We start from the raw sequence: 72,089 nt of genomic DNA, 5'->3' as shown, positions 1-72,089 counted from the left end.
TGCCACAAGGATCGGTGCTGTGTCTACTACTTTTTGTCATTTATATAAATGATTTGGATGTGAGCACAGAAGGAATAGTTAGTAAGTTTGCAGATGACACCAAAATTGAAAGTGTTGTAAACAGCGAAGAAGGTTTCCTCAGAGTGCAACAGGGTCTTGATCAGATGGGCCAATGGGTTGAGAAGTGACAGATGGAGTTTAATTTAGACAAATGTGAGGTGCTGCATTTTGGCAAGGCAAATCAGGGCAGGAGTTAGAGTAAGGTCCTGGGGAGTGTTGCTGAACAAAGAGATCTTGGAGTGGAGGTTCATTGTTCCTTGAAAGTAGAGTCCCAGGTAGATAGGATAGTGAAGAAGGCATTTGGCATGCTTTCCTTTATTGGTCAGAGCATTGTGTTTAGGAGTCGAGAGTCATGTTGCGGTTGTACAGGACATTGATTAGGCCACTTTTGGAATACTGCGTTAATTCTGGTCTCCCCTGCTATGGGAAGGATATTGTGAAACTTGGAAGTGTTCAGACAGAACTTACAAGGATGTTGCCAGAGTTGGAAGATTTGTGCTATTGGGAGAGGCTGAATAGGTTGGAGCTGTTTTCCCTGGAGCATCGGAGGCTGAAGGATGACCATATGGAGGTTTATAAAATCATGAGGGAGATTCGATAGGGTGAATAGACATGTTCTTTTCCCTGGGGTGGGGGAGTCTAAGACTAGAGGGCATAGATTTAAGGTGAGGGAGAAAGATTTCAAAGTGACCTAAGGGATAACATTTTCATGCAGAGGTTAGTGCATTCACGGAATGAGCTGCCAGAAGAAGTGGTGGAGGCTGGTACAATTACAAGAGTTAGAATGCATCTGCCTGGGTATATGAATACAAAGGATTTAGAGGGGAATGGGTCAAATGCTGGCAAATGGGACTAGATTATGTAGGATATTTGGTTGGCATGGACAAGTTGAACCAAAGGGTCTCTTTCCATGTTGTACCACTTCCTGATTCTAATTGGCTGTACAGTACTTTGGGACATCCTGAGATTGTAAATGATACAATATAAATATAAATCGCAGCAAAGGTGGTATGCTGGTGAGTCTAGCTGCCTTCCAACATATTGACCCAGGTTCAACTCCTGAAAATTATAAACTTTCAATCAACCAGATAACCCATTGATGAAATAATTTAGGCTTCCTGTGGTGCAATGGTAAGTGTGTCTATCTCTATCACCTAGGAGGCCAGAGTTCAAGGCCCATGTGCCAGAAGTATGTAATAACATCTCTGAACAAGCTGTTTAAAAAATGTTTATACAAACTGAAATGACTGCACAGGAGCAGCTATCCCGTCACCAAGTTATCGTTTATTTATCAGATCACAGTACATGGACTCTGACCAGCTAGCTCAGATCCAGTCCCAGCGTGAGGAAACTCTGTTTATATCTCTCAGCCAGGTAAACTGATTGACCCCGGTTAACAATCCAAATCAGGAATCTCATCTTAGTGAGATCCACCTGGCCCTCATCCCAATCACTATATCAACATAAACTTTCTTTCCTTTCTTCATGGAATGATTCCAGTGAATTTTCATTCTATTCTTTCTGTGGTTGAAATATTATTCTTTTCTTATGAGATCAATGTTATAGTGTTCATAACACAAAGAAAATCTTGAACTTACATCATGTCCTTATAATCAAGACTCGGGGTGCACATTTTTAAAGTGAGAGGAGAGGGATTTAAAAAAGAAATGAGGGGCAAACCTTTCATACAGAAGGTCATTCATGCATGAAATGAGCTTCCTGAGGAAGTGCTGGATGTACATACAATTACGTTTAAAAGACATTTGGATACGTAGATGAATTGGAAAAATGTGGAATGATATGAAAAGAAGTAAGCAGGTGGAATTAGTTTAGTTTGGGATTATGGTCAACATGGACTTGTTGGACTCTGTGATGCATAATTCTGTGACTATATGTTAGTTGTTCATCAACAAATTATATCCAAGATCACACGCAATATTAAACTCAAGCAACTGGCATTGCTCACCTTAAAACATTGATAGTAATGTGGAGATTTTTTTTAGAAATGTCAATGATTGTGATGGAGTCCGTAGGAGACATTTCTTCCAGTAGCTAGAGGAACAGTAACCAGAGGACATAGATTTAAGATAACTATGCAGAGCGCAGAGGCCAACGATGAGAATACTAATTTATGCAACAAATTTTAAATATTTGAAAACAATATTGCCTTCAAAGGAATAATAACTTTCAAAAGGAAATTAGATGAAAGTTTGAAAAACAACAAAAAATACAGGAATGATGCTAATAAGTAAGGGAGTGGGACTATTGGACCATCCCATCAAAGAGCTGACACAAACATGATAAGAACCCTGTCTGGAATGAGCTGCCAGAGGAAGTGGTGGACACTAGTACAATTGCAACATTTAAAAGGCATTTGGATGGGTAAATGAATAGGAAGTTTATGGGCTGGGTGCTGGCAGGTGGGACTAGATTGAGTTAGGATATCTGGTCGGCATGGATGGGTTGGACTGAAGGGTCTGTTTCCTCGCTCCACACCTCTATGACTCTATGACTCTATAACTCTATAACCCAAGTCATTCTGTCCATCCAGTCTGCTCCACCATTTGATCATGGCTGATATGTTTCTCAACTTCATTTTTTTGCCTTTTTACCTATAACTTGTGATCCAATTACTAATCAAAAACCTGTCTATCTCTGCATAAGTACACTCAATGATTTCATAGAGGCTTATAAAATCATGAGGAGCATGGATAGATTAAATAGACAAAGTCTTTTCCCTGAGGTGGGGGAGTCCTGAACTAGAGGGCATAGGTTTAGGGTGAGAGGGGAAAGATATAAAAGGGACCTAAAGGGTAACGTTTTCACGCAGAGGGTGGTGCATGCAGGGAATGAGCTGCCAGAGGAAGTGGTGAAGGTAGTTCAATTGCAACATTTAAAAGGCACCTGGATGGGTATATGAATAGGAAGGGTTTAGAGGGATATGGGCCAAGTGCTGGCAAAATGGGACTGGAATAAGTTGGGATATCTGGTGGGTATGGACAAGTTGGACCGAAGGGTCTGTTTCCATGCCGTAGATCTCTATGACTCTGTGACTTGGATTCCACAACTTTCTGTAGCAATGAGTTCCATAGATTCACCACATTCTTACTGAAGAAATTCCTCCTCATTTCTATTCTAAAAAAGCCATGCCTTTGACATGTTCTGAGGAAGGGTCACTCAGCCAGAAATGTTAGCTCTGTATTCTCTCCACAGATGCTGCCAGACCTGCCAAGCGTTTCCAGCAATCTCTGTTTTTGTTTCTGATTTACAGCATATTTCTAAATTCCACTGCGTACAGACCTAGAGTCCTCAGCCACTCCTCATATGATCAGCCCTCCATCCCCAGGATCATTCTTGTAAACTTCCTCTGGATCCTCTCCAACATCAGCACATCTTCCCTTAAGATATAAGATCTAAAACTGCATGCAATATTCCAAACATGGTCTGAACAGAGCCTTGTACAGCCTCAGCATTGTATCCCTTCTCTTGTATTCTAGCCTTCTTGAAATAATGCTAACAGTGCATTTATCTTCCTAACTGTCAACTGAACTGGCATGCTAACCTTTAAAGAATCTTGAAATGAGACTCATAAATCCTTTTATGCTTCAGGTTTCTGATAGATTTTTCCATTTAGAAAATAGTCTATGCCTTTATTCTTCCCACTGTTGTGAAGGTGGCGTGTAAAATAGAGGAAAGCATTGTGTGGTCCCTTTAAAAGATGGCATCCTTTTCTGTGCTTAGAGTTAAAATGGATATCTAAACAGAGTTAAAGTGGACAAATTGAAACATTTTGCATCATACAACCAAGTTGCATTTCTACCAAGATAACAAGTCTTTTCAAATTTAGTCAATTCATTTAAACCAAGCACTAAGAGATTGAAAGCCAATTTGATTTAAATCTGATGATGTTAACAACCTTGAACCAATCTGGTTTTAAAGAAATTACTATGTCTGTATGGGTATAAAGACAAGGGGCAATCGGACAGAGAGGAGAGAGCTAGCTGCTATCTGAAGAGATAAGTAACCTCCATGCTCTCAGAAAAATGCACTATCCATTCATGAAGGTACTATTGCACTTTTAGGTAATATTCCAGGCAAAAGGATCAGCAAAAACGACTGAGAAAGCATTTCAGACAAAGGATGACAATGGAAGATGTTACAAAAATTTCGGGAGGTTCTATTCGGTGTGAACCTTGAGAGACTAAATTTTAATTTATCGCTTTCTTATTATTTTGATTTATCTAAGTGGGGCCTGTGTTATTGGAACAGCATACTATTAAAATATTGTTTTATTCAGTAATAGGTAGTTAGCGAGAAACTGCTCAGTTTGTTGTTCTGTTAATTTGTTCAGTGTTGAAGTTACATAAATTAATTTTTATTGGTTAATTATAGAGTGGGTGAAAGGATTCCATTTCACTTAAACACTCCTTTACCACAGATTGGGGGTAAGAGGTAAGTTATACCACTTCTCACACTTCTATCAGATTACGAGGTGAGGTGAGCTCTGGGTGTTTTGGGTTTTATTATCAGTGGGGTATAAATCTCGGCTTTGTAACACTACCAAAGTGCATAACCTTACACTCGCCTATTATATTTTCTCATTGCCACCTCTGTGCCACAGCCCAGCCAGTCCAAGTCCTTCTGAGCTGCCTTGCATGAACACTACCTTTCTCTCCACCTTTTTTCTGATATCTTCAAATTTAGCAACATTGCCTTCAGTTCCTTCAGCCAGTTCATTAAGGTATGATGTGAATGGGTGTGGTCCCAACACTGGTCGCTGTGGAACTGCACTAGTTACTGGCTGCCATGCTGAGAAAGATCCCTTGATCAATATTCTCTATCTTCAGTCAGTCAGCCAATCCTCTATCCAAGCCAGTATCTTGCCCAAAACTACGGGTTCTTACCTTACTTAGCAGCCTCCTGTGCAGCACCTTGTCAAAGACCTTCTGGAAAAGCAAACGGGCCATGTCCACCGGCTCTCCTTTATTTAACTTGCTTATTACAACCTCAAAGAATTCTAACGGATTTGTGAGGCATGACCTCCTTTTGACAAAGCCGTGCAGGGTCTGCCCTATTTTACCATGCACTCCAAGTACTTTACAATCTCATCCTTAATATTGGACTCTAAAATCTTACTAATGAATGAGGTCAGGCTAACTGGCATATAACCTGTGTTTTGCCTCTCTCTCTTCTTAAACAAGGTTGTTACATTAGCTAGTTTCCAGTCAACTAGGACTCCTCCTGACTCCAGTGATTCCTGAAAGATCACTACCAATGCCTCTGCAATCTCCTCAGCTCTCTCCTACAGAACTCCAGGACATAGTCCATCCAGTCTGGATAATTTATCAGCCTTCAGACCTTTGAGCTTCCCCAGCACCTTCTCTTTAGTGACAGACATGACACTCACCTCTACCTCCAATTCCCTTGAAGTTCTGGTTTGCTATTTGTGTGTTTCCCATGATGCAAAGCACCCATTCAGTTTCTTATTAATTTCTGTGCTCCTCATTATTACTTCACCAGCCTCATTTTCCTGCTGTCTATATATCCACTGTTGCCTCTCTTTTACCTATTATTTCTCTAAAACAAATTCTTGCAATCTTCTTTTATATAGCTAGCTTATCACATATCTTGTCTTCTTTATCAGGTGGTTGTGGAGCAGAATTATCAGACATGAACAGTATAGCAATCGGATCACAGTGTCATGGAATGTAATATTAAACAAATTTACTAAATAACCAAGTTCGGTACCCATGGGGATGGCCTCAACCGGGACCTTGGGTTCATGTCACACTACAGGTGACCCCACTACACTACATACATACACACACACACACACACACACACACACACACACAATCACACACACACACACACACACACACACACACAGTCTCTCTCTCTCTCACTCACTCACTCACAGACACTCATACCCCCACATGCACATACCCACATGCGCACACTCACTCGGTCTCCCCTGCACACATGCACATATAAGTTTGTGTGGTGAATTTGTACTTGCAGAATTACATTTTATTTTGCTTATGCGAGGTTCTGTAACTCCACTTTAGAAATAGAATCAGTTTAACTTCACATCTTCAATGCATTATCTGAGTTGACATGACACCTATTGTTGAAAGCTGTCTTGAGAATAAAACTTTTTTTAAGGAACTGAAACTAACATGGTCATTCTAAAAGATGAAAGACTTCAGCTAAATTTGTATAATATTACATTCCATGATACTGCAATTCCGTTGCTATAAAGTCTGTGTCTTTTGATTCTGCTCCACATCCATCTGATGAAGAAGCAGTGCTTCGAAAGCTAGTATTTTCAAATAAACCTGTTGGACTTTAACCTGGTGTTGTGTAATTTTTAACTTTGTCCACCCCAGTCCAACACCAGCACCTCCAAATCATCAGATTCAAACTTCTTCCTCTTAAACTGCAAGATAGATTTGGTATCATTGGTATAATTGAATCCCTGCAGTGTAGACAGAGACCATTCCACCATCAAGTCTGCACCAACCCTTCAAAGAGTATCCCATGGTTAATCCACCTTGCCTCCACATCTCAGGATACTATGAGGCAATTTCACAAGGTCAAACCACCTAAACTTCACATTTTTGGACTGTGCGAGGAAACCGGAACACCCAGCAGAAATCCACATAGGCATGGGGAGAACTCCATACAGACAGTCTCACAAGACTGGAATCGAATCCAGGTCCCTGGCAAGGTGAGGCAGCAGCACTTACTACTATGCCACCATAATCATATCATATTATGGTCACTGATCCCTTGGGGTTCCTTCACCTTAAGATTCCTGATCGTGTCTGCCTCATTACTCAACACTAAATCCAAAATTACCTGGCTTGAATGCCCTCCTCTGGTTTTATTAATTTACAAGATTGGGTGGTAAACACATTACTGTGGATCTGCAGTCATTTGGAGGCCAGACCAGGTAAGGATAGCAATTTTCGCTTTGTGAACCAGCTGGATTTTTTATGGCAGTAGTTGTAGATATTTTCTGAACAACCTGCACAGGGATGTTATTACAAATCAGGTAAGTCTTGAACCCAGGTCTCCTGCTTCAAAGGTAGAGACATTGACCCTCAACCACAACAGACCCAGTATCTCATTTTTTTTTATTTAACCTATTTTTCTGATCAAACTGCTCAGAGATATCATTCTGTAGTAAGTGAGATTTGAACCTAATCCTCCTGGCCCAGAGGTAGGGACATTATCACCACACCATAGGAAGGCCCTAAGACAATCCAGTCAGAAATGTGACACACTTGTATTTACAGAGGAACCTCGATCATCTGATATTCGATTATCTGAATATTGGATTATCTGGCAAAATTACAAGGTTTCTGTGCTTCGCTAAACTATGTTATCCGGCATTCGATTAATGGAACAAAATATTCCCTGCCCATGCCTTTCAGATAATTGAGGTTCCTCTATACATGGATCACTTAATGTCATTGGTAAATGTTACTTTAATTCATCTTTTATTTAAACAATTTTTCCAACCAATCTGTTCAGAGATGCCATTACACATCTCTGGACCAGGTGGGACTTGACCACAGGCCTTCTCATCCAGAGGTAGACACACTACCAGTGCACTACACAAGGGCCCTCCCCAACCTCCTTCTATGCTATTCTACACTCTGGAATCCCAGAGTATTATATTAGAATGAGCTGACTTAGTCCTGCAGCCTTAATCCTAATCAGTTTAAACATCTGTTCAACATTCTGCCAGAGGCAAATTGTAAAGGATTTGTTTTTTTAACCTGATAATCCATTCTGCTATCAATCCTGAGTGATTATTTTCTCATAAGATGCACTCGGCAAAATGTGGCCACATCAGTGATTGCTGAATCAATTTTTAATGAAATTCTCTCCGGGGTCCAGCCCTCAGCTTTGTAGCAAGACTTCAAATGGACTGAGAACCTATGTCAGGGAGTCTTTACAGATTAAGAGTACAACTTTGACTCTGGTCACTTATGAAAAGCAGCTGATTCATTTACCAGTGATTGTAGTAAAAGTCTTGGGACCAAGTTTGATCGAGCAACATTGGTTGCAAGAGATTCACCTAGGTTGATTCAACATTTTTCAACTATAAAATGCATGCCTGAGTGAACTCCTAATTGAATACCTGGAGGTCTCCTGCAAGGCCCACCCAGTGCCATCTGCCTCACGGGCAAAAGTAAAGGCAGAAATCAAAAACCTGGAAAGTGAAGGAATCATTAAAGCAGTCCAATTCATAGAATAGACAGCACTCGTTGTACCAATTATAAAACCTGATGGGTCGACTTGTCTTTGTGGGGATTTTAAACAAATGGCAAACCACTTCCCACAGAGTAAATACCCAATTCTGTGCATGGAGGATAAATAAGCAAAGCTAACAGCAGGGGGGCCATCTTTCATGAAGCTGGACATAAGCCAGTCTTACTTGCAATTGCATTTAAAACAGATTCACAGATATTTACTACAATTAATACCCATATGGACTTGTACCAATAGACAAGATTCCCATTTGGTGTATTATCAGCGGACAATGGAGAACCTTTTTCAAAATCTACCACAGGCTGCCATTTGCCTTGACAATGTCCAAATAACTGTGAAAACTAATTAGGAACACTTGGAGAGAAAATTATGTGTTCCAGGTCCCCCAAGTGACCTATTTGGGCTGCAGAGTCAAAAGACTGGGTTACATCTGTTGGAAGATAAAATATGGGTGATCAAAGGTGCTCTGGCTCCCATATCTTTCCAAGAGCTCAGGTCATTTCTTGGATTGGTAAATTATTATGGAAAATTCATACATAACGGGAAATTTGCATCAAAAAAGGGTCAGTTTGGAAATATTTGCATAGACATGCTCTAGCTCTCGATGAATTAAAGGAACAGCTATTGTCCTCTGAGGTATTGGGTCACTATGGCCCCAAGAAGGATCTGGTATTGACATAGCATGAGTTTCCTTATGGCATTGGGATGCTATTAGCTTATAGGTGGAACAAAAGAGAGGAATGTTTATGCATCCTTACTACGTGCATGTAATTATAAGTTTTTGGGAGGCTGGGTAACGAATATGAATGTATTGAACTGCCTCCCATCAGCAGATACACCATTGCGGTACCCCCAATGGAAGGGTCTGTCATGATATTAAATTTTCTGGACACAATCCCAGTCACACCTGACAACGGGTGACTTTGGATGAAGAGGGATCCAGTCCTTTCAAAACTGAAACAACTGGAATTAATGAGCGAAACCAAAGACTTGTCACAACTAGAACTGAAATGTTTTTGGACTCAGAGAAACCAACTCATGGTAGAGGATGGCATATTATTATGGTGAGGGACAGTGATTGGCCAGAGGAAAAGTTGCCAACAAATACTGGCTGAACTCCACCAGAATCAACCAGGGGTCTCCAAAATGAAGATGTTGATGAGAAGTTATGCCTAGTGACTAGGTTTGGGTACAGACATAGCTGCATTGGTGGGGCAGTAATTGACTGCCAACAAGGTCAAAATTCAACACCAGCAATTCTCCAAGGGAATAGCCAGGTACATATTGGGCTCAATTGCACGTGAACTATGCAGGTTCATGGGTCCAATGTTTTTGGTCATTGTAGATGCCTATTCAAACTGTATGGACATGCATAAGATCCATTTGTCAAACACAGGGATGATGACAGAAAATCTGCGTGTGTCTTTTTCAACAACGGAGTCCCAGAAGTGTCGGTTACAGATAATGGACCACCGTTTACCAGCAGGGAATTTGGTTATTTCTTGACCTGATCAAATGTATCCCAGGATGTTGTGGGAAGCTAGGAAAGAATTTTTGGGGCCCCTAACAGAGATATTTGTATCATCTATAATCACAGGGGAGGGGCTAAAAGACTGTAAGATGGCTATTATTGTGCCTTTATTTAAAAGGAGAACTATTGCCAATTAACCTGACGTCAGTAGTGGGTAGGTTGTTGGATAGATTCTGACAGATAGGATTTACATACATTTGGAGAGGCAATGACTGATTCACAATAGTCAACATGGCTTTTTGCATGAGAAATAGTGTCTCACAAAGTTTGTGAGAAGAATTGTAGCTCGGGTGCTCGTTGTGGTTCTGTTCGCCGAGCTGGGAATTTGTGTTGCAGACGTTTCATCCCCTGTCTAGGTGACATCCTCAGTGCTTGGGACCCTCCTATGAAGCGCTTCTGTGATGTTTCCTCTGGCATTTATAGTGGTTTGTCTCTGCCGCTTCCGTTGTCAATTCCAGCTATCCACTGCAGTGGCCGGTATATTGGCTCCGGGTCAATGTGTTTGTTGATAGAATTTGTGGATGAGTGCCATGCCTCTAGGAATTCCCTGGCTGTTCTTTGTTTGGCTTGTCCTATAATAGTAGTGTTGTTCCAGTTGAACTCATGTTGCTTGTCATCTGCATGTGTGGCTACGAAGGAAGCTGTTCATGTCGTTTCATGGCTAGTTGGTGTTCATGGATACGGATCGTTAGCTGTCTTCCTGTTTGCCCTATGTAGTATTTTGTGCAGTCCTTACATGGGATTTTGTACACTACGTTGGTTTTGCTCATGCTGGATATCGGGTCCTTTGTCCTGGTGAGTTGTTGTCTGAGAGTGGCTGTTGGTTTGTGTGCTGTTATGAGTCCTAGTGGTCGTAGTAGTCTGGCTGTCAGTTCAGAAATGTTCTTGATGTATGATAATGTGGCTAGTCCTTTGGGTTGTGGCATGTCCTCATTCCATTGTCTTTCCCTTGTTGAAATTGCAGGGGTATTGATTTTTGGCGAATAAAGGACTGCAGCCTGTACTATCCCATTTTGTTGCCAGTGACTGCCGCCTTTGGGCTTTAGAGGACTATTGTTTGGACTGTGAATTGGGTAGCAGGTCAGAATATAGCTGGCTAAGGGACTGGAGAAGGAAGCGGGGGATGCCTCTCTTCCCTGAGGCTATGGTGGGATATGGGCAAGACTCACATCTATGTCTCCTGTCAGCAGTACACATGGGGGTTGAATAAGAGGTGGAAATCCAGGATCAAGGGTTTGAGAAGGAGGTACTTGACCTGGAGTCACATCTCGGTCAGACAGATGTGGACCTGGCCCTGCAGGAGGTGTATAAGGTGTATGGCCGCACCCTGGGATCTGCAGCTCCTTGGGTTACAGAGTGTATATGAGATCATGGGTCCCATTCTTTCAGGATCTAGACTGCAGCTCCCCCTTCTTTTACTCGCTGGACAAAGTGGCACAAGGTCCACCAGCAGCTCCTTGTGCCATTTGTCAATGATGGATCCTTTGTCTCAGATCCAGGGGGCATTGGGGCCGAAAGGCAACTCATACTACCCATCATCCAACGGCCTGGAAGAAGCAGCAGTCAATATCTTGAAGGCAGGCTTGAATAAACAGCCCACAGCTTCACTAGATACCAAGCTGTCATGGTTCTTATTTGATTATAGGACCACTCCACAGACAACTACATGAATAACACAGGTAGAGTTGTTAATGGATAGAAGACTCTGCATTTGATCTTCCTGGACATGGGAGCAAGGGTGAAAAGGATTAGGAATGCCAATGCCAGACACAAGACTTCGCCAAGCAAGGGAGACAATCATGGAAATGTCTTCACATGGGTAAGAGACATGGTCAACATGAGGACCAGTGACGTGTAGAGTTCAGATAGGTGCGACAGTCATAAACAAACATGCAGACATATGAAAAAGATGAATTTGCAAACATTGGGGGAACAAAATGTGTCCTGTCCCTAGGAACAGTCAGAAAGACCGCCAGAACCCATGAGTTCACTCTCTCCACCAAGTCTTAGAATCAGAGCTAAACATGGCATCAAGGCAGCTACATTCATCTTTGCTGCTGGAAGAAGAGAGTGAAATTCTATTGATGTGCTCCTGGCACAACAGGCAAGCTCCACCACCAGGCATTGCACACTGTCCATATTAGATGCCACGTCAGAGCAAGCTAACCCAGTACGAAAACATCCTCTACATTGGGGAGACTGGACGTCTCCTCGCAGAGCGCTTTAGGGAACATCTCCGGCTCACACGAACCAATCAACCCCACCACCCTGTGGCTCAACATTTCAACTCCCCCTCCCACTCTGCAAAGGACATGCAGGTCCTGGGCCTCCTCCACCACCGCTTCCTCACCACCCGATGCCTGGAGGAAGGACACCTCACCTTCCGCCTCGGAACACTTCAACCTCAGGGCATCAAAGTGGACTTCACCAGTTTCCTCCCCTCCCCCCACCTTACCTCAGTTCCAACCTTCCAGCTCAGCACCATCCCCAGGACCTGTCTTACCTGCCTATCTTCCTTTCCACCTATCCACTCCACCCTCCTCTCTGACCTATCACCTTCATCCTACCCCCATTCACCCATTGTACTCTTTGCTACCTCCCCCCACCCTCCTCTCTGACCTATCACCTCCATCCCCACCCCCATTCACCTATTGTACTCTATGCGACTTTCACCCCACCCCACCCACTCTCATTTATCCCTCCATCCTGCAGGCTTCCTACCTCTATTCCTGACGAAGGGCTTTTGCTCAAAATGTCGATTTTCTTGCTCCTCAGAAGCTGCCTGACCTGCTGTGCTTTTCCAGCACAAGTCTAATCCAGACTCAGGTTTCCAGCATCTGCAGTCCTCGTTTTTATCTATAGTCAAAGACTGTTCATGTGTAAATGTTATAAAGTAGAGGTTGAACACCCCCCCGCCCCTCTGAGAACTAAAACCGAAAGACCCAAGTGAGAGCATTTGGCCCTACAATCTGTAAAAGGACTGTAAAAAGTGGCAGAATCTGCCTTTTCAGCTCTTCTAGTGGTTAAATAAAATAAAACCCTGACACTCACTTTAAAATCAACAAGTATTAATTTATTTATCTAGCTCTAACAGTGAACAAATTAAGTAAATTATTAACAAATCAAGTAAATCCCTTCTAACTACTAACTATTCCTAAATAAACCAAGGACCTAATGGTATGCTGTTACAATGAATACAAGTCCCACTCATATACAAAAAAGACAGAATTTAGTCTCTTGAAATTATGGCCAGATTAAATGTCTTCCGGAATGTTCTGTGTCTCCTCCATCAATTCTTCTGTCAGGAACACCTTTTTCCATGTTCTTCCGTCAGGAATGCCATCTCTACTGTTAGTATTGTTAAAAATCACACAAAACCAGGTTATCGTCCAACAGGTTTAATTGGAAGCACACTAGCTTTCGGAGCGACGCTCCTTCATCAGGTGATTGTGGAGGGCTCGATCGTAACACAGAATTTATAGCAAAAATTTGCAGTGCGATATAACTGAAATTATACATGGAAAAATGATTGTCTGTTAAGCCTTTCATCTGTTAGAATAAAGTGATTAATACATAGTATAGTTATTAATCCATAGATGACTATGAGAGCCGATTTCTTTCTCGAGAGGTGAGTGCCTGTGGCTCTGGTGAGGGCAGTTAGCTCTGTCGTCTCTGTCCAGCTGCTTCCTTTTTTTTATATCCGTGATAACATCTTGATATTTCTTAGATAGGATTGGTATTATGTTGTCAAAATCATCAGATTTACATTTAATAGGTTTCTGGTATCAAATTAATTGGCTAACTTCAAAAATCTGTTATCTTGGTGAACCTGTTGCTATACAGGTGGCCTGCTGTACAGCCTTTCGATAAAAATGTTTCAGTTTGGGCTCTCTGTGCTCTTGCAAGCTAAGCACAGGAAAACCCAATGGACGACCCAATGCTTTCCCATTTTACATGTTTACAATTTTACTACCACCAAATTCTAACTTCCTGCCTCCCAATCTACAATTACTCTCCCCAACTTTGCAATAGTAAATAAAGAGTGACTTGGTGATGCATACTGGTCTCTATGGAATTATTTCAGTAACCTTGTAACCCAATGAGAGGTGGCAGTAAGGGTCAGAACTGGCTTAGCTCAGGGGTAAGATCACATGATTACAAAACAAGGATGAATGAGCAGATCACTTCTGTTCATCAAGCAGGAATCTGTAGGCTGTTCATCAACCAAATCTAACATCTCTTAAATAATAGTAGACCTCAATTTTCCTACTTCGAAGTCTTCATCAGAGAAATAAGAAAACTCTGAGTGCATTTTTAGTTGTAATGGCTTGGATTTCTCTGTCAACCAACTTTATTAAAGCTAATTATGTGAAAATTGCCATTTTGCTGCAGAGAGCTTGTTGTGGGCAAATTGGTTCCCACTCATGCTTCAGTGCTCTGCCCCTCATTTAGATTAAGTTATGCATCCCAACAAGGTCGCATCTCACTCTCTCTTTCTCTCCCTCTCTCTCTCTGACTGTCACACACACACACACACACACACACACACACACACACACACACACACACACACACACACACACACACACACACACACACATTCTTCCAGCCAAAATAATTGGAGGGGCTTCAGCATGTGGGGATATGGGGAGAAAATCACCCAAAGCTCTTGTTCCTAGATCAATTTTCAGTTACAACATCTGGAAGGAGAAAATTACAGAGGTTATGATGTCAAGCAGATAGCTTTAAGGAAAATTACTGGTGATCTGGAGCATTGCTTGGTTATTTTAGGGAGGTTTACAATGTATCTCTTCAAGGGTACTGCCTCTGATGTCCCATCTCTGACTGGATATGTTTCTCAAGGTGTACTGCTCCCTCAGACTGCTTCACCATTTTGCCTACATTGGTTTCACAATACGGACATTCTTGTAATACGCATCTTCTCTAAACTACAAGCAATCAGTCTCTTCATTATTGAACTGATGATTTCTGACTCAGTCAAGCAGCCCTTTCACTCCAAATCCAATACTTTTATCCTTTATAAAATGTAAATTTATTGCCCCTTTGTCTTTTCTGCTGCTGTGATCGAAAGACCAGCTGTAATTCCTGAAGACTTCAGTACAATAATGGAGAGTTGGTAATCTGAGATACTTTGCCTGTCCTGGAGATTAGTGATTGGCAACCATCAAGCAACAGAGGGAGTTATGTCAATGGAGCTACTCATGAGTAGATGACAGGTGAATCAGATGGTCTGTGACCTTTTCACATTTTCTAGCTAAGGTTATAATGTGCTATAAGGCCAAGGTGGGTGAATGGAATAATGGTATATGTTACACAAGATCTAATTGATTTGCAGAGCACAATTAAAGGGTTGACTGGCCCACTTCTGTTCCTATTTTGTCTTGCAAAATGTTGCCAAGATCTAATACAGTTGTTTGACCCTTCTAATAGTTGAAAGTTGGGTTTATACCTGATACCTGGGTCATGGGCTACAGGACATCCTGAGAAGCAACATCTTAATAAAAGTCAAGCTTCCTCTGCAGAAAAGAGTGCACACTTGGGAAAGAAATTGTGTGTGAAATCTCACATAAAACTTTATTTTTACCCTTTTTTTTAGAAAAAGTACTTTGTGTGCATTACTGACAATCTGTAAACAGTGATTACATGTGTGTTTTTTGAAAGATTAATCTGGCTCATGGGTCTAACGTCATGGTATGTTTGTTAAGCTCTTCAGAGGCATGTCCGTGGTGAATTGTTACTCCCTCAGCTGACAATTTAAGACACGTCTGGCACGAGACTTGCACAGTTCAGCATTGCCTCATGTGTGGAAAATGTTTGCTTGTGCCAAAGCACAGTCACTGAGATCCGATTCTGCAAAATTAATTCTGCATAGAGTGAGAACTGGTGTATATATTATTTTACAATACGCACATGGGACAACAATAACTTGGAATTATATAGCACCATGATTATACGTAATGTATATCAAGGCTGCATTTGACCAAGTAGAATTTGAAGGAACCCAAGTAAAACTGCATTCAATGGGAATCAGGAAGAAATTCTCTGATGGATGGTGTCTTACATAGGAAAATGGTTGTGGTTGCTGGAGGTCAGTCACCTCAGCTCAAGGGCATCTCTGCAGGAGTTCCTCAGCTACAGTCCTAGGCCAAACCATCTTCAGTTGCTTCATTAATGAAGTCAGAAGTGACGATGTTTGACCATAATTGCACAATATTCAGCACCATCCACAATTCCTCAGACATTGATTATTGTCCATGTCCAAATGTTACAAGCCCTGGACAATAACCAGGCTGGGCTAAAAAATAACAAAACAATATTCCTGCCACATAAATTCCAGCAAAAACCACCTTCCATTAGAGACAATATAAACACTGTCTTTTGACATTCAATGATATTACCATCACTGAATCCCTCATTATCATCATAGAACATAGAAAAATACAGTGCAGTACAGGCCCTTTGGCCCCCGATGTTGTGCCGATCCAAGCCCACCTAACCTACACTAGCCCACTATCCTCCGTATGCCTATCCAATGCCCATTTAAATGCCCATAAAGAGGGATAGTCCACCACTGCTACTGGCAAGGCATTCCATGAACTCACAACTCGCTGAGTAAAGAATCTACCCCTAACATCTGTCCTATACCTACCACCCCTTAATTTAAAGCTATGCCCCCTCGTAATAGCTGACTCCATACGTGGAAAAAGGTTTTCATGGTCAACCCTATCTAAACCCCTAATCACCTTGTACACCTCTATCAAGTCACCCCTAAATCTTCTTTTCTCCAATGAAAATAGCCCCAAATCATCTTGGGTGATACCATTGACTAGAAACTGAACTTGACTCATTAAATAAATACTATGGCTGCAAAAGGAGGTCAGAGGCTAGGAATACTGCAGCAAGTAACTCATCTCCTGACTCCCCAAAGCCTGCCTTTCTTCTACAAGGCACAAGTCATGAGTGTGATGAAACATTTCCCACATTATTGGATGAGTGCAGCTCCAACAACACTTAAGGAGCTTGACACCATTGATGCAAGTAGTTGCAATGTGTGCTATCTACAAGATGGACAGCAGAAATTTGTAAAAGTTCCTTAGACACCACCTTCCAAACCTACAACCATTTCTGTCTAGAAGGACAAGGCTAGAAGATACATGGGAACACAATCACCTGCAAGTTCCTCTCCAAGGCACTCGCCAACCCAACTTGGAAATATATCATCATTCCTTCATTGTTGCTGGGTCAAAATTCTAGAATTCCTCCCAATGAGCATTATAAGTCGACACACAGTACACGGACTGCAACGCTTCAAGAAGGCAGCTCACCACCATCTTCTCAAAGGGCAAGTAGGGACAGGTAAAAGGTTTTGGCCAGCCAGTGACACCCACATCCCACAACTGAATAAAGAAAATGCTTCACAAAAACGTTATCAGACAAACTTGAAGGAACATCTTAAAGGAGAAAAGGGAGGCAGAAAGGAGGAGAGTTTGAGAAGGAATTTCACAGTGGCCGAAGGTGTCAATCCCCAGTGATGGCACAATTATAATCAAAGATTGATCAAGTGTTGGAGGAATGCCAGTTGTCTCAGAGGAGATTATAGTGATAGGGAAGGACAAGGTCATGAAGGGATTTGAAAACAGGAATAGTTTTTTTTAAATGGAGGTGTTTTCAAACTAGCAATGTGCAGTGGGAGGACAGGGAAAATGGGTGAACAGGACTTGGCCAGAGTTAGGCCAAGGTGCAGAGGAGTTTTGGAAGCCCTCAAATTGACAGACAGAGTGAGTGCAGAAGCTGGCCAGGAGAACAACTGCTCTAATGTTTGGACCCACATGAGCCTCCTCCCACATTACCTCACCTCCCTCAATCAGCATATTCTTCAACTCCTTTCTCTCTCCATATCGACACCCTCTTGGAAAATGACTTAAGGAGGGGAAAGATCCAGGGGTTGGGAAAAATTACAAAATGGGAAATGGAAGAGAAGCCACTAGCAACAAGATGCCAGGAAAATGCAGACAAGAAGTTATTTGAGTAACCAAAGCACTTTTCAGAAACTTACACCTTAATTGTTCCCAGATGTAAACTAAACAGTCTCAATCCTCACTTCCAAATTTATTCAACTTCAAACATATAGTCTTTCCACAGGATTATTGCTGATTAATGCATTTCCTGCTCTCGCTAGGCATCTGGTCTTCACAACATACACTGAATTTCAAGCAAATCAGCTTCTTCTTCATTGACTTGTTGTATATGGAATTTGTAACTAATCGGTATAAGTTATGGTGCCTTAATGTAAATGTAGGATAGATTTTCTCTCCCATGGTTAAACACAAATTGAGATTTGGGTTTAGGAACTGTTAAACACTTGCACTAAAGAGTTGGTGGATGGAATTTCTGCCTATGACATCCACACATCGTTGCACCATGATTAAGACCTTCCTCTCTCCCTCAATCTACTAGAAATATTCTTTTTCCAATCCAGATGCATCCATGGACAACAGGCCAGCATTTTTTGAATCCTTAATTGCCTCTGAGAAGGTGATGGTGAGCTGCCTTCTTGGAGAACATGACACACAGGAGCTCCAGGAGTTTGACCCAATGCTAAAGACAGAACCATAATGTGGTTCAAGTCAAGATGGACTGTGTCATTAGATTAGATTAGACTTACAGTGTGGAAACAGGCCCTTCGGCCCAACAAGTCCACACCGACCCGCCGAAGCGCAACCCACCCATACCCCTACATTTACCCCTTACCTAACACTACAGGCAATTTAGCTTGGCCAATTCACCTGACCCGCACATCTTTGGACTGTGGGAGGAAACCGGAGCACCCGGAGGAAACCCACGCAGACACGGGGAGAACGTGCAAACTCCACACAGTCAGTCGCCTGAGTCGGGAATTGAACCCGGGTCTACAGGCGCTGTGAGGCAGCAGTGCTAACCACTGTGCCACCGTGCCGCCCCCATGGATGGGAACTTACAGGTGATTTCTGACCTTTTACAGTTTATCATGAAGGATCCACCTGCCCTCTCATGTGGCCAATAAAGATACTGAGACCCAATTTTGAAAAGGAACAGACGAGTTTTCCTTGGTGTCCTGAGTGACATTTGTACCTTGACTAACATAATTAAAATTAGCCACTTATGGAAAAGAATAGTATAGCAGAACTGTTACGCAATATCAAGACACGCTTGGAGGCATTGGATACTGCAAAGGCTGTGGGGTCTGACAAAATTCCAACAATCGTAGTGAAGGCTTGTGCTACAGAACTTGCTGCTCCCCTAGCGAAGCTCTTCCAGTACAGTTACTACACTAGGAGAAGGTGAGGACTGCAGACGCTGGAGATCAGAGTCGAGAGTGTGATGCTCGAAAAGTACAACCAGTCAGGCAGCATCCGTGGAGCTGGAGAATTGGCGTTTTGAGTATAGGCCCTTCATCAGCAATTACCCCAGGGCTGAGCCACAGACAGAAAGTCTACCCCAGTGTTGACCCACAGAGGGATTACCAGGATAGATCCACGTTCCTGATGAAGGGCTTACGCCCCGAAATGTCAATTCTCCTGCTCCTCGGATAACACCTGATCTGCAGTTACTAAATTGGCAGTTACCTAGTAATGTGGAAGATTGTCTACCTATGTCCTGTAAACACAATAAAGAGGACAAATCCAACCCAACTAATTACCGCCCAATCAGTTTACTCTCGATCATCAGTAAAGTGTCGCCAACCGTGCTATCAAGCAAAACCTGGTCAGCAATAACCCACTCAGTAACACCCCATTCAGGTTCCGCCCCTCAGCTCCTGAACTCATTACAGCTTTGGTTTAAACATGGTCAGAAGAGTTGAACTCCAGAAATGAAGTGAGAGTGACAGCCCTTGACATCAAGGCAGCATTCCACCAAATGTGGCATCAAGGAGCCTTCGCAAAACTGGAATCAATGAGTAGCAGGGGATAAACTCTCCACTGATTGGAGTCATACCTGGCACATTGGAAGACGGGTTTTGGTTGTTGGAGATCAGTCACCTCAGCTCCAACACATCTCTGCAGGAGTTCCGGGTCAGTACCCTAGGCCAACCATCTTTAGCTGCTTCATCAATGACCTTTCCTCCATCAGAAGGTCAGAAGAGGAGATATTCGCTCATGATTGCACAATGTTCAGCACCATTCATGACTCCTCAGACACTGAAGCAGTCCATGATCTAATGCAACGGGATCTAGACAATTTCCAGGCTTGGGTTGACAAGTAGCAAGTAATATTCACGCCACACAAATGTCAGACTATGACCATCACCAACAAGAAACAATCTAACCACTACCCATTGACATTCAATCATGCTACCATCACTGAATCCTCTGGCTATCTTCATCATGGGGCTGACTAATGACCAGAGACTCAACTGAACCTGCCACATAAACACAGTGGCTATAAGTGCAGATCAGAGGTGAGGAATACTGCAGTAAGTAACTCACCTCCTGACTCCCCAATGCTTACACATCATCTACAAGGCACAGATCAGGAGTGTGATGGAATACTCCACACTTGCCTGAATGGGTGTAGCTCCAATAACGCTCAAGAAGTTATCCAGGTCAAAGCAGTCTACTTAATGAGCACCTCATCCACAAACATCTGCGCTCTCCACACTGATGCTCAGTAGCAGCAGCATACACTATCCACAAGGTACACAGTAGAATTTCAGCACAAATCCTCAGACACCATCTTCCAAATTCATAATCACTTCTATCTAGAAGGACAAGGACAGCCAATATATGGAGGAACACAACCCCCTGCAAGTTCCCCTCTACGCCACTCATCATTCTGACTTGGAAATTAGGCTTTTCTTTTACCAGCATGGGGTCAAATTCCTGGAATTCTCTCCATACGAGAATTGTAGGTTAACCCACAGCAGGTGGACTGCAGCGGTTCAAGAAGACAGCTCACCACCAGCTTCTCAAGGACAACTCGGGATGGGTGCCTACCAACAACACCTACATCTCACAAATGACTAAAATGAAACCGCAGTGAGGGAGACCATGCATCCCCACTCTCTTTGCAACTATCTTCCCAAGTAATACAGTTAATTCCACTGTAGCCCTTTACATTTCTTTCTCTTCAGGCTCTTGTTCAATTCTTTTTGGAAGGTATGACTGAAACTGCCTCTACCTGACTCTTAGGCAATGCATACCAGATTCTAACCACTTACTACATTAAAAATGTCTTCTCATATTGTCACTGCAATAGGAGAGAGAGAGGAGAGTTGGAGGCTCACAGTGTAGGGAAGAGAGGGGTTTAAGTCGACATGTGGTGAGGAGAGAGGGATCTGAAGGGGAGCTCTGACCCTTCTCCTCAGCTGTTAACACAGAAATCCCAGGCTGTCCCCCAATTTCCCCAGACTCCTCTCTCCCAACCCAGTTTACCACAAATAATTGGGGATCAGAGTGACTGAAAGGAGGCAAGCTTGAGCCCTTTGGTCAAAGTTACGAGCTACCAGTATATGACAATCACTGACTGCTGCGATAGTTTCTTAATACTCTATGTCCAAGATGATCTCTGGTATGATTTACTACTCCTCCTCCAGCTGCAGGTAAAGAAACTTAAAGGTGAGTAAATACAGGAGACACCATTACTGGTATTAACCGATTATTCCTTCTGTCCCAATTATTTATTAAACGGTCTTAACCTCAGCAATGTAAGCAATGAAAGAACAAATTATCCCAGTAAGTATGTTCGAGCTGATTGATCAAGATGGGCATCACAGCAAGACGAGAAATACTGTAAAAGCATATTACATTTCTACAATACTTCTAATGTAAAGATACACAAATGAGATTGACATGAGTAAAGCCAGAAGTTATGGAAGGAGAGGCTGAAAGGAAAATGACATAGAGTAGCACTGTTAATAAAGGATGAGATTTGCAAGAAAGAATTTAAGATTGCAAGATCAAGATGTGTGATCAATTTTGGAGGATATAAGAAGCAGTAAGGTGCAGAAAACATTGACACAAGAGTTTTTGTAGGTCATCAAATAGTTGTGATAAATTATAGCACAGTATTGGAGGTGTATGGAACAAGGGCAGCAGAGTAATAATGGGGGAACAGCAGGTCAGGCAGCATCCAAGGAGCAGGAAAATTGACGTTTTGGGCAAAAGCCCTTCATCAGGAATGCAGAGGTGTGTCATCAGGGGAAAAGTCGATTTTCCTGCTCCTCGGATGCTGCCTGACCTGCTGTGCTTTTCCAGCACCACTCTAATCTTGACTCTGATCTCCAGCATCTGCAGTCCTCACTTTCGCCTAATAATGGGAGACTTCAGACTACGTATAGGAACATGCTTATTTGCAAAATAGGAACAGAAGTTCAGCATTCATCCATTCAGATTCCTGATGAAGGGCTTTTGTCTGAAACGTCGATATTCCTGATCGTCGGATGGTACCTAACCTGCTGAGCTTTTCCAGCACCACTCTAATCTTGATTCATCCATTCAAGCCTGCTCCATCATTCTGCAAGATCTGTGTATTTCTATTTCCACACATCTTTGTAACCCCCAAAACCCTTGATTCCCCTACCTAACAAGGGTATATTCATTTGTTTCAAAAATATTGAATGATCACTCCTCCGCTGCCTTCTGTGACAGAGAATTCCAAAGTGGTACAGACCTCTGCAAGATTAACGTTCTCTTTATCTCTGTCTTGAAAGGACAAATTTAAAACATCATCCCCTATTGTTGGACTGATTTACAGCAGGAAACATCCTTTCCATACGCACCTTGTCAAGATCTTTCAGGATCTTACATACTGCAATCAAGTCACTGCTAATTCTTTTAAATTCCAATGGCAACAAGCTCAATCTGTCAAACCTATCTTCATTCCAGGTATCAGTCCAGTAAATCTCCTCTGAGCCACCACCATCGCACATATATGTGATGGGATCTCACCAATGCCCTCTACAGCTGAAGCATAAAATTCTTACTTTTATGTTCAAATAATCTCATAATAATTGTTAGCAACCCATTAGCTTTCTTGATCATATGCCGTACCTGCACACTCATTTTATGACCCATGTACCCGAATACTTAAATCCTCTGCACCTCAGAATTCTGCAATCATTCTCCAGTTAAGTAAAACTCTTTTCGAAAATTCAGTAGATAGGCAATGGCTAGCATTTAATGACTTAATGTATGGTTTGTTTCCATTTGTCCAGTCTTCTTTGTCTATGTTGATGGCGAATCCTACGGAAACCTTCTGCGGTGTGGTCATCGATATTGGTACAGCAGCGAGAATGGGTCATTGTGGGATGGTAGCAGCCTCCCAGCAATCAGAGGCAGCAGCAGCAGAAACTTTGTGACTCCTCCCATCAATGGGGGCAGTAGTGATGGCAAAGCTCCTCCCAGAAAAAAGAGACAATGACAGCAAAAGAATATAGGCCACAATTTGGCCTAGATGCTGAACATTCCGTACAGCTTTTCAGAGATCTGGACATTTTCCTTTCTTTTAGATATGGACATTTTTCTTTTCTTTTGGCTTTGTTTCTTTTATTTCTGAATTTGGTTTTTATATTTCTGGGTTTTGTAACCAAGATGGTGCTGGAGAATGGCGACTTTGTACACTTTTCACTGTACTCCTGAATTCCTGTATTTGAGTACACGTGACATAAAATCTAATTCTAATTCTTTGATATAATCATATTCAGGTTAGTGACTAAAATTGGACAAAAATATGGATGCTGATGCCAGAACAATAGGAATACATGGGTCATTCAAAGGCTGTAGTCCATGACCAATAAAGTACCACAATGATTAGCACTTGGCCACAGATATGCACAATCTACGTCAGTGATTTTGATATGGGGACCAATTGTAGTATATCCAAGTTTGCTGATAACAGAAAATCAGGTGGGAATGTTAGTTGTGAGGACTATGGTTTCAGCTTTTCCAATAATTAAGTGAAGGAAATTTGTATGTATCTAATATTGGATGTCAGACAAGCATTCTGATATATTAGAGACGGTGTAACAGTTAAGGAGGAAGATGGTTGAGGTTAAGCTGGGTGTTTCAATGTATATGTGAAAGCTAACATGGTAATGATGTCAGCTAGTGACATTATATAGGTGAGAAATAGGAGGGACCATATTGAGATAAAGAAGTGTGGACACAAATATCAAATTTAAGTGTTTTGAGGCATTAAACACTTTTTTTTCCCAGCTCTTTAGGTTCTATGGATTGGTTGTGTTGAGTTTCTGATCCATCAATGTCTTACCTGCCAGTCCATCCTGTGCACTGCTGTGAAATCCTGGGTTCCTGCTGCAGATACCAGCCTTCCCAACATCAATGAACAGGCTGTCATCGCCCCATGGATTTCCAGTGACAAATTATTCTCCATAACAGGCATGCAATGTCCGCCACCAGGTACCTAGGATAATAGGTGGGCTCCACTGGCAAATGCTAGTTTTAAGACTAAGCAGATAGCTGTCTGCTTGTGACAGAATTCTATGCTATGAACTGGGTTACAGAACAAGACATCATGCTCCTGGAGCACATAAAATAGTTTCATGCAGTGACTGGAAACAGCCACACAGTGGAGAAATAGAACGTATTTTGGGGAAAGAAGCTATTTGAAGATCAGGCAGCTTCCGTCAGCTTCTTATATTGCTGGAACAATACTGTTGTTGATTACTTCAAGGACAAGAGGAGGGAGGAGTTCCTCAGGATGGATAGTTACAAGGCCTTATCTAGAGACATTTCCGAAAATTATAGGAGACCTTCAAAGGAGAAGGACAGAACTAATCTGTGACAATAAACAGTGGGGCTGCTTGAGTGCAGTGACATTGCATCTTGCACTAAATCTTTTAACAGTGTTTGCAAACTTAAAGTGTGATGTTGTCCAGGAAATAGGGACATTTCCCTCTTACAACCAGTGATAGTATCAGCTGTCCTGAGTTAGTTTTTTGTGGAGGTTACATGCAATATATGGCTTCCTCCTACAACATGCTTCAGCAGTGAGCTCAAATAAACCAGCTCCCTCCCAACTCACTTCACTTCAATTTGCCAATAGCACCTCCCTTTCTGGAATGTCTAAGGAAAGTTATCACATTAATACTGGCTTGAGCTTACTGCAACTGAGGGTCCAGGTCATTTCACACGTACTTAAAACCATCAGCAAGCAAACTGTCACTCATTCTCTGCAAAACAACAGATTAATACAGTACTTCAGTGAGAAACAGCCAAATTGCTTCCCAGATCGCGTAAACTCTCATTTCAACATTGCAAATGCAAAACATACAAGATTAGTTCAACTGCATTCATATAAATTCCCCTGACTTTCTACACAGGCCATGTATTTCACTGAGCAATTTACAACACAGGACCTTGCAATTGTTGACACTATGTCTCTTTGACATCTGTTTAATGTTTTGGAATAACTTTGGCTTCAAGAAGTTGGTTCTAAACTACCAGCTGCTTTTCTTTGATAGTTATACTTGAGAGTTTGTTTGCAAAGTGGTCGAACTCCAGTCCATTTAAGTCCATTAATGAACAGAAATTGACTAGCCTAATTCAGAAAATATTATGCATTTCCATTGCATTTATCATTCCTTAATGAAAAGTATACTCATTGAGAATTATGAATTCCCTTCAGTTCTGACAAAGGGTTACAGACTCGAAAATGTTGGCTCACCTCTCAGGGCCTCTGGATTGTAGAAGATCTGCTATCAAAACAGGATGTGGGTCAGAACCCTGTGGAAGTCTTGATGGATTCATGTCCATTTCAATTGCACAGGATGTTTCAACTTCCAATGAAAAATTCCCTGCTCTCCAGAACCCTTCATGAATATTTCTGACTTGGATTTACAGTTAGTGATATCTGAGTCGAGAGTGTAGTGCTGGAAAAGCACAGCAGGTCAGGCAGCATCCGAGGAGCAGGAGAGTCGATGTCTCGGGCTTGAACCCTTAGTCAGAAATGAGGCTTGTGGGCCGGAGGGGGCTAAGAGATAAATGGGAGGGGGGTGAGGTTGGGGGAAACGTAGCTGAGAAAGCGATAAGTAGATGAAGGTGAGAAAGAAGGTGATAGGTTGGGGATATTAGAGAGGATAGATGGGAAACTGTTTAAGGAACAGTTGTTGCAAGTGATGAATAAATATGTCCCTCTGAGACAGGCAAGAAGTGGTAAGATAAAGGAACCTTGGATGATGAGAGCGGTGGAGCTTCTCGTCAAAAGGAAAAAGGTAGCTTACATAAGGTGGAGGGAGCTAGGGTCAAGCTCAGCTCTACAGGATTACAGGCAGCCGAGGAAGGAGCTTAAAAATGGTCTGAGGAGAGCCAGGAGGGGGCACGAGAAAGGCTTGGCAGAACGGATTAGGGAGAACACAAAGGCATTTTACACTTACGTGAGGAATAAGAGAATGGTCAAAGAAAGAGCAGGGCCAATCATGAATAGCATAGGGAATTTGTGTGTGGAGTTTGAGGAGGTAGGGGATGCCCTAAATGAGTTTTTTGCTTCTGTCTTTACGAAAGAAACAAACTTTGTAGTGAATGAACCCTTTGAAGAACAGGTGTGCATGCTGAAATGGATCGAGATAGAGGAAGCTGATGTGCTGACAATTTTGTCAAACATTAAGATTGACAAGTCGCCAGGCCCTGACCAGATTTGTCCTCGGCTGCTTTGGGAAATGAGAAATGCAACTGCTTCGCCGCTTGCGAAGATCTTTTCATCCTCGCTCTCCACTGGAGTCGTACCTGAGGACTGAAGAGAGGCAAATATAATTCCTCTCTTCAAGAAAGGAAATAGGGAAATCCCCGACAATTACAGACCAGTAAGTCTCACGTCTGTTGTCTGCAAGGTGTTAGAAAGGATTCTGAGGGATAGGATTTATGACCATCTGGAAGAGCATGGCTTGATAAAATGCAGTCGACACGGCTTTGTGAGGGTCAGGTCATGCCTCACAAACCTTATCGAGTTCTTTGAGGATGTGACTAGAAAAGTTGATGAAGGTCGAGCTGTGGATGTGTGTGTGAGTGTGTGTGTGTGTGTGTGTGTGTGTGTGTGTGCGTGTGTGTGTTGGGTGTGTGTGTGGACTTCAGCAAGGCATTTGATAAGGTTTCCCATCGTAGGCTCACTCAGAAGGTCAGGAGGAATGGGATTCAGGGGAGAATAGCTGTCTGGATACAGAATTGGCTGGCCAACAGAAGACAGCGAGTAGCAGTAGAAGGAAAATATTCTGCCTGGAAGTCTGTGGTGAGTGGTGTTCCACAGGGCTCTGTCCTTGGGCCTCTATTGTTTGTAATTTTTATTAATGACTTGGATGAGGGGATTGAAGGATGGGTCAGCAAGTTTGCAGATGACACAAAGGTTGGAGGTGTCATTGACAGTATAGAGGGCTGTTGTAGGCTGCAGCGGGACATTGACAGCATGCAGAGATGGGCTGAGAGGTGGCAGATGGAGTTCAACCTGGATAAATGTGAGGTGATGCATTTTGGAAGGTTGAATTTGAAAGCTGAGTACAGGATTAAGGATAGGATTCATTGGAGGAACAGAGGGATCTTGGGGTGCAGGTACATAGATCCCTTAAAATGGCCACCCAAGTGGACAGGGTTGTTCAGAAAGCATATGGTGTTTTGGCTTTCATTAATAGGGGGCTTGAGTTTGAGAGTCATGAGATCTTGTTGCAGCTCTATTAAACTTTGGTTAGACTGCACTTGGAATACTGCGTCCAGTTCTGGTCGCCCTATTAAAAGAAAGATGTGGATGCTTTGGAGCGGGTTCAGAGGAGGTCTACCAGGATGCTGCCTGGACTGGAGGGCTTATGTTGTGAGGAGAGGTTGACTGAGCTTGGATTTTTTTCATTGGAGAAAAGGAGGAGAAGAGGGGACCTAATTGAGGTATACAAGATAATGAGAGGCATAGATAGAGTCGATAGCCAGAGACTATTTCCCAGGGCAGGAACAACTAATTCGAGAGGTCATAGTTTTAAGCTGGAGGAGGAAAGTATAGAGGGGATGTCAGAGGTGGGTTCTTTGCACAGAGAGTTGTGAGAGCATGGAATGCGTTGCCAGCAGCAGTTGTGGAGGCAGAGTCATTGGGGACATTTAAGACACTCCTGGACATGCTATGGTCACAGAAATTTGAGGGTGCATACATGAGGATCAGTGGTCAGCACAACATCATGGGCTGAAGGGCCTGTTCTGTGCTGTACTGTTCTATGTTCTATGAAAGATGATGGAAAGGTCAGTAGGGCAGTGCCAAGTTGGAGGCTTGGGACTGGGATAATGTGTGGGGAGGGGAAATGAGGAAACTATTGAAATCCACTTTCATCCCACGTGGGTGCGGGTCTCAAAGCAGAATATGAGGCATTCTACCTCCAGGTGTCAGGTGGTAACAGTTTTGGTGATGGAGGAGGCCCAGGACCTGCATGTCCTTGATGGAGTGGGAGGGAGAGTTGAAGTGTCCAGCCACGGGGCGGAGAGATTGGTGGGTGCGGATGTCCCAGAGATGTTATCTGAAACAAGCTGCAAAAAGGTGTCCTGTCTCCACAACGTAGAGGAGACCCCATCAGGTGCAAAGGATTACAGTAGATGACATTGATAAAGATACAGGTAAATTTCTGTTGAATGTGGAAGGATCCTTTGGTGACATCTGACAGTTCCTACATACTTACCTGGATAGTTACCCAAAAATGTTTTTGTTTGTGTCCAATGGAATCAATTTAATTACTCTCTCAAAGATGAATGAGTGAACAGGGACAGGAAAAATCTAGACAGAGAAACTTAAGAACAGATCCCTCAATCACTCACACTGACCCCAACAACTCAAAACTGACCTACCTAAACTACCTCCCGACAACACACCCAAATCCCAGAATATCTCCTTGATTAGGTCTTGATCCCCTGACTACCTCCTGGGCCAAAACTCACCTATCTGCCACCTCATACTCTTGCCCAGCCTACCTATTCACTCATTCATCTACATACCTATCCAGTTACATGTACACTAGGCATTTAAACTTTCCATGGAGGAACTAGTCCTGTAAAAAGTGGGTGTGTCCTGTCTTCCCTCAGACTCCACTTCTTGTATTTCTCATTAAGTTAGGTTCAAGCAAGAAATGCATAGAACATAGAACAATAAAGCACAGAGCAGGCCCTTCAGCCCTCAATGTTGTGCTGACCTGTGAACTATTCTCAGTTCATCCCCCTACACTATCCATTATCATCCATGTCCTTATCCAAGGATCGTTTAAATCTCCCTAATGTGGCTGAGTTAACTACAATGGCAGGTAGGGCATTCCATGCCCTTACCATTCTCTGAGTAAAGAACCTGCCTCTATGACCCCTCAATTTGTAGTTATGCCCCCTTGTACAAGCTGACATCATCATCCCAGGAAAAAGACTTTCACTGTCTACCCTACCTAATCCTCTGATCATCAAGTATGTCTCTATCAAATCCCCTCTAAGCCTTCTTCTTTCCAATGAGAAAAGACCCAAGTTTCTCAGCCTTTCCTCGTAAGAGCTTCTCTCCAGACCAGGCAACATCCTGGTACATCTCCTCTGCACCTTTTCCAATGCTTCCACATTCTTCCCAAAATATGGTGGCCAGAACTGTACACAATATTCCAAATGTGGCCGCACTAGCGTTTTGTATAGTTGCAGCATAAAGTAGTGCAGCATTGAGTTGGGAAAATTTGTGTGCAGTAGCAATCTAATGATAATCTTGCTCCTCAGAAGATTCAGGCCCTTTTCTATTTCCAGAGATGCTGCCAGAATATTTACAATACTTTTGATTTTTCACCAGCATCTGCTCAGTATATTGTAATTAAAGTACTGATTCATGTTTTCCTCTAAAGCAGAATTGCTTAAGAGGAGATTGATAATAACTTTCATAACCATAAATGATTTGAGAGAGTAATTAAATTGATTCCATTGGACACAAACAAAAACATTTCTAATGCAGGGAGTTATGTGAACTGGAATGCACCTGCATTAAAGAGTGCAACAATAACTTTACAAAAGAGATTGGAGAAACACTTGGCACTAATTGGGAAGATCTACCAAAGAGGAAGCAGAACACTTTCCTGTGCTGTAATATTCCGTGATTTCACCATAACATTGTTGTTGGGTAAACAGTGGTCCATTTAATCCTAAATACGACAACATAACTATAAAATTAGAGCCAGTTTGTCCAGGAGCAATGTCACAAAGTACTCTCTACACAAAAGAGAGTGGAAATCTGGAGCTCTCTCCTCCAAAATGCTGTTGGGATGAGGTGACAATTGGACATTTTAAATATGTTTACTTAGCTCCGTTCTGGCATCAGGACAGACTGACAGACTTAAGATACAAATTAGTCATGATTTAACTGAACAGTATTGCAGACTGGGAGGTTGACTGGTCCCCTATTTCTTATATTGAAAAAGAAGTTCAATGACCACAGAATAACTTCCAAAGTAATTGTTGTGCACAAGAGGTGGTCAGACGTCACAAACGTATCCTCACAGAAATCAGCCAAGTTTCTCGCATCTGCAAAAAATGCCAAAGCGTATTCACAATTTAGCTGTTTGAACTTTTCCCCAAAGCTGGAATAAAGCCTAGAGCCCATTGGTGAAGCCGCATTGTCTCACTTTCCTTTGCCAGTAAACAGATCCAGGAAGTAAGAGCTAAGGATTTAGCACACAGCCTGATTTCACAAACAGTGTGACAATGGATAACCAGACATTGCTTGAGAAAAGGATTTTGGTCAGTATACCAAAATAACTTCCTGCTGTTCTTTAATTCATACTCGGTAATGTGTAACATGAAGTGGAAATGGCAGTTTACCACAAGGCAAAATATTGAGGATGCTGGAAACCTCTCAAGAGGTTGACTGGTTTGCTAAGGATTTGGTTTTACAGGCCAAGCAACAGAAGCTTTAACATGCCATTGAAGAAAGTCCCATCACATTGACTGGAGTGTCACCTGGAGTTAAATTTATTAATCTATATCTATATGAAGGCAATGTTGGCTTGAACTGAGCTAAATGGACATCTGCTAAAAATCATATGGTTACGATTAAGTTTAGAATGTGCTGTTTAAAGCCTAAGTGTGGACTAAGTCATCAAAAAAATGAAAAGAGATATTGTGTATGAATGAGGAGCAGAAGGAAATCCTTAAGTTCCTCAGGCTTGCTTTGCCATTTAATTAGATCGTACCAGAACTGTTTGTGATTCACATGTGTTATGACATGGGGTAAACCCCATTTAAACCTGACACCTAGAGATGTCCACCTCGTGCTGTAACCTGTTAAATTTTGAGAGGCAAAGAACTATCGCAGAGGTTACTATTTGAAGTAAAAATTAACAATTTTATTCTTTAAGTCTAACAGAGAACATGTGGGCGGCATGGTGGCACAGTGGTTAGCACCACTGCCTCACAGTGCCAGAGATCTGGGTTTCATTCCCGCCTCAGGCGACTCTCTGTGTGGAGTTTGCACATTCTACCCGTGTCTGCATGGGTTTCCTCCGGGTGCTCTGGTTTCCTCACACAATCCAAAAATGTGCAGGTTAGGTGAATTGGCCATGCTAAATTGCCCGTCGTATTAGGTGAAGAGGGGAATGGTCCTGGGTGGGTTGAACTTTGGCAGTTCGGTGTGGACTTGTTGGGCCGAAGGGCCTGTTTCCACACTGTAAGTAATCTAATCTAAACATTAAACCATAACTATTTACAACTCGTTTATCTTAAACTTATCATTTACCTCCCACTGAAAAACTGATTAAGATTTTCAAAAAACAAAATCATGTTTCAAAAGCAGTCAGCTTTGTCGATTTTCCTCTGTAGATTTAACTCTAGGTCAGCTTCAGTGAACTGTTGCACAAATTTCTTATGGGCAGGTACCTTTCAGAGAACTATTTGGCTCTCAGTCTATACTGATTGTTTTTCTTGGCAGGTCTCCCCCTAATTGTTCAAAATGTCTGGTTTTATACCCCAAAGCATTGGATCATGTCATTAGTTTGATTAGATTAGATTCACTACAGCATGGAAACAGGCTCTTCGGCCCAACCAGTCCATACCGACCCTCTGAAGAGTAATCCACCCAGGCCCATTTACCTCTGACTTATTGACCTAACACTATGGGGCAATTTAGCATGGCCAGTTCACCTGGCCTGCACACCTTTGGACTGTGAGAGGAAACCAGAGCACCCGAAGGAAACCCATGCAGATGTAAGGAGAATGTGCAAACTCCACACAGATAGTCACCCGAGGCTGGAATCGAACCTGGGACCCTGGTGCTGTGAGGTAGCAGTGCTCACCACTGAGCCACTGTGCCGCCCTTGATGTCATAAAAACATGAAATTCAAATTTGATTGACTTTTGGTATCTGGGGTATAATTTAAATAGATTGGCTGAATTTAAATTTGTTTTTAGTTACATGGCAATGCAATTCCAGCTATTTGTTTCAACCAAATATTACATTTTAAAATTATTCAGGACACTCTGTGCTTTTAGTCAGTCCTTGCTCGCTTCCTGTCGCTATTAAAATGTATAGTACACCTCTATACCTTCATAACAAATGCCACATTCTCATCTGCCTCTGATAACTTTTGATTCCATTGTCTGACAAGACTCTCTCCACTTCTGCTTTAAAATGAGCTCATAGGGAAATAAGAAATATTTCAAGATGGAGGAGGGACGTATTAGGAAGGTCTATCAACAAAAACATAATCTTGTTTATAGTATTGAACTATAGAATGATAGAACACAGAAAGATGTTACTTGGGTTTTTTTTATGTCCGTACTATTACTATCTAATTACTCCAATTTCTCTGCTCTTTCCCTGTAGCTGTGCAAATTTTCTAAATCAAGTATTTGTACAATTACCTTTTGGAACTAATTACTGAATCTGCTTTCATCACACCTTTAGTCAGCACATTCCAAATTATAACAATTTGATGCGTTTTTTTTCTTTTAGTTAGCTCTGGCTGTTTTACACCTTCTGTACTGTTATTCTTACATACTAACCTTATAAAATAATTCTGGATAAGGAATTACGTTTGGAACTTCATGGCATAAATACTATTTTTTCCTTTGAAATGTTGTGAGATGTCCTTTTGTCCTATTTCTGCAACTTACTGTGGATAAATATTCATGATTGAGCATTGTCTATGTTCACTGCTGTGTCCCTCCTTTTGAAAGATAACAAAGTAAATTTCACTAGTTTAATATTTTCTAATCAACATTTCCAGAAATGTTATTATATAACTCTGGAACAGGTGGGAATTGAATTTAAGCCTACTTAATTCAGTGGAAGAGACACTACCACTACAGCACAAGAATTCCATCAGTTTTTCCTTTTAATGTTTTCTAATCAACCTATTCAGAGATGTAATGGCATATCTCTAAAGCAGCTGAGACTTGGACAGAGACCTTAAGGCTCAGAGATATAGATACTGTGTCACAAGAGTCCAGTTTTTCCTTGTAATTAATTCAGACACATGAAAACAAGTAAAAGTTGTTCACAAATACTTCCGTATTCAGAAAGGTAACAACCAGAAGGAGCTTTAGCAACACGCTCAAAAGCATCATGGCAAGTCATGTTGCAGCTGTATAGAACTTTAGCTCGATCACATTTGAAATATTGTCTACAGTTCTGGTTGCCACATTACAAGAAGGATGTGGAGGCTTTGAAAAGGGTGCAGAAACAGTTTACCAGGATATTGCCTGGTTTGGCCATGAGGAGAAAGTGGACAAACTGGTTTGTTTTCACCTGAACAACAAAGGATGAGGGCGGTCTAATTGAAGTTTACAAAATTATGACATGTATGGACAAAGTCTTTTTCCCAGGGTGGAACTGTCAGTTACTAGGGACATAGGTTTAAGGTAAAGGGGTGTATGTTTAAAGGAGATGTGAAAGACGGATGTCTTATGCAGTGTGGTAAGGCACAGAATGGCCTGCAGAGGAGGTGGTGGAGGCAGATACAATAACAATGTCTAAGAGGTGTCTTGACAGAGATATGAATAGGCAGAGAATAGAGGGAAACAGACAGCTTAGAGGCAAAAGATTTTTACTTTAGAAGGCATCACATGTCAGCATAATCTTGGTGGGCTGCAGGGCCTGTTCCTGTGTTGTACTGTACTTTGTTCTTTGTATCAATGCATCATCTAACCTACTAAGGATACTATACCACTACTGTACCATAAGACCAAAAGATCTAAGCGTAGAAGTAAGCCATTCAGCTCATTATATATGCTGTGCCATTGAATTAGGTCATAGCTGGTCTGATAATGCATAAGTCCACATTCCTGCCCTTATGACTAGAAATCTGTTTATCTCAGCCATGAGTATACTTAATCATCCAGTCTCCACAGCCTTATTTAGGAACGAATGCCATAGATTCATTACACCCTGAGAGAAAAGAAGTCCTCCTCAATCTCTGTTTTTATTGACTGACCCCATACTTGATCTGGTTCGCTGTTATTCAATCTGGTCCTAGACCCAAGGGAAACAATCTCTCTGCATCAACCCTGTCAAGTCAGATACAAATCCGGTATGTTTCAATAATAGGTTATAGTCCAACAGGTTTACTTGGAAGCACTAGCTTTTGGAGTGCTGCTCCTTCATCAATCACTTGATGAAGGGGCAGTTCCGAAAGCTAGTGCTTCCAAGTAATCCAATTGGACTATAACCTGGTGTTGTATGATTTTTAATTTTGTACACCCCAGTCCAACACCGGCATCTCCAAAACATGTTTCAATAAAGTTTCTGCTTCTCATTCTTCTAAACTATGTGCATACAAGCCCAACTGATGGAACCTATCCTCAAAAAAAAAGAACTTTTACTGTATTGCATCCAGTGTTAGAATATCATTCTTTAGGTAAGGAGACCAAAACTGTTCAAAATTTCCAGCTGCAGTCTGACTGGAAGGTTCTGTTGAAGCTTTAACAGGATCTCTCTATATTCATACTCCTTTCCCTTTGAAAGAAAAGCCAACAATCCATCTGCCTTTCCTATTATCTACTGAATTTGGATGCTAGCTTTTTAATATTCATGCATATTCTCCTCCTCTGCTGCAGCTTTCTACTATATTTCTCCATTTAAATAATATTCATCTCTTCTGCTTTGTATTAATCAGCCAAAATACATAACTGCATATTTTCTGATATTGTATTTCATCCGTCAAGTTTTGCCCACTCACTTGATTTCTCTTTACACCTCTGCAGATTTCCTCACAACTTGTCTTCCTACCTATTTTTGTGTAATCCACAAAGATAAATATCACAGGACACCGGGTTATAGTCCAACAGGTTTTTTTTGAAAAGAATAAATCAGACACAGAACTTAGAGTAAAAGATCAAAAGGTCACACATCTCATGCAAATATATTGAACAACTGAGACAGCTGTTAAATCTTTAACCAGTCAGAATGGAGGTGCAGGTTTTGAGTGATTAATATGTAAATCCCTGCCTCAAAATAACTTAGGTTTACCAGAATAAAGGTGACGCCTTAGTTTAGAAAATGCTTTTCAACTGTGAGGCCATGTTTCGAGTCTTTTTGTATCTCATCATGGAGCCAGAATGGTTTTATTTCCAAAGTAAGACTTTATAAAAAGCCACATTGACTGACTGACAACAGATTGTGTGTTTTTGAATAAAATGGAATGCACCTGCAAATTTAAATCTGCAAATGCAATTTCAAGTACCATGGCTGGGGAAAGACCACTGTGTAACATTTGCCTGCCTAAGAAGAACAGGGGGCCCATGTCGTCATTTGGGCTCTGCTGGCACCTTAGTCAAAATATCATCATACCAACCTGTAAATAGGAATGACTACTCTGTTTCGGTATGCAAAGAAATGGAATGTTTACTTATGTACAACATGTCCAGGTGTATAGATCAAAGTATTTATGAATAAAGTATATTTTTGAAATTAAAAAATTAAGGTACCATGGCTTGGCTGGTGGTGAGAAGGGCTCTGCCTGTGAGATCCATTATGCACGCTCGGACTCTCAGCAGCACCGCACGCTGCCCTCGAAGCGGCTGCTGCGGGGGGACGAGACTGTCACACACCTCCTTCTGGAATGTGCCTACGCAGAAGAAGTCTGGAGAGGAATGCAGTGGTGTTTGTCGAGGTTCGTCCTGAGCAGCGCCGTGACGTGGGACTCTGTGCTCCACGGCCTGTTCCCCGGGACAGTCACCAAGACAAACATCAACTGTGCCTGAAGGATTATCAACTCGGTAAAGGACGCTCTCTGGGCGGTCCGAAACCTGTTGATCATCCAGCTGAAGGAGTTGACCCCAACTGAGTGTTGCAGACTGGCACATTCCAAGGTCCAGGACCACATGTTGAGGGACGTGCTGAGGCTCGGGGCAGCTGCCGCCATGGCGCGGTGGGGAAAGACAACCGTGTAACGTCTGCCTGCCTAAAGAAGAACAGAGGGCCCATGCAGTCATTTGGGCTCTGCTGACGCCTCAGCTAAAAATATAATCGTACTGACCTGTAAATAGGAATGATTACTCTGTTTCGGTATGCAAAGAAATGGAATATTTACATATGTATGGCATGTCCAACTGTACAGACCATCAAATTATTTTATGAATAAAGTATATTTTTGAAATTAAAAAAAAATTTCAGGTACCATGGCTTGGATGGTGGTGAGAAGGGCTCTGCCGCACACTGCCCTCGAAGCGGCTTCGATGGGGGGGAGGGACAAGACTGTCACACACCTCCTTCTGGAATGTGCCTACGCAGAAGAAGTCTGGAGAGGAATGCAGTGATGTTTGTCGAGGTTCGTCCCAAGCAGCACTGTGACGCGGGACTCTGTGCTCTACGGTCTGTTCCCCTGGGTGGTCCAAAAACTGTTGATCTTCCAGCTGAAGTAGTTGACACTGATTGAGTGTTGCAGACTGGCACATTCCAAGGTCCAGGACTATGTGTTGAGGGACGTGCTGAAGCTTAGGGCAGCTGCCGCCAAGGCGTGGTGGGGAAAGACCACCGTGTAACACCTACCTGCTTAAGAAGAACAGGGGGTTCACGCAGTTATTTGGGCTCTGCTGACGACTCAGCTAAATATGTGGACATATGATTGATAAACGTACAGACCTGTATATAAAAATGATAAATTCTGATCTCTGTATGTAAATGTTTACATATGTATGGCATGACCAACTGTATAGACCATCAAATTATTTTGTGAATAAAGTAAATTTTTGAATTTAAAAAAAATTTCAGGTACCATGAGTGAATCCATGAGGAAAGGCATCATCACACTCATCTACAAGCGGAAGGGGGAAAGGGAGGAAATCAGAAATTGGAGACCAATTTCACTATTGAATGCCGATTACAAAATCTTGGCAAAGGTCATCACCAACCAGGTCAGGTCTGTTCTGGGACCGGTGATCCACCCTGACCAAACCTGTGCTGTACCAGGCAGGAAGATCGCTGAGAGTTTTGCACTCCTCAGGGATACGATCGCCTATGTGCAGGACAGGGGGTTGGACACCTGCCTCATCAGCCTGGACCAGGAGAAAGTCTTTGACAGGATATCACATGCATATATGAGAGATGTTCTCTCCAAAGTAGGCTTTGGGGAGGGAATCTTCAGTTGGATCAGACTGCTCTACACCAATATTGTCAGTGCAGTCTCCATCAATGGGTGGGAATCAGATAGTTTCACAGTCAGATCTGGAGTCAGGCAGGGCTGACCTCTCTCTCCTGCCTTGTTTGTGGCTGCATAGAGCCATTTGCTGAGTCCATCAGGAAGGATGCGAGCCTGAGAAGAGTAACTATTCCTGGCAGCAGGGGCCTGCAGGTTAAGGCCTTCCTGTACATGGATGATGTCGCTGTTTTCTGCTCGGATCCGCTGTCCATGCACAGACGCTTGTACATATGTGACCAGTTCGAACGGGCTTCGGGGACCAAGGTCAACTGAGGCAAGAGCGAGGCCATGCTCTTCGGGAACTAGACTGACCAATCCTCCATCCCCTTCATGTCAGGACTGACCACCTGAAGGTGCTGGGTATCTGGTTCGGAGGGGCAGGAACAAGCGCCAAGTCTTGGGGTGAGCGTATCAAGAAAGTGAGGCAGAAACTGGGCAGATGGAAGCTCTCCATCACGGATAAAAACCTGGTCATCAGGTGTGAGGCTCTGTCATTGCTGTTATACGTGGCATAGGTCTGGCCTATCACCCGGGCCATCTTCCATTTTATATGGAGATCAAAGATGGCCAGGGTCCGAAAGGACTTGATGCACAAAGCTCTGGGCAGCGGAGGAAAAAACACACCCAATGTCACCCTCACCCTGACAGCCACCTTTGTGTGTGGCTGCATCAAGCTGTGCGTGGATCCCCAGTACGCAAACATCAAGTGTCACTAAGTACTGAGGTTCTACCTGTCCCCGGTGTTGCAAACGATGGGCCTGGCCTCGCTGCCGTGGAATACTCCAAGTAGTTGGACCATTCCGTATCACCTGTCCTTCGTAGAGAAGTTTATGAAGAAAAACACCTTTGATCACAAGTCCATTAGGAAGTGGTCAGCACGTAGTGTCCTTGAGACCCTTCGGGAAAAGGAGAGGGCGTATCCTGTCAAGTGGTTCCCTGAGCAGACAGTCAAAGTCTTTTGGCAGAATGCCTCATCGCCAGAACTTTCCAACAAGCACCAAGACATGGCTTGGCTGGTGGTGAGAAGGGCTCTGCCTGTGAGTTCCTTTATGCACGCCCGGACTCTCTGCCACACTGCACGCTGCCCTAGAAGTGGCTGCGGAGGGGACGAGACTGTCACACACCTCCTTCTGGAATGTGCCTATGCAGAGGAAATCCGGAGATGAATGCAGTGGTGTTTGTCGAGGTTCGTCCCAAGCAGCTCTGTGACACGGGTCTCCGTGCTCTACGGTCTGTTCCCCAGGACGCACACCGAGATGAATATCAACTGTGCCTGGAGGATCATCAACTCTGTCAAAGACGCTCTTTGGTCTATCCAAAACCTGTTGATCTTCCAGATGAAGGAGTTGACCCCAACTGAGTGTTGCAGACTGGCACATTCCAAGATCCAGGACTACGTGTTGAGGGATGCGCTGAAGCTCAGGGCAGCTGCCGCCAAGGCGCGGTGGGGAAAGACCATTGTGTACATAGAACATAGAAGGATACAGCGCAGTACAGGCCCTTCGGCCCTCGATGTTGCGCTGACCGAATCCTACCTAACCTATACTAGCCCAATAACTTCCAAATGCCTATCCAATGCCCGCTTAAATGACCATAAAGAAGGAGAGTTCACCACTGATACGGGCAGGGCATTCCATGAACTCACAACCCGCTGTGTGAAGAATCTACCCCTAACATCTGTCCTATACCTACCACCCCTTAATTTAAAGCTATGTCCCCTAGTAACACCTGACTCCATTAGCGGTAAAAGGATCTTAGTATCTACCCTATCTAAACCCCTAATCATCTTATACACTTCTATCAGATCTCCCCTAAACCTTCTCTTCTCCAATGAGAACAGCCCCAAGTGCCTCAGCCTTTCCTCATAAGATTTTCCTACCATTCCAGGCAACATCCTGGTAAACCTCCTCTGCACTCGTTCTAAAGCTTCCACATCCTTCCTATAGTATGGCGACCAGAACTGCACACAATACTCCAGATGAGGCCTCACCAGAGTCTTATACAACTGCAACATGACCTCAGGACTCCGGAACTCAATTCCTCTGCCAATAAAGCCCAGTACACCATATGCCTTCCTCACAGCACTATTTACCTGGGTGGCAACTTTCAGAGATCTGTGTACATGGACACCAAGATCCCTCTGCTCATCCACACTACCAAGTAGCCTACCATTAGCCCAGTAATCCATCATCTTGTTATTCCTACCAAAGTGAACGACTTCGCACTTAGCTACATTGAATTCCATTTGCCACATTTCCACCCAGCTTTGCAACTTATCTATATCCCGCTGTAACCTACCACTTCCTTCCTCACTATCCACAACTCCACCGACTTTTGTATCATCCGCAAACTTGCTTACCCAGCTTTCAAGTCCCTCCTCTAGATCATTTATAAAGATAACAAAAAGCAATGGTCCCAAAACAGATCCTTGTGGTACACCGCTAGTAACTGCGCTCCAAGATGAACATAATCCATCAACTACTACCCTCTGTCTCCTTCCAGCCAGCCAATTCCTAATCCAAACCTCTAATGTATCCTCAATGCCATACCTCCGAAGTTTTAGCATTAGCCTACCATGGGGAACCTTATCGAACGCCTTACTAAAATCCATATACACAACATCTACTGCTTTACCCTCATCCACTTCCTTAGTCACCTTCTCAAAGAACTCAATAAGGTTTGTGAGGCACGACCTGCCCTTCACAAAACCATGCTGGCTATCCCTGATCACGTTATTCCTACCCAGATGTTCATAAATCTTATCCCTTACCATTCTCTCTAAGACTTTGCCCACCACTGAAGTCAGACTCACTGGCCTATAGTTACTAGGGCTATCCCTACTCCCTTTCTTGAACAATGGGACCACATTCGCCATCCTCCAGTCCTCTGGTACTATTCCCGTTGACAACGACGACATAAAAATCCAGGCCAATGGCTCTGCTATCTCCTTCCTAGCTTCCCATAGGATCCTGGGGTAAATGCCATCAGGCCCAGGAGACTTATCTATATTCATCCTTTCCAATATTCCCAAAACCTCTTCCCTGCATATTTCCAGGGCATCCATTCTAATTATTTGTGATTCCATATTCACATCAGCAACAGTGTCCTGTTCCTGAGTGAATACTGATGTAACATCTGTCTGCCAAAGAACAAGGGGCCCACACAATAAGTTGGTTCCGCTGACACCTCAGCTAAATATATGGAGGGTCAATTTACAGACTTGTATATATATGAATAATTACTCGATCTCTATGCAAAGAAATGGAATGTTTATGTATGTATGGCATGACCAATTGTACAGATCATCAAAATATTTTTATGAATAAAGTATATTTTTGAAATTAAAAAAATTCATCCCATTTGCATGTGCATGTGAGAGAAAGAGAGATTAAAGACTAAATAGCCATCTAGGTTTGATCAATACATTTGCATAAGTTGTATGATCCCTTGATCTTTTACTACAAATTCGGGGTTCAATATATTGTCTCCCACTAGCTGCCTGAGGAATTATCGGGGTCTCCAAAAGCTTGCATTTTGAAATAAACCTGTTGGAGAATAAGCCGATGTCATGTGATTTTTGACTTTGTCCACCCAAGTCCAACACCAGCACCTCCACATCATATCCACAAAGGTGGCAATGATCCTCTTCAAAATCATTAATATATGTACCACCTTTGGTCACACTGGTGCAAAAGTGGCAATAATACTTTCTTGATCCTCTTCCAAATCATGAATATATGTAGAATATTTGTTCTGCGTAATTGTACTGCTGTAGCCTGAGCGCAGGGTGACAGTGTGGACTTCATCTGAATTTCAAATTTGTGGCGCCTGATTAGAATCAGTCTAAACATTATGGCACAGACAGAGAACACAGGGGGCTAACACCTTCAACCTATTGTCTGGCTAACACCAATTATAGAGTCATAGAGATGTACAGCATGCAAACAGACCCTTTGGTCCAACCCATCCATGCCAACCAGCTATCCCAAACCAATCTAGTCCCACCTGCCAGCACTCGGCCCATATCCCTCCAAACTCTTCCTATTCATATACCCATCCAAATGCCTCTTAAATGTTGCAATTGTACCAGCCTCCACCATTTCCTCTGGCAACTCATTCCATACACGTACCACCCTCCGTGTGAAAACGTTGCCCCTTAGGTTTCTTTTATAACTTTTCCCTCTCACCCTAAACCTATGCCCTCTAGTTCTGGACTCCCCAACCCCAGGGAAAAGACTTTGCCTATTTACCCTATCCATGCCCCTCATCATTTTGTAAGCCTCTATAAGGTCACCCCTCAGCCTCTGACAGTTAACCTAAGAATGTAACTTTTAAAAAAAAGTTTTGTGACTTACACATGAAAGAAGTGGTATTTGGTATATATTTGGTACATACTATGGTATTCGAACAGATGAAAGACTCAACAAACAATCAAGGTATTTTTCAATATATAATTTCTGTTACATCACACTGTAAACTTTTGCTATAAATTCTATGTCTTCCAATTGTGTCCTCTACAACCACTGATGAAGGAGCAGTGATCTGAAAGTTAACATTGTACACCCCAGTCCAACACTGGCATCTCCAAATCATGCCTATATAGCGTGGTAACACCGATTTGCAGATTAAATCCACTGTCATTGGGTAAAAATTCTGGAACTCCACCATCCCTCTCCCAATGCCATTGTGGTTCAACATTTAGCACAAGACTGCAGTGGTTCAAGAAGGCAACCTAGCACCACGTCAGAATGGTAACTACGGACGGGCAATATATGCTCTCCAAGGGATGAGTGATGAGGGAGCATGCTTCTAAGGTGAAAGGTTTAGATGGAAAACATGTTTTCATCCTAGGATGGTGGAAATGTGGAATGCACTGCCTGGGAGAGTAGCTGAGATAGGAATGGTTACAACCTTAAAAGAGTTAAAAGTCACACCACACCAGGTTATGGTCCAACAGGTTTATTTGGGAGCTCCGTTCCGAAAACTAGTGCTTCCAAATAAACCTGTTGAGACTAAACCTAATGTTGAGTGATGGCCAATGTAACGAGCCCTCCCTAAGCTGCATTGAACCTCCCAGTTGCTAGAGGGCGCTGCCCGTCGCTATCACGTGATCAGACTCGGCCGTACATTGTTTTGCCGTTGGAGGTGAAGTGTGGTTGTCTTATAAGCGGACATCATTTCGAGTGTGTGTCAGATTGTGGTGACGGTCGGGGAGATTTTCTACGCACAAGTGCGGCAGCGTTGACCCGTGATTGTGAGTGTGTAATTATTTAGGCCTATACTGGCTTTCTGTGGCGGAGATTCCGTTGTGCTGCCTTTGGAACCGATTTCCGGCTCGTGCTGCTGGGAAGGCGTCCAGCGGTGATTGGACAGTGGTACTACAATTGACAGCTAGGCAGACCAATAGGGTCAAGTGAAGGTCAGCTGTCTGGGCGGACTGGCTGTGGGTATTGTGACGGTATTGCGGAGGAAAGCTGGAGGCCATTCAGTCCGTCCACTCTGCCATCTTATTCATCAGAATGGCTGCCAATGAAGGGTTCATTCTGCTGTTTACTCGCGGTCTACCTCGTGTTCCCAGAGTGTGCCAGTTTTAGTAGTGGAGGGAGACTAGTTCTTCAAAGAGTCAATCTAGAAGCAAAGATCCTTCCTTCCTCTTTTGAATGATTGTGTGTGTGTGTGTGTGAATGAATGGATTGAACTCAATTTAGATCCAAAGCGTTTGAGTCAGTAAAGTACTTTTGTTGTCATTGTTCTTGGGTGATCAAGGTGAATTGAGTCATGCTTTGACCAAAGCAGGGCTGTGAGGGGTGAATAGTGCTGTAGATTGGCCTTAGGCAAAGGGCTGACCTGATATGCCAAGTGCTTACATCATTAGGATGAACTCCGATTTCTCCAGTTTCCTCATTTCCCCTCCCCCCACCTTGTCTCAGTCCCAATTCTTGGACTCAGCACCACCTTCCTGACCTGCAATCTTCTTCCTGACCTCTCTGCCCCCACCCCGGCCTATCACCCTCACCTTAACCTCCTTCCACCTATTGCATTTCCAGTGCCCCTCCCCCAAGTCCCTCCTCTCTACCTTTTATCTTAGCCTGCTTGGCACACTCTCCTCATTCCTGAAGAAGGGCTCATGCCTGAAATGTCGATTCTCTTGCTCCTTGGATGCTGCCTGACCTGCTGCGCTTTTCCAGCAGCACATTTTCAGCTCTGCTGACATCATTAGTCAAGGTCAAAAATGACACGATGCCAGGTTATAGTCAAATGGGTTAATTTGAAAAAGCTAGTTTTTAGAGGACTGCTCTGTCATCAGGTGTCCACTAACACCTCCACATCATCATCATCAGGTGACATGTCCACTGGCACCTCCACATCATCATCTCTAGTAGTATGGGAAACTGGGCAAGAATGTCAAGGTGTTGAGATACTCAGATGAGTTTATTGTAGATAACAATAATATTGCTCGGGCACAGAATTATCCAGACTAAGTGTAAGATCATAAGATATTGGAGCAGAATTAGGCCATTCGGCCCATCAAGTCTGATCCACCATTCGATCATGGCTGATCTGTTTCTCTAAACCCATTCTCCTGTCTTCTCCGATCACCCTTCATCCACTTTATTAACCAAGAAACTAATAATCTCTGTCTTAAATATGCTCAATGACTTTGCCTCCACAGCTCTCTACTGCAATAAGTTCCACAGATTAACCACCCTCTGGCTGCAGAAATTACTCATCATCATAATTTTAAAGGGTCATCCCTTCATTCTGAGACTCCTAATGGCAACGCCTCCTTTATGATCATTCCAGGCCTCTTAGTATTCTGTAAGTTTCAACCAGATTCCGCCCTCATCCTTCTAAACTCCACTGAGTACAGACCCAGGATCATCAACTATTCCTCCTATGACTAGCCCATTGTCCCCAGGATCACACTTGTAAATCTCTCCTGGACCTCATTCCATTGCCAGCATATTCTTCCTTAGGTAGGGGGCCCAAAACTGCTCTCAGTATTCGAAATGCAGTCTGACTAGTGCCTTGTCCAGCCTTAAAAATCACACAAGACCAAGTTATAGTCCAACAGGTTTGTTTGAAAGAACTAGCTTTCGGAACACTGCTCCTTCATCAGGTAGCTGTGGAGCAAGATCATCAGACACACAATTTATAAATTCTGTTTCTTATGATCCTGCTGCACAGCTACCTGATGAAGGACAGGTGCTCTGAAAGCTATTACTTCCAAATAAACCTGGTGGACTATAACCTGGTGTTGTGACTTTTAACTTTGTCCACCCCAGTCCAGCACCAGCACCTCCACATCAAGTATGTCTCTATTCTTGTATTTTCTCAATCTTGAAATTGATGCTAGCATTATGTTCCCTGGCCTAACTCTGAACTGAACCTGCACATTAACCTTTAAGAGAATCCTGAATTAGGACTCGCGAAAAAGTGGAGAGGGGAGACCAGCAAGATAATGAGGAAAGGGATCAGTCTGAGACTTGTACAGTTGGCGAAAGGAGCAAGTCAAACAGGCAGGAACAAAGCAGAGAACGAGGTAGGACTGATAAATTAAACTGCGCTTATTTCAATACAAGAGGGCTACCGATAAGGCAGATAAACTCTGCATGGTTGGAAACATGGGACTGGTGTTAAAGTACCTATTGGAGATGGTTCAGGGAAACCCTCATGGACTCTACCTGTAAGCCTCTCCTGGTTCGTCCCAGCAATCGTACTCTGTGGTCGTGTGGAATTGAAAACTCTTACAGACAGTTTAGTTTAAATTATTACCTTTATTTACCAATGGCATCAATGTTACAATGTTACATAGATACAAAGGAGCAGACTTGAGCTAAGGTTTTAAAACCATGAGCAGAGTAGTGCTGCCAGCTCTTACCCCTAAGAGCTCTCTCAGGCTACTGTCCTTATTGCTGCAAACAAACTGTTTTTATACAGAAATTGATACTGAGAATACAAATACACCACATGTCCTTAATCAGATAAGCAGCAACAAAATGGCAAAAGTTGGTAGAGGGAAAGAAGCTAATTGACAGGTCTGAGTATGTTTGACTAATTAAGTAAGTACATCAAAGTGGGAAATTCTGATCAAGCCAGGCCCAAACAGCCAATTGCCTTTAGCTGAATAAGCTCCCTTTTAACAAGAGACTAGTCTAAACTATGTGGAAAAGATCATGAGGTAACCTCGCTCAGCTAACATGCCCAGTACCGTTGTCCTACAAAATGACTTTTTTAAAAATCATCTTAAATTTAGTTTGCATTTTGGGAATCTATAACATTCCCAGAGCTCGAGCTCCACGGAACAACACACAAGCATTCAATCCATGACAAGCAAATGTTCAGTCAAATCAGTTCACAAAGAGTTAACCTTTCCACCAGCTTCTGTCCTGTTTATTTCTTTCTCTCTCTCTCTCTCTGTCTCAGCTAGTGACCCTTGACCCCTTGGGTCAGTGAATGTAATTTACAGAAGAATGTTCTGTCTGTCTGTCTCTCTCTCTCTCTCCCTCTTTCCAACTTTCTTACGATCTCCATCTCAGTCTCTTCTCCCACCGCCCTCACTGTGGTCAAGCGCTTTCCTGTTATCCTGTTTAGTTCTCCTGTGTGTAGCAGATGTGTCAAACATAAGGCTACAAACTTTCTCACTGGGATATTGCAATTACAGAGACATGGCTCAGGGATGAACAGGACAGGACAGGACAGTTCTAGGATGTAGATGCTATAGGAAGGGGGGGGAAGAGAGGAGGGAAGAGTAGCATTTTTGATTAGGATTAACACTTTGGTTGTACTTAGGGCTGTTTACATCTAGGGGCATTATTTGGGTGGAACTGAGAAATAAGAATGGGTGATCACCTTATTGGGGTTGTACTATCAACCCCCAATAGTGAGCAGGAAATTGAGGAGAAACAAATTTGTAAGGAGATCTCTGTTATCTGTAGGAATAATAGGGTGGCCATGGTAGGGGATTTTAACTTTTCCAAATAAAGATTGGGACTGCTTTAGTGTTAAGAGCTTGGATGGACAGGAGTTTGTTAAATGTGTACAAGAAAATTCAGTGTGTGGATGTACCTACTGGAAAAGATACACAACTTGACCTACTCTTAGGAAATAAGGCAGGACACAGGTGATTGAGGTGTCGGGGGAGGGAGAGCACGTGCGGACCAGGGCCCAAAATGTTATTAGTTTTAAAACAATAATGGAAAAGGATAGACCGATCTAAAAGGTTGAAGTTCTAAATTGGAGGAATGATGGTATTAGGCAAGAACATTCAAAAGTTGATTGGGAATGGATGTTTGCAGGTAAAAGGATGGTTGGAAAATACGAAGCCTTCAGAAATGAGATAATTAGAATCCAGATACAGTATCTTCCTGATGGGACGAAGGACAAGGTAGGGCGCTGTTGGGAATGCTGGATGACTACAGAAATTAAGGTATCGTTCAAGAAAAAGGGGGAAGCATATGTTAAGTATGGGCATCAGGGATCAAGTGAATCCCTAGAAGAGTATAGAGGCAGTATACTTATGAGGGAAATCAGGTGGGCATAAAGAGGACATGAAGTTGCTTTTGCAAATAGGGTTAAGGAGAATCCAAAATGATTCTACAAATACATTAAGGACAAAAGGGTAACTAGAGAGAGTATAGGGCCCTTTTAAAGATCAGCAAGCCCACCTAAGTGTGGAACCACAGAAAATGGGGGAAATCCTGAACAAAAGTTTTGTCTGTATTTACTGTTGAGGATGATATGGAAGATATACAGTGTGGGGAAATAAATAATGATATCTTGAAAAATGTCCACATTACAGGGGAGGATATGTTGGACGGCTTAAAATGCAAAAAGATGCATAAATCCCCATGACCTGACCAGGTGTACCTGGTAAGCAAGGAAGTGATTGCCGATCGCTGAGATATTTGCATCATCGATAGCCATGGGTGAGGTGCCGGATGACAAGAGATTGGCTAATGTGGTGCCCCTAATTAAGAAAGGTGGTAAGGAAAAGCCAGGGAACTGTAAACTGGTGAGCCTGGCATCAGTGGTGGGCAAGTTGTTGGAATCCTGACGGACAGGGTTTACATGTATTTGGAAAGACAAGGACTGATTATGGACTTGGATTTAAATTTGGAACTGGTGGTGTTCCCATATATCTTGTATTTACGTGGCTGCTGCACTTCAGTTTCTGGTCAATGGTAACCCCCAGGCAATATTCTCTCTAAGCCATGTGACTGTGCAGCCGTTTTGAGATTCCACATGCATTCATTGGTTTGATTGGCGTGGCCTTCTGGTTTCGGCAGTCACTGCTTTGCTCGGACCTCGGAGGTCCGAGCACTGAGAATGTATATGATAGGGAGTATTGTACCCAGCATGTTGATAATGGTGAATTAGGTGATGGTTATGCCATCATGGAAAAGTCAAGTGGCAAAGATTATGTATTCTTTTGTTGGACATGGTCATTTTCTGTCACTTGTATGGATCAAATGTTACTTGCTACTTGATATTGTCCAGGATATTGCATTTGGACTGCTGTAGTATCTGGTGCAGAATATTGCATAAATTAACCTGCCCACATCTGATGTAATAATGGGGGAGGGTTATCATTGCTGAAGCAACTGAAGATGGTTAAGACACTTGCCCTGAGGAAGTTCCAGCTGAAATAGTTCAGGTGGGAGAGCATTTGTCTGAATATCTAAAGGTAGAGGTTCACTGCTGGATTTCAGCAATTATTGTGACTGTTCGGGCTCTTGTGCGGTAGTAGTGTCCATACCTCTGGTCTGGAGACCTTCACCCTATCCGCTGCAATTGTGTGTGTTAACATCTCTGAGCAGGTTGATTTGAAACACCTATCTTAAGAAGGTTTGACCCAGACTCGAGTCCCACCTGCTCCAGAGGTGTGTCTGAGCATTTCTGGACACATGGATTTAAAATACCTCTATGTGAGGAAGTGATGCAGTGGTAGAGGTACTGTCTCTTCCTTTGAGCCAGGAAGCTTGGGTTCAAGTCCCATCTTATCCAGAGGTTTATAATAACATTCCTGAATGGGCTGATCAGAAACTATCTACCCTGAGAACGCGGTACAGTGACAGTGTTCCTAAACATGAACCAGAAGGCCTGGGTTCAAGTTCCACCTGCTACAGAGGAGTATAACAACATCTGAGAAAGTTGATTCAAAATATTTTGCCTTCAGCCAAACTATTCCGTAAATGCCAAATCTCATCTCATCTCATCTGATCTTGGAAGCTCAACAGACTTGATTCTCATTAGTACTCAGATGAGAGATTGCCTGGGAATACCAGGCCATCCATATTGTAGTGAAGTGGTAGTGGCCAAATCTCACTTTTAGATAGACCTCTCTTACACTCTTCATTAATCCAGGGTTGATCCCTGGCTAGATGATAATGCTAAGATGAGACATGCCAGGCCACAAGGTTACTGATTGATGTTACTGATGGTCCACTGCACCTCATGGATTTTCAGCCTGGAGTTGCTAGTTTGTTTGAAGTCTATCCCATTTAGCACAGTGATGGTGCCACTCAACATGATGGAGATTATTCTTAATGTGAAGATCGGCTTTCATCTCCCTAAGGACTCTGCGGTGGTCACTCTTACCGATTATAGTCAGGAACAGATGCATCTGCAGCAGGCATATTGTGGAGGTTGGGGTCAAGTATGTTTCTCCTTACTGTTGTTTTCCTCACAGACCCATCTAGCAGCTATGTCCTTTAGGACTCAACCAGGTCAGTTAATAGCAGTACTGCAAAGCCATTGTTGAAGACTCCCATTCTGCTACCTTCAGTACGTCCTGTGAGCAGTCTTCAATATGAAGTACTGATTCATAATTGAGGGGAGGGCAATGCATGGTAATCAGCAGGAGGGTTACCCAAGGTATGTTTGATCTGATGCCTTGAGCCTTCATGGGGTCAGAACACTCCCAGAACAATTCCCTCCTGACTCTGCCACTACCTCTGCTGAGTCTGTCCTGTTCCTGCGATAGGACATATCCAGGGTGGTGATTGTGCTGAGTGAAACATTGTCTGTAAGGTATTCTGTGAGTAGCTGTGTCAGGTTCTTGCTTGACTAGTCCATGAGACAGGTTCTCCTAATTTTGGTACTAACCCCCAAATGTTATTGAGGAGGATTTTGAAGGGATGACTCGGTGTGTTTGCCGTTATTGTTTATGGTGGTTTAGTCAAAGCTTGGTGGTCTCTCCAATTTCATTTCTTTTTTGAAAGCTTCTTGTGAGTGGTTAGACAGGGCAACTCACAAGTCAGCAATGAGTCAATCATATTGCTGTGTCTGTAGGTTATATCAGGCAGGGAAGGCACCTGTCCTCTTCGGAAGGATTAAAGTGAACTAAATGAGTTTGTAAGATAATCAGTAATGGTTTCATGATCATCATTGGACTTTTAATACTAAATTTTTATTGAGTGCAAATTCAACCTTCCTCTGTGATTATTGCTGGGTTCCCAGAACATTACCTAGGATCACCAGTCCAACTATAAAGCCAGAAGTTGCCAAACCTAGAGCAAAGATTATGCCCTTATATTATTCTCTACTGAAATATTTCACTCACGGTCTGCCTCCTGTCAACACTGTCAGTGCTCAACATGCTTCTCTCTCTAAGGTCCACCTTGCCGCCCGACATACCTTGAGCGGGAGAGGTGTTTGTAAGAACACCATGCTCAAAAGACCCTCACTCCAAGCATGTCCCACTTACTCATTTAGAGATAAAATAGAATCATAGGATAGAATCCTTAGTGTGGAAACAGACTATTTGGCCCAACAAGTCCACATCGATTCTCCGAAGAGTAACCCATCCAGACCCATTCCCCTACCTATTACTCTATATTTACCCCTGACTAATGCACATAACCTACATATCCCTGAACACTATGGGCAATTTAGCATAGCCAATTCACCTAAACTGCACCTCTTTGGATTGTGGGAGGAAACTGGAACACTCGGAGGAAATCCACGCAGACACTGGGAGAACATGCAAAGTCCACACAGACACCTGAGGCTGGAATCAAACCCAGGTCCCTGGCCCTTTGAGGCAGTAGTGCTAACCACTCAGCCACTAAACCACCCATAGATCCTGAAATCTGACATGTTTTTTGCCTGAAACATTGATTTTCCTGCTTCTCAGATGCTGCCTGACCTGCTGTGCCTTTGCAGCAGCATACTCTTGACTCTAACCTCCAGCATCAGCAATACTCACTTTCGCCTAGCACATGATGCTGCAGTTTAGCAACACTAACTTTTACTTAAAGTAACATAGATGGCATAAAAAAATGTTTTATCAAAGGTGGAGTCAGCAGTAACAGAGGCTTGTCATCGTTATGAAAACCTGGGATTGCTATAATGAGGGCTATTGCACTGCCTGATTTGGCTTACCTGGAGGTCCCAAGCTGAAGTGAGCTAGCCTGCAGGACTAAAGCTATCAGCCCAAAAGACAGAAGCCACCACTGTGGCTGACCTGTTGAAAGTCAGTTTTCCCAAACTCTCCCTAACTAAAGCTGCAGATTTTCTCTCTTCCTCTGCCATTTGGGCTGTCCTACCCCCATGACCTCGCTTGCCAAGACCATGGAAACCACCTCTTTCCACATGCATACACCCTTCCCTACTAACCTTCCTGGCTGCTTCATGCAGTAACTGAGTGGCCACTGGACTGTAAATGTGCAGATGAACTGTGTGCAGAGCATCGATAAATCCCAGAAGCTGCACACACACTACAGCAGGACAAGTACTGGGACAGTCCAGGAAAATCTGTGACAATCTTTGTTCCCAGAACGGCCTGACAGAGACTTGCAAAATTATGAAAGACATGGATAGATTGGATAGGTTTTTTTTCAGGATAGAAATCTCAATTACTAGGTGAAATAGGTTTAAGGGTAAAGGGGGAATGGTTAAATGAGATGAGATGGGAAAGTTTTTTTTAACACAGAGGGATCTTCCTGAGGAAGTGGTGGATGCAGGTACAGTTACAATGTTTAAAAGGAGATTAGAGAAGTACATGAATAGGAAAGGTTTGGAGAGTTGTGGGCCTGGCGCAGGCAGGTGGGATGAGTTTAGTTTGCGATTATGCTCGGCATGGACTGGTTGGACTGAAGGGTCTGTTTCCATGCTGTATGACAAAATGACTGTATAAGATTTTTTTTTTACCAGGCAAGTCAGACTCGAGACCCTCTTGACAAATTGTACTTTATTTTGTTTTGGTTTTATCAAAGTGATTGTTTGCTGAACCATAAGTACGTAATACTGCAGCCAAAACAGGCTGTTATTGCATTAGTTCTGCTTTCCCATTTGTTGAATTGTTCATCGTCCTGTCCAATTAACCCTCCTAACAGTCTGGTTTGGAGATACCATTCATCAAGTCCCACACTACACCCTGTATGTAGCACCTCAAAAGGCTTAAGTCCCTTGGAAAGTTAAATTTTAAACTAGATCTGCCTTAGTATCTTCTTGGAGCTACAAGATACTGAAGCTTCACTGCACTGAGCTTAAATAGCAACCTCTAAGTTATTATCTGTTCTGAGACCAATTCTACCTCTTCATTGGAAAGGAACAAACTCAGTACATACCTCTCAGGAGTAATGTTCAACACAGTCATCCTGTCCCAAAGTCTTCGTGATTCCTTCGCCTCCCGTATTCCCAATTCCTTCGCCTCTGCCGTATCTGCTCCCAGGAGGACCAGTTCCACCATAGAACACACCAGATGGTTTCCTTCTTTAGAGACCGCAATTTCCCTTCCCACGTGGTTAAAGATGCCCTCCAACGCATCTCGTCCACATCCCACACCTCCGCCCTCAGACCCCACCCCTCCAACCGTAACAAGGACAGAACGTCCCTGGTGCTCACCTTCCACCCTACAAATATTCGCATAAACCAAATCATCCGCCGACATTTCCCCCACCTCCAAAAAGACCAGGGATATATTTCCCTCTCCACCCCTTTTCTGCCTTCCGCAAAGACCGTTCCCTCCGTGACTACCTGGTCAGGTTCACGCCCCCTCTACAACCCACCCTCCTGTCCTGGCACTTTCCCCTGTCACCGCAGGAACTACAAAACCTGTGCCCACACCTCCTCCCTCACCTCTATCCATGGCCCTAAAGGAGCCTTCCACATCCATCAAAGTTTTACCTGCACATCCACTAATATCATTTATTGTATCCGTTGCTCCCGATGCGGTCTCCTCTACATTGGGGAGACTGGACGCCTCCTAGCAGAGCGCTTTAGGGAACATCTCCGGGACACCCACACCAATCAACCACACCGCCCCGTGGCACAACATTTCAACTCCCCCTCCCACTCTGCCGAGGACATGGAGGTCCTGGGCCTCCTTCACCGCCGCTCCCTCACCACCAGACGCCTGAAGGAAGAATGCCTCATCTTCTGCCTCGGAACACTTCAACCCCAGGGCATCAATGTGGACTTCAACAGTTTCCTCATTTCCCCTTCCACCACCTCGCCCTAGTTCCAAACTTCCAGCTCAGCACTGTCCCCATGACTTGTCCTACCTGCCTAGCTTCTTTTCCACCTATCCACTCCACCCTCTCCTCCCTGACCTATCACCTTCATCCCCTCCCCCACTCACCCATCGTACTCTATGCTACTTTCTCCCCACCCCCACCCTCCTCTAGCTCATCTCTCCACGCTTCAGGCTCACTGCCTTTTATTCCTGATGAAGGGCTTTTGCCCGAAATGTCGATTTCGCTGCATTTTGGATGCTGCCAGAACTGCTGTGCTCTTCCAGCACCACTAATCCAGAACCTAGCTAAGTATGATCTTCAGGCAAAAAGAAAATCCACCAGTTACTGGCTGAACCCCAGGAAACCAAGCTTGCAGCAACTAACATTAAAAATTATACGTGTAAATCACACAGTTTACATCACAGAATGGACACCATCTCTCCCCTGCTCCCATGCAACAGCTGACTTGTGCACAGAAAGATCCCACAAAACTACAGTGAATTAATGCCCAGATCATCTGCTTCTTTTCTGCATCGATGCTGCCAGTGCTGCTCAATGTATTCTAATACATTCAGTTTTGTGATTTCCACCAACCACAACATTTTGCTCATGTTTCACAGGTTTAGAGCACAGAAAGAGACCATTTGGCCTATGATATCTGCACTGGTGCTCTAAATGAGTAAATTTCAACTTCTGCGCTCCCTGCCTGAAATGCTTTCTATTTTTCTTTTTCATGTAATAATCCTGTTCCTTCTTGCATTCCTGAATTGTACTTTTATCACATTCTGAGACAGCACGTCTCGATCCTGACCATCCACTGTATGAGCAAAGTTTCTCCATGTTTCACTGTTGTTTCATTTGCCCATTTCCTTAAATCTGTCGTTTCTTGTTCACAATCTTTATAGTTTTCCTGCATCTATTCTATACAGACCCTGTCATGATTTTGAGCACCTCTTAAAATGTCTCTTCTTTGGCTTCATTTCTCGAAGGAAAACAGTTTCAACTACCTTAATCTTCCTTTATACTGAACTATTCTTGTAAATCCTTTCTGCACCACCTTCAGTGGCTTCAAAATTTTCCTAAGTATTGAATGTCAACAGAAGATCTCTCTTGTTGGGTATGGTCATAAGGGCAGCACGGTGGCTCAGTGGTTAGTACTACTGCCTCACAGTACCAGGGTCCTGGGTTCAATTCCCGCCTGTCTGTGTGGAGTTCGCACTTTCTCTGTTTCTGTGCGGGTTTCCTCCAGGTGCTTCAGTTTCCTCCCACAATCCAAAGATGTGCAGATCAGGTGACTTGGCCATGCTAAATTGCCCATAGTCTTAGGTGCATTAGTCGGGGATAAATATAGAGCAGAGGAATGGGTTTGGGTGGGTTTCTCTTCGGAGGGGCGGTGTGGACTTGTTGGGCTGAAGGGCCTGTTTCCACACTGTAGAGAATCTAATCTAATCTAATCATTGCCTGATACTTGTGTGGCACTGTTGTTACTTGCCATTTATCAACCCAAGAATCTACATCTTGTTGCATTAGGACACTGATTCCTTCAGGATCTAAGTAAAAACAAGGACTGCAGATGCTGGAAACAAGAATCTAGATTAGAGTGGTGCTGGAAAAGCACAGCAGGTCAGGCAGCATAAGAGGAAGAGGAAAATCGGCATTTTGGGCAAAAGCCCTTCATCAGGAAAAGAGGCAGGGTGCCTGCAGCTTGGAGAGATAAATGAGAAGGGGGATGGGGGTGGGGAGAAAGTAGCATAGAGTGCAATAGGTGAGTCGGTGTGGGGATGGAGGTTCCTTCAGGATCTATAGAGTCACAAATGGTGCTGAACATTGAGAACCGATATTTAGGATAGATATTTTCCTAAACAACCACTTCAGAGACACCATTGGAGCAGGTGGGACTTAACCCACGCTTCCTAGCTCAGAGGTATGGACACTACCACTATGTCACAGGAGCCCTATCTTCCTCAGGGTATACGTTTTCTAAATCAATCTATTTATACATTGGTTCAGCTATCACTAAAGCATTATGAGCAGTTCTAGAATCCACAATATCAGAGCATGTGTTTGCACTGGAGATTAGATTTATTAGGAATGTTGCCTTGGCTATGAAGAGAAATTGGATAGACCAAGGTGTTTTTCTTGGAGCAGAGGAGACTGAGGGGAGACGTGAAACTGAGTTGTATGGAATTGAGGGGCCCAGGAAGGAGCGTTTACCCATGGTGGAGAGATCAATGACCAGGGATAATAGATCTAAAGTAAGGAGCAAGAGGTTTTTAGGGGATGTGAGGAAAAATATTTTCACCAATAGGGTGGTAGGAGTCTGGTGTGCACTGCCTAAAAGGCTAGTGGAGACTGAAGTCCTCTTAACATTTAGGGCTTTAGATGGGCACTTGTGATGCTGAGGTATACAAGACTCTGAGCAAAATAGGATTAGAATAGCTAGATACTTGTATTTGACTAGTACAGACTTGATGGCCAAAGGGCCTTTTATAGTACTGTTGACCTCTGTGACTTTATGAACAGGCTAGGGCTGTTTTCCCTGGAGCGTCAGAGGCTGAGGGGTGACCTTATAGAGGTTTACAAAATTATGGGCATGGATAGGGTAAACAGGCAAAGTCTTTTCCCTGGGGCCGGGGAGTCCAGAACTAGAGGAATAGGTTTATGGTGAGAGGGGAAAGATACAAAAGAGACCGATGGGGCAACTTTTTCACACAGAGGGTGGTAAGTGAATGGAATGAGCTGCCAGAGGAAGTAGTGGAGGATGGTAGAATTGCAACATTTCAGAGGCATTTGGATGGGTATATGAATCGGAAGGGTTTAGAGGGATATGGGCTGGGTGCTCGCAGGTGAGGCTAATCGAGTTGGGATATCTGGTTGGCATGGACGAGTAGGATTTGTTTCCATGCTGTACATCTCTATGACTGTCTTTTGAAGAACGGAACTCCAAAAATTCGTAAAACCCTTTTAGACAAAAATCTGTTTTCTCATCTCCGTTTTAAATGGGTAATGGCTTTTTTAAAAATTATTACCCTAGTTCTTGATTCTACCACATGAGGCACCATCCTTTCAATATCCTCCTGGTTCAGTCTCCCCAGGATCTGATATATTTCAATTAAGTCGCCTCTGCCTCTTCTGAACTCCAGCAGAAACATGCCTAACCTGTCTAGCCTTTCATTATAAGGCCATCTGCTCGTTCCAAGTGTTAGACGAGTAAAGTGCAGTCCTCTGGAATTCAACTCTTTAGACCACACTTGTACCAAATCTGTAATGATGTCAAGGGCTGTGTGGTCCGAGTGGAACTGAGCATGAGTCAACAGTGTAAGTGTAACTTGATAGCACTGTTGAAGACTTCCATCACTTTCCTGATGATCGTGAGCAGACTCATAAAGTGTAAATTGGCCAGATTAGATTTGCTCTGCTTTTTGTGAATAAATGTGTGGGCAGTTTCCCACATTTAAGCCAGTGTTGTAGCTGTATTGGAGCAGCTAGGCTAGGGATGTTGCAAGTTCAGGAGCATAAATTTTTAGTATTATTCTAATAGGGCTTATAGCCTTTGCAGAGTCCAGTGCCTTCAGCTGGTTTCTTGATATCACATGGATTTAGTTGATGAATGATGTCTGTGATGCTGAGATTTCAGAGAGGTGTCATTGGATCATCAACTCTGCACTCTTGGCCAACAGTATTTCAGTTTTGTCTTTCACACTGATGTATTCAGCTCCTCAATCATTGAGGATGGGAATATTTGAGGGGTTGTTTAATGATTGAATTGTCCACTATTCATTCACCTGAGAGCTCAGGCATGCACGTAATCCTGCACTGTAGCTTCACCAGGTTGACACCTGATGTGTGTGGATGTGCCTGATGCTCCTCCGAGCATGCCTTCTTGTACTCTTCATTGAATCCACCACTGATACCCTGGCTTATTGAACCAAAATTCTACCTTAGCGCATGGATACATTTATTCTTGTACTCCAGTACTTTGCAATAAAGACCAACATCTTTGTCTTGGAGAAAGTGAAGACTGCAGATGCTAGAGATCAGAGCTGAAAAATGTGTTGCTGGAAAAGCCACCTCCAAACAAACCACTCCCTCCGCGACTCTCTCGTCAGGTCCACACTCCCCACCAACCCAATCTCCACTCCCTGCACCTTCTCCTGCAACTGCAAGAAATGCAAAACTTGCGCCCACACCTCCCTGCTCACTTCCCTCCAAGGCCCCAAAGGATCCTTCCATATCCGTCATAAATACACCTGCACCTCCACACACATCATTTACTGCATCTGCTGCACCCGATGTGGCCTCCTATACATTGGGGAACCAGGCCACCTATTTGCAGAACATTTTAGAGAACACCTCTGGGACACCCGCACCAACCAACCCAATCGCCCCATGGCTGAACACTTTAACTCCCCCTCCCACTCCACCAAGGATATGCAGGTCCTTGGCCTCCTCCATCGTCTGACCATTGCAACACGATGCCTGGAGGAAGAGCGCCTCATCTTCCACCTAGGAACCCTCCAACCACAAGGGATGAATGCAGATTGATCCAGCTTTCTCATTTCCCCTCCCCTCACCTTATCTCAGTCCCAACCCTCTGACTCAGCACCGCCTTCTTGACCTGCAATCTTCTTCCCGACCTCTCAGCCCCCACCCTGGCCTATCACCCTCGCCTTAACTTCCTTTCATCTATCGCATTCCCAACGCCCCTCCTCCTACCTTTTTATCTTAGCCCGCTTGGTACATCCTCCTCATTCCTGAAGAAGGGCTTATGCCCGAAATGTCGATTCTCCTGCTCCTTGGATGCTGCCTGATGTGCGCTTTTCCAGCAACACATTTTTCAGCAACATCTTTGTCTTCCCAAGTTGCCTGCTGTCTATCTTCCTCAGCTGCCTACTTGTCCTCCTAGGATCAACTCCTGCATTCCTAACACATGCGCCTTCAAGTTTCTTTCAACATCAGTATATACATGTTTCTTGACTTTTTGAAAACATCTGCTTTTCTAATCTTAAGAACAAAATAAGTATATTCATAAGTCCCACATTATTCTCTATCTGCTATCTTGTCCATTCCTGTCTCTATCTCTTTGCAGCTTCTGTGTTCACTCCTCACAATTTTTGTTTCCCCCAAGCTTTGTATTGTCAGCATTCTTGATACGTTCCATGTTTAAAAACTTTTTAAAAGATGTTTGATTTCCCAGTGACCAACTTAAAGGAATCTTCTAATATTTTAAGTTTTCTAAAGTATTGTAATAAACAAATTTAAAAGCAACAATGAATGTATTCAATTTTCCGAAGATCTTCCTTTTTATAGATGCACCAGACAGCAATCAGAAAGCCTCTTTAATATACCACAGCTCATTCACCTCAAGGCTAATCAGATCAAAATAGCATGTCAACTATGCGTCAGTGTTAGATTTTGGAATTTGCTTTGCAAAGTAACCGCCATGTGGTGGCATTAAGGTCTGTGGCTGCCCAAAGACAAGAATAGATTAATCTCAAACTGCAACTATTTGATGCAGTGCGAAAAACATAAGCAGTTTATGACCTTAATGAAAGACCAAATGAATCTGTGTGGTTGATCATTCCCAGTTGCCTCCCAGGTCCCCACCCACCAACATATATGAGGGACCTTCTCTTTGCTTCTTGCTGCCTTTGATCTCAGTACAAGCGGCTCCTCCATGTCTACTCCTGGTCTTATTTCTGTATTTCCAGCTGCCCATCAGCCTTGTTGTCTCTTTCTTCCTCTTACATTTGAATTCAAAGACTATAGAAATAAGTTTTCTGATTTTTTTTTCTCTGCTGGCCATAGAGACTCTGTCTATGCCTCGGACTAGAGAGTCCCCTAACATAATTGATCTCTTGGTAACCAACGTACCCCTCATTGCATTAGAGCCAGTCTCAATACAGGAACTTGGCTGTTCGTGCTACATTCCCTTGAGAATCCATCACCTCCTACATTTTTCAAAACAGCATACTTGTTTGAAATGGGGATAGCCAAAGAAGACTCCTGTACTACCTGCCTACCTCATTACCTTTCCTGGATTTAACCCATTTATGTGACTGTATCTGCGACTTTTCCCCCTTTCGATAACTGCCATCCATCACATACCGTTGCTGTTGCAAATTCCTCATTGCCTCTAACAGTCTCTCCAACCGATCCATTCGATCTGATACGATTTGCAACCAACAGCATTTATTGCAGATATAATCTGCAGTAATCCGTAAACTCTCCTTAAACTCCCACATCTGACCAGAGGCGCATATCCCTCTACCCTACTTCAATTTCTCCAGCACCTCCAATTCCTACCTTCCATCCTTGCTGTTCCTACAGTCATAGCTTCTTATTCTGAAGGAGCAACAGAGAGGGAACCCATCATTGGAGGAGCTGGAACAGCATTGTGGAAGATAGAATCTGTGATTCGAGGAGCAAACCCTTTTAGGTTCTGTCTTATACACTTATTCACCACACCAGTCAAATTGTACGTTGTTTGCCTACTCCCCGTGCTTTCAAATATTCAGCCCCAAACCAGAGGTGGCATAATGTATGGTAATATTGTACAGGGGCAATCTTTCTTGAGTTTGCTACTCCCATCCTCTTGGTTTACTGATGGTTTTTCAAGGGTGAATTTGCCCACTTCCTCCTGTGTAGTTTGACTGTTGACTCCCAGCTGTGGGTGCATTCAGTACTCTGCATTTTTCCAAGTTTTAATTTTGGAACATAGATTCATTGAGTTAGTGGGCAAATGTCTGGCAGATGGAATACAGTGTGAGTAAATGTGAAGTCATACATTTTAGTCAGAGTAACAGCAAAATAAATTTTATTATTGAATGGTAAAAGGTTGCAGCATACTGATTTGCAGAGGACCTGAGTGTCCTTGTGCATGAATTGCAGAAGGTTGGTCTGCAGCTACAACAAGTAATTAGGAAGGCAAATGGAATTTTGTCCTTCATTGCTAAAGGGGTTGAGTTTAAAAGCAGAGAGGCAATGTTACAGCTGTACAAGATGCTGGTGAGGCCACCCCTGGAGTGCTGTGTGCAGATTTGGTCTCCTTACCAAAAGGTATACTTGCACTGGAGGAGGTACAGAGGAGGTTCACTAGGTTGTTTCCGGAATTGGGGGATTTGGGTTATGAGAAGAGACTGAGTAGATTGGGATTATATTCATTGGAATTCAGAAGAATATGGGGGGATCTTATAGAAACATATATGAAGGGAATCGATAAAATAGAAAGAGAGAGGATGTTTCCACTGGCAGGTGAAACCAGGACGAGAGGACATGGCCTCAAGATTAGAGGAAGCAGGTTTAGAACTGAACTGAGAAGGAGCTTCTTCACCCAGAGGGTTGTTAATCTATGGAATTCCATCCCAGGGAAGTAGTTGATGCTACGTCATTAACGCTTTTAAAGCTAAGGTAGATACTTTTTTGAAAAATAAAGGAATTAAAAGGATATGGTGAAAATGCGCTAAGTGGAGTTGAGGCCATGAAAAGATCAGTCATCTTCAGTGGCGGGGTAGGCTCAAAGGGACAGGCGGCCTACTCCTGCTCCTCGTTCTTATATGTTCTTTGGAAGAAATTCCAAATTGAATACTAGCTGTTAAGATCCCCCCCATCACACCAGGACAAATCTTCCAAGTGCATTAAATTACCACAGATGAGTCTGTTCAACCAGGGACCATTTTCCTCCTGCGTTCTGCTTGGTACTCCTCAGGAAGGTAGCATTCAGACTCTGTACTTTGCACACCAGCTGCAGTATTTTGTCTCTCTCTGAGACCTCACTCTCTTCCCTTTCTGTCTGAAATCCTAGAGACAGAAGGTCTGTTACAGTCAGCACCTGCTGCTTTTGCCTTTGATTTAGGTGTGGATATTTTACACTTTGCTCTAAGTAACTCTGAGCTCCATGGTCATCCAATGCTGAGCAGCAGATTAGTTGCAGATTGTACAGCCCACTTCACTAACCGGTTTTCAGCTTGAATTAAGCAGTCTATGCCAAATCACATTCATTTCATAACTCATCCCTTTCATTACAGTAGGAGACATTAATAACTGAGACAAAAAGACAGAATGATGCAAAGTATAAATAGAACATAGAACCTTCCAGCACAATCCAGGCCCTTCAGCCCTTGCTGTTGTGCTGACCTGTAGAACCAATCTGAAGTACATCTATCCTACACTATTCCATTCTTCTGGATTAGTGGTGCTGGAAGAGCACAGCAGTTCAGGCAGCATCCAACGGGCAGCGAAATCGACATTTCGGGCAAAAGCCCTTCATCAGGAATAAAGGCAGTGAGCCTGAAAGCGTGGAGAGATAAACTAGGGGAGGATGGGGGTGGGGAGAGAGTAGCATAGAGTACAATGGGTGAGTGGGGGAGGAGATGAAGGTTATAGGTCAGGGAGGAGAGGGTGGAGTGGATAGGTGGAAAAGGAGCTAGGCAGGTTGGACAAGTCTGGACAAGTCATGGGGACAGTGCTGAACTGGAAGTTTGAAACTAGGATGAGGTGGGGGAAGAGGAAATGAGGAAGCTGTTGAAGTCCACATTGATGCCCTGGGTTGAAGTGTTCCGAGGTGGAAGATGAGGCGTTCTTCCTCCAGGCGTCTGGTGGTGAGGGAGCAGTGGTGAAGGAGGCCCAGGACCTCCATGTCCTCGGCAGAGTGGGAGGGCGAGTTGAAATGTTGGGCTACAGGACGGTGTGGTTGATTGGTGCAGGTATCTCGGAGATGTTCCCTAAAGCGCTCTGCTAGGAGGCGCCCAGTCTCCCCAATGTAGAGGAGACGGCATCGGGAGCAACGGATACAATAACTGATATTAGTCGATGTGCAGGTAAAACTTTGATGGATGTGGAAGACTCCTTTAGGGCCTAGGATAGAGGTGAGGGAGGAGGTGTGGGCACAGGTTTTACAGTTCCTGCGGTGGCAGGGGAAAGTGCCAGGATGGGAGTGTGTGTTGTAGGGGGGCGTGGACCTGACCAGGTAGTCATGGAGGGAACGGTCTTTGCGGAAGGCGGAAAGGGGTGGGGAAGGAAATGGTTTATGCGAAGGTTGGTAGAGTGGAAGGTGAGCACCAGGGGCGTTCTGTCCTTGTTACAGTTGGAGGGGTGGGGTCTGAGGGCGGAGGTGCGGGATGTGGACGAGATGCGTTGGAGGACATCTTTAACCACGTGGGAAGGGAAATTGCAGTCTCTAAAGAAGGAGGCTATCTGGTGTGTTCTATGGTGGAACTGGTCCTCCTGGGAGCAGATACGGCTGAGGCAGAGGAATTGGGAATACGGATGGCATTTTTGCATGAGATAGGATGGGAAGAGGTGTAATCCAGGTAGCTGTGGGAGTCGGTGGGCTTGTAAAAAAAATATCAGTGTCAAATCGGTCGTCATTAATGGAGATGGAGAGGTCCAGGAAGGGGAGGGAGATGTCAGAGATGGTCCAGGTAAATTTTAAGGTCAGGGTGGAATGTGTTGGTGAAGTTGATGAATTGTCTGGGAGATGATGGTTTGGTGATAGGGGGTGGGGTCATGGTTGAGGGGGCAGTAGGAAGAGGAGTCCTCGAGTTGGTGTTTGGCTTCAGCAGTATAGAGGTCAGTGCGCTAGATTACCACTGCGCCCCCTTTGTCCGCTGGCTTAATGGTGGGGTTGGGATTGTAGCAGAGGGATTGAAGGGTTGCGCATTGTGAGGGTGAGACATTAGAGTGGGGGAGGGGGGTAGACTGGTTGAGGCGGTTAATGTCCTGGCGGCAGTTGGAAATGAAGAGGTCGAGGGCGGGTAATAGGCCAGCGCAGGGTATCCAGGTGGATGCAGTGTGTTGAAGGTGGGCGAAGGGTCCTTGGAAGGTGGACGGGAGTCCTGATTGTGAAAGTAAGCTTGGAGGCGGAGGCGACGGAAGAATTGTTCGACATCATGGCGTGTATTAAATTCATTGATGTGTGGACGGAGGGGGATGCAGGTGAGTTCTTTGCTGAGGACTGATCGTTCGTCCTCAGTGAGGGGGAGGTCTGGAGGGATAGTGAAAATTCGACAGGGCTGGGAGCTGGGATCTGGTGTGGGTGTGGAGCTGGGAGTGGGGTCGGAGCCAGTACCTAGAGTGGGTGTGATGGTAGGCGGAATGGGGGTGGAGTCACGAGCAGGGGTAGTGTTCCCCTCGGGGTTCTGGGGGATGGGGATAATGACAGTGGGGTTTGTGGGGGGGCGTGTCAGCAGAATGCAGGTGAGTGGCGCTGGTGGGGGCGGAAGTGGTGCCAGACACGGCAGTAGGGGTGGCGGAAGTCACTGAGCGTGTGGCATCAGCGATGATGTGAGGGCCACAGGAAGTGGCTGTGGGAGTGGCCGTGATGGGGGCGGAAGTGACATCATCAATCAGCGTGGGGGTGGTAGTTGCATTAGTCGCATGGCTAATGGCGTTTCCGAGGCCAGGGGAATCTTCTGAAATGTTTGAGGAGTGCTGGTTATGGAGGTGAGTGGATAAAAGTTTGTTGTACTTACAGTTTTTGATGTTTGAGATGGAATTGAAATACTGTTTGTTGGGAGTATGAATTTTCCTGAACTGTTGCTTTCAGGATCCTCCGCTCCACGCTTGCAGCAATGCGCCAGCACCTAACCTTTCTACAGTCATCCCTGCCTCAGCTGAGGGACGCATTCTCTCAGAATTGCAAAGGACCCACTCTCTACTACATCCTCAAGAGAATTCATATCTCCCACCCACAGCTTCTGACCTCATAGTCCGGTAACCCCGCGGTGCCTGGTTCTACCTCCTTCCCAAGATCCACAAGCCTGACCACCCTGGCCGACCCATTGTCTCAGCATGCTCCTGCCCCACTGAACTCATCTCTACCTACCTCGACACTGTCCTATCCCCCCTAGTCCAGGAACCCCCCACATACGTTCGAGACACCACCCACGCCCTCCACCTCCTGCAAGACTTCCGTTTTCCCTGGCCCCCAATGCCTCATCTTCATCATGGATATCCAGTCCCTCTGCCATGACCAGGGCCTCCAAGCTTTGCGTTTTTTCCTCTCCAGACGTCCCCAACAGTACCCTTCCACCGACACTCTCATTCATTTGGCCGAACTGGTCCTCACCCTTAACAATTTCTCCTTTGAATCCTCCCACTTCCTCCAGACCAAAGCGGTAGCCATGGGCACACGTATGGGCCGCAGCTATGCCTGTCTCTTTGTTGGCTACGTAGAACAGTTGATCTTCAGTAATTACACCGGCACCACTCCCCACCTCTTCCTCCACTACATTGATGACTGCATTGGCGCCACCTCATGCTCCCGCGAGGATGATGAGCAATTCATCAACTTCACCAACACATTCCACCCTGACCTTAAATTTACCTGGACCATCTCTGACACCTCCCTCCCCTTCCTGGACCTCTCCATCTCCATTAATGACGACCGATTTGACACTGACATTTTTTACAAGCCCACCGACTCCCACAGCTACCTGGATTACACCTCTTCCCACCCTATCTCTTGCAAAAATGCCATCCCGTATTCCCAATTCCTCCGCCTCTGCCGTATCTGCTCCCAGGAGGACCAGTTCCATCATAGAACACACCAGATGGCCTCCTTCTTTAGAGACCGCAATTTCCCTTCCCACGTGGTTAAAGATGCCATCCAATGCATCTCATCCACATCCTGCACCTCTGCCCTCAGAGCCCACCCCTCCAACCATAACAAGGACAGAACGCCCCTGGTGCTCACCTTCCACCCTACAAACCTTCGCATAAACCAAATCATCCGCCGACATTTCTGCCACCTCCAAAAAGACCCCACCACCAGGAATATATTTCCCTCCCACCCCTTTCCGCCTTCCGCAAAGACCGTTCCCTCCATGACTACCTGGTCAGGTCCACGACCCCCTACAACCCACTTTCCCCTGCCATTGCAGGAACTGTAAAACCGGTGCCCACACCTCCTCCCTCTCCTCTATCCAAGGCCCTAAAGGAGCCTTCCACATCCATCAAAGTTTTACCTGCTCATCCACTAATATTATTTATTGTATCCGTTGCTCCCGATGCCGTCTCCTCTGTATTGGGGAGACTGGGCGCCTCCTAGCAGAGCGCTTTAGGGAACATCTCCGAGACACCCGCACCAATCAACCACACCGCCCCATGACACAATATGTCAACTCCCCCTCCCACTCTGCCGAGGACATGGAGGTCCTGGGCCTCCTTCACCGCCGCTCCCTCACCACCAGACACCTGGAGAAAGAACGCCTCATCTTCCACCTCGGAACACTTCAACCCAGGGCATCAATGTGGACTTCAACAGCTTCCTCATTTCCCCTTCCCCCACCTCATCCTAGTTTCAAACTTCCAGTTCAGCACTGTCCCCATGACTTGTCCAGACTTGTCCAACCTGCCTAGCTCCTTTTCCACCTATCCACTCCACCCTCTCCTCCCTGACCTATCACCTTCATCTCCTCCCCCACTCATTGTACTCTATGCTACTCTCTCCCCACCCCCACCCTCCCCTCGCTTATCTCTCCACGCTTTCAGGCTCACTGCCTTTATTCCTGATGAAGGGCTTTTGCCCGAAACATCGATTTCGCTGCTCGTTGGATGCTGCCTGAACTGCTGTGCTCTTCCAGCACCACTGATCCAGTACCTGGTTTCCAGCATCTGCAGTCATTGTTTTTACCTTATTCTCATCCATATGTCTAACCATTGACCATTAAAATGTCCTTAAAGTTCACAAGTCTACCACTGTTGCAGGCAGCGCATTCCTCACCCGTACTACTTTCTGAGTAAAGAGAGTAAACAGTTGAGGCCATAACCCTGATTCTTGTAGCACTCTTTATGGGCGGCACGGTGGCACAGTGGTTAGCACTGCTGCCTCACAGCGCCTGTAGACCCGGGTTCAATTCCCGACTCAGGCGACTGACTGTGTGGAGTTTGCACGTTCTCCCCGTGTCTGCGTGGGTTTCCTCCCACAGTCCAAAGATGTGCGGGTCAGGTGAATTGGCCAAGCTAAATTGCCCGTAGTGTTAGGTAAGGGGTAAATGTAGGGGTATGGGTGGGTTGCGCTTCGGCGGGTCGGTGTGGACTTGTTGGGCCGAAGGGCCTGTTTCCACACTGTAAGTCTAATCTAAGTCTAATCTAATCTGTTACGCACGGACTGCCAACTTGAAAATGCCTTATTTTAGCTGACTGTTTACTTCGTATCCATTAAGTAATCCTCTGTCTCATCTAAAAATGAAACAGCATATATTTTTGTTGAATGTTCTGAATTGTTGGTTTAAATGTTTCCCTCAGTCTATTTACCAGGAGGCAAGCAAGGTAAGCAAAAAGGAATGGAATAACAATTCAATTATAATTGCTGCCCCCAAAAGAGAAAATGCTGGAAAATCTCAGCAGGTCTGGCAGCATCTGTAGGGAGAGAAAAGAGCTGATGTTTCGAGTCTCATTGACCCTTTGTCAAAGCTTTAAAAAAAGGGAGAAAAAGGAGGTATTTATACTAGGCTGAGAGAAGGTGAGTCATGGCTCCAGAAGCAAAGGTAGCAATAAAGGGATGATAATGACAGTGCATAGAGAGATTAGGAGCTGTGAATGACCAAGGCTGAAGCCAGTGCTATGTGACAAAATATGGGTGGATGGGTGAAGCAGAGGCAAAATGGAAAACAGGGGAGAAGGGTAGCAAAGGGGGAAAGAGGAGAGGAAAGGGTGATGGGAGAGTGGGGAGCAAGAGAAAGAGACAATCAAAAAATAAGAGGTACAGAACAATTAAAAAAAAAATTTTTTTAAATGAATAAAATAAATGAAATAAAATTACAGATTTTATTTATAAGATAAATTTATAAATATAAAATAAGAGAGGGTATGAAAAATCTTTGGCGGGTAGGATCAAGGATAACCCCAAGGCCTTTTATGCATATGTGAGAAACATGAGAATGACGAGAACGAGGGTAGGTCCGATCAAGGACAGTAGTGGGAGACTGTATTGAGTCGGAAGAGATAGGAGAGGTCATGAATGAATACTTTCCTTCAGTATTTACAAATGAGAGGGACTGTATTGTTGAAGAGGAGAGTATGAAATGGACTGGTAAGCTAGAGGAGATACTTGTTAGGAAGGAAGATGTGTTAGGCATTTTGAAAAACTTGAGGATAGACAAGTCCCCCGGGCTTGACGGGATATATCCTAGGATTATGTGGGAAGCAAGAGAGGAAATTGCAGAGCCGTTGGCAATGGTCACAAAGGGACTTAGATATGATGCAGAGCTGGGCTGAGGAGTGGCAGATGGAATTCAACCCTGTCAAGTGTGAGGTTGTCCATTTTGGAAGGACAAATAAGAATGCAGAATACCGGGTTAATGGTAGGGTTCTTAGTAAGGTGGAGGAGCAGAGGGATCTTGGGGTCTATGTTCATAGCTCTTTGAAAGTTGCCACTCAGGTGGATAGAGATTGTAAGAAGGCCTATGCTGTATTAGCGTTCATTAGCAGAGGGATTGCATTCAAGAGTCATGAGGTGATGTTGCAGCTGTACAGGACCTTGGTAAGGCCACATTTGGAGTAATGTGTGCAGTTCTGGTCGCCTCACTTTAGGAAAGATGTGGAAGCTTTGGAGAGGGTGCAAAGGAGATTTACCAGGCTGTTGCCTGGAATGGAGAGTAGGTCGTACGAGGATAGGTTGAGAGTGCTAGACCTTTTCTCATTGGAACGGCGAAGGATAAAGGGTGACTTGATTGAGGTTTATAAGATGATCAGGGGAATAGATAGAGTACACAGTCAGAGACTTTTTCCCCGGGTACAACAGAGTGTTACAAGGGGACATAAATTTAAGGTGAAGGCTGGAAGGTATAGGGGGGATGTCAGGGGTAGGTTCTATACCCAGAGAGTGATGGGGGCATGGGATGTGCTGCCTGTGGGAGTGGCACAGTCAGAATCATTGGTGACCTTTAAGCGGCGATTGGATAGGTGCTTAAGCTAGGACAAATGTTCGGCACAACATCGTGGGCCGAAGGGCCTGTTCTGTGCTGTATTGTTCTATGTTCTATACAGAGCATAATGAAAACAGGAATTATTGTGTAATTGCTGCTCATTGGAAGTGACAGATCATGAATGAAATCTACTTGTTACTGACATTAGCTGTAAAGCAATGTCCTGCCCAGTTACATGAATGGGTTGGCTGAGACACTCTGCTAGGCAGCAAGACCATTCCAAGACTCAAGCTCTGGTTAGAAGAATAGCTTGCAGCTCCCATTGGTTAGCTGTGTTTGTATCTGAACCATGATGGACAGGAATAAACCTGCTGGTCCATTCAACTTATCCCACACATTGTGATACCTTGTTCATTATCACCCCACCCACAACCAGGTAATCTCCTGAAAGATGAGGAAACATTAAAATTTGGACCAATTTGTGAAGACAGGGACAGATCATTTTGGAAATTCTGTTCCAAACCCTTGTGTTGTAGGTGATCCTAACTGGTCCAGGAGATCACCATGATCCTAATCGTTGTATACAGGATGTACAGCTATCTACACTGAGCAGCATGGTGGCTTAGTGGTTAGCACTGCTGCCTCACAGCACTAGAGACCCGTGTTCGATTCCATCCACAGGTGATTGTCTGTGTGGAGTTTGCACATTTCTCTCCCCCCCCCCCCCCCCCCCCCCCCCCGATATTTCCAGTTACCTCCCACAGTCCAAAGATGAGCAAGTTAAGTGGATTGGTAAATGTGGCATTACGGGAATAGAGTAGAGGGATGGGATGATCTTTGTAGACTTGATGGGCTGAAAGGCCTTTTTCTGAACTATAGAAATTCAATGATTGCATCCATTTTTCTAAGAGGAAGCTGATATGCAGAAGAATATTGTTAAGCACAAAAAAATAACAGTCATATGTTCTGTTCCTCAGGTGAGCAAGAAAAATGACTACCACACAATATCAGACCATTGTTCAGGGAGAGGCGTCTGAGACAGACTCTGAGGAGGAGTTGTATCTGACTTCCTCTGCCCCGGCAGCTATCTTGCAGACTGGAACCAAAGTGGCTGGTGAAGCATCAGAAACTGATGAGGAGGAGGACTGTGCAATGGCAGTGCGTGATATCCAGCAGGCCATTCAGCGTGGCCTGCCACCACTGATAGTGATCCGGGGGGAGCAGTCGGACATCCTGACCGCAGTAGAGGAGAAACCAGCTGTGAAGATTCGCCACCAAGGGCGGTATAGTACCTTGCTGCAACAGAAGCTGAGGGAAAGTAATGGGCGTCTTCACCAGAATGTGGAGCAGGCAGTGAAGCAGATGTATGAGAGTGCAACCAAGGAGATCCGAATCGCCACCAGCCACCTAAGCAACTCCCAGAACGGGATAATTAATGCATCGCACAGTATTCGCTTAATCTTGGACGATTTGAGATCTGTGTCAGAAAAAATGGATATAATCACAAGCTGTAACTTACTCCCTGACATCCAGATCCCCCCGACAACAACTAGGCTAGCACAGGTCTGAGCTTGTTTGTACAGGTAGTTGAAGTCTTATTGCAGATTGAATTCCTAGGCCTTTTAAGGCGTGTTTCAGGAAAATTTAAAGCTGTGACTAATACTGCAATTTGTTTGATTGTCAAAGTGGCTCAGATCAATGTTGTAAGCACTTTGAGAAGAGTTAATTTAAGCTCAGCTCAGGAAGTCTCTTAAAATTAAACTTGTATCGTCTTGCTACCTGTCACCAACTGTTATGTTTTTTGCCCACCAGTGATATGATTCTGGAACTTTGAGAGTATAGTGTTTAAGTTCTATAAGTGTTATGATTGGGCTCATTTACTATGTTTTACTAATGCACCAAAATTTGGAAAACTTCCAATACACATTATCACAATTATCTGACCAATCTCAGATCATGCTCTTGAATAATTGCCTGAAATGTTTCCAGGTTCTCACTGCTACTGCATACTAGTAATTATGTTAAGATTTTACATGTCAAAGCACGCTTTGAAAAGCCAACATCTTTTGATGGAAAAGATTAACACCCTCTCTATTATGTTTAACTGACATGCTGTGAGACAGCTGTGCAATAGGCTCAATTGCAGGTCTACTGATTAAATGTTATGGAGTCCTTGACTGATTTGTCACGGAGAGATATCAGAATTAATGTTATGTAATAATGGATATTCACTGTGATATTATGAATTGAACTGGAACTGCCTTTCTATAATTGTTTATAAGACTCTCAATATGACCAGTAAACCAATTTTGCACTTTTTCCTTAATGTGGTTGAGCATTTCTGGAAGAAAAACATGACTTATAAAGTTATTGCTCTCACCACTGCCAACCTTTTTCTCCTGATAGCTGTTGTTTCTACAGGGTGTCCTTGACACAGAGCTACAGATTGATAAATGATGCTTTGAGATGAAAGGTGCACCAGTGTGCTTTGGAGGCTGAGCAGTAGTACCCAAGGTCAAATGAACTCTGACATTACAAACCAAGTTTTTTGAAATTAATGCAGGGAATGTGAGGTTTGCTAACTGGACCAGCAATTATTGTCCAGTCCTTGAGAAGATGGTCATGATTTGCTGCCTCAAACTTCTGTCATTTGGGTGTAGGTGTGCTTATATTACAAAAGGCCTAACCCTAACCCTCGCAATTATGACTTGGAAGTATACTGTCTTTGCTTCACTATCTCTGGATTAAATTCTTGGAACTACTTCCTTAAAAGTATTGTGCAATAATATCCCATGGGCTGCAGTGGTTTAAGAAGGCAGCTCACCACCAGTTAGGAATGGACAATAAATCCTGACCAAAATTTTAAAATTCTGTGAATAAATTTTTTAAAATGCTCAGCTTGTGCTAAGTTTTATCCGAGCTCGCCTTCTGCAGGGCTCAGCCTGCAGGAATTGTGATGTCAGTCATCTCAGTGTGTTTGTGGTAATCTAATTATAATCACAAATCGAACTGGCAGAGACTTGGCTTTCGAGCAACTGTTCATCTCTTTCATACATGAAAGATTGGTTGCATTATATCTGTTCACCTGTACTATCTTGGTTTGCATTGTCAAGATTTAAGAGCTGACTACTAATGTGAAATGTATAATGCTAACTAACAACTTGCCAACAGATTGATGTTGTCAGAGATTGTGTGTTTCAAACCCTGTGCAGTCATAAATTTCTTAGGGTTCATTTATTTTGGAGCAATCAAGCACCCGCCCTAAATGTCACAAGGTATTGTTAGCTCTCGTTCTTTCATTGCTGTTACCTCTCCAAAAGTAGCAAGCTGAACAAATTTCCAACCATTGCTCTTTATGAAATGCAAAGAAGGAACAAATTGTAAGCAGTAAACTGGGACCCCTCCCCCAGAGAGGTTGTAATTTCTGAGGCAACAATGACTGCCATTGTGCTCCAGTTATGCTCCCTCTCTGATTGACACTCTGTGACTGACTTGGTGTCTCATTTTTCACAATTTTCAACGCTTACAGCGGGGTCACAGTGGGAGAAATAGTGGGAAGCTGTCACTGCATTCATGTGGCTGTGTGTGTATGCGTTTTCTCTATCTTTTACAGCTTTCCTGATATGCAAACAATTAATTCTGGGCTGAGAAGTGGCCGATGGAGTTTAATTCGGGTAATGTGCTGCATTTTGGGAAAGCAAATCTTAGCAGAACTTATACACTTAATGGTAAGGTCCTCAGGAGTATTGCTGAACAAAGAGACCTTGGAGTGCAGGTTCATAGCTCCTTGAAAGTGGAGTCGCTGGTAGATAGGACAATGAAGAAGGTGTTGGTATGCTTTACTTTTTGATTAGAGTATTGAATACAGGAGTTGGGAGGTCATGTTGCGGCTGTAGAGGACATTGGTTATGCCACTGTTGGAATATTGCGTGCAATTCTGGTCTCCTTTCTATCGGAAAGATTTGCAAAACTTGAAAGGGTTCAGAGAAGATTTACAAGCATGTTGCCAGGGTTGGAGGATTTGAGCTATAGGGAGAGGATGAACAAGCTGGGGCTGTTTTCCCTGGAGCGTTGGAGGCTGAGGGGTGACCTTACAGAGGTTTAAAAAATTGAGGGGCATGGGGTCGGGGAGTCCAGAACTAGAAGGCATAGGTTTAGGGTGAGAGGGGAAAGATATAAAAGAGACCTAAGGGACAATGTTTTCACGCAGAGGGTGGTACGTGTATGGAATGAGCTGCCAGAGGAAGTGGTGGAGGCTG

The 72,089-nt window shown here is 43.8% G+C and overlaps 1 protein-coding gene across 1 annotated transcript; it reads left to right on the top strand.

Moving 5' to 3' along the window:
- Positions 1-42,618: 42,618 nt before the first annotated feature.
- Positions 42,619-70,727, top strand: bloc1s3 (biogenesis of lysosomal organelles complex-1, subunit 3). Its single transcript, XM_060856100.1, has 2 exons — positions 42,619-42,753; positions 68,808-70,727. The coding sequence occupies exon 2, from the start codon at positions 68,821-68,823 to the stop codon at positions 69,397-69,399; it is 579 nt and encodes a 192-aa protein (XP_060712083.1). The 5' UTR covers positions 42,619-42,753; positions 68,808-68,820; the 3' UTR covers positions 69,400-70,727.
- The last annotated feature ends 1,362 nt before the right edge of the window (positions 70,728-72,089 follow it).

This window comes from Hemiscyllium ocellatum, chromosome 47 (genome assembly GCF_020745735.1).
Source record: "Hemiscyllium ocellatum isolate sHemOce1 chromosome 47, sHemOce1.pat.X.cur, whole genome shotgun sequence".
Lineage (NCBI taxonomy): Eukaryota > Metazoa > Chordata > Chondrichthyes > Orectolobiformes > Hemiscylliidae > Hemiscyllium > Hemiscyllium ocellatum.
Note: the sequence above shows the minus strand (reverse complement) of the source record. Positions and strands in the feature narration are given on the sequence as shown.

What these genes read in the sequence shown, in the direction of transcription:
- bloc1s3 (XM_060856100.1), top strand. Translation starts at nt 68,821, where the DNA reads ATGACTACCACACAATATCAGACCATTGTTCAGGGAGAGGCGTCTGAG.